At 28.6% G+C, this 66429-nt stretch overlaps 2 protein-coding genes across 2 annotated transcripts; one reads left to right on the top strand and one right to left on the bottom strand.

Annotated features, from left to right (window-relative positions):
• The first annotated feature begins 6088 nt into the window (after nucleotides 1-6088).
• LOC124818465 (5-hydroxytryptamine receptor 1D) lies at nucleotides 6089-37962 on the top strand. The gene is made up of 13 exons (XM_065795165.1): nucleotides 6089-7351; nucleotides 8071-8190; nucleotides 9622-9729; nucleotides 16687-16737; nucleotides 16978-17111; nucleotides 17811-17922; nucleotides 18269-18359; nucleotides 18593-18672; nucleotides 18799-18915; nucleotides 31694-31862; nucleotides 31904-32179; nucleotides 32311-32845; nucleotides 36679-37962. Exons 1-13 carry the CDS (start codon nucleotides 6196-6198, stop codon nucleotides 37849-37851), a joined length of 4122 nt encoding a protein of 1373 aa, XP_065651237.1. The 5' UTR covers nucleotides 6089-6195; the 3' UTR covers nucleotides 37852-37962.
• Nucleotides 37963-64253: 26291 nt separating this feature from the next.
• On the bottom strand, nucleotides 64254-65258 carry LOC136079427 (uncharacterized). The gene has a single exon (XM_065795164.1). The coding sequence runs from the start codon at nucleotides 65256-65258 to the stop codon at nucleotides 64254-64256; it is 1005 nt and encodes a 334-aa protein (XP_065651236.1).
• Between the last annotated feature and the right edge of the window lie 1171 nt (nucleotides 65259-66429).

Raw genomic sequence — 66429 nt, 5'->3', positions numbered from 1 at the left:
TATATATATATATACAGTGGTGGCCAAAAGTATGGAAACTTTTCAAAAATGCTTTTTATTTATTTATAAAAAATGCAACACTTACTACATATTATGCATATGTTTATTGAAGTCGTAATACATCTTTTTAATAAAATAAAACATTTTTTTTTTATTAACATATACAAAAAAAAATTAAATTTTTAAATTAGGCCAGGTCATAAGTATGGAAACTTATGACCATTTTAAATGTTCCCTCGCAAACAATAATCTACCCATCTTATTTTTCTTAGAAATTAGCGGTTTTTTGACAGCCACTCTTCCAAATAAGCCCGCATCATTTAACCTTCTACGAACTGTCTTGTCAGATAATAAAACTCCATGCTGTTCCAAGATTTCTTCTTATATATCCTTTGATGACTTTCTAGGATCTTTTGTAGAAGTATTTTTTATAACTTTATCCAATCTTTTTGTTGTTTTTCTTGGTCTTCCAGGTTTTATTTTCACTTCCACATTTCCCCTTTCTTTGATTTTTTAAATAATTTTTGAAACTGTACCTTTTGGAACTTGAAAATTTCGAGAAATATCAATTGGTTTATTACCGTTTTTAAAACCCTCAACTATTTTATTTTTAATATCACCAGAATAATATTTTCGCGGTGCCATACTGATTAATATAAAAGTAAACTATGATGAACTAACAAAGATGTCAGTTCTAACACGTTTTAATTCTAAATGATAAGATTTGTTTATGTTTAGTGACAAGTTTGAACAAGTTTCCATACTTTTGTCCAATCGAAATTAAGAAATATTAGTATGTAATAAAATGTCTTAGAAAAGACAAGTTCAAACTTGTAGTATATATAAAGTAGACTATTGCAAGTACACTCGGGTTAAATAATTTTGGTTTTATTTAATACAAACAAAAAAAAATGTAATTTAAAAAAAGTTTCCATACCTTTGGCCACCACTGTATATATAAATATACATATACATAAAGTATATGTATATTTATACATTTTTTAAAGTTAATTAGGTGCTCCAAAAAATCCCTTACAACTTATCACCTAACACAGCGGAAGAAAATTTAACAAGGAAGTTCAAGCCTCCTTCTATACAAATATTGCATATATAGCCAGAACCGGCTTCAAACCTTCAGCTCCCCAGCAAGCACACAACGTTGAAACAACGTTGAAATAACGTTGATCGACGTTGATCAACGTTATTTCAACGTTGTTTCAACGTTGTGTGCTTGCTGGGTCTGAAGCCAGAACTCAAACCACGACTGCTAATGATTTTCAGAGTTTTAAGTAACGACTTTCATGACTATCTGAAAATGTCTTATTAAGTCTGCTGTGATGCTCTTGTCATCAAAAAATAAATAAAAATAGTAAACAACGTAGCATATACAAGGTTGGATAGTCGAAATCCATTAAATAAAATAGTGATTTATATCTTCTTGTGTGACTGGTAATTTGAAAATCAACAAATGTGGAACTATTAGCATATATATAATAATATATATATATATATATATATATATATATATATATATATATATATATATATATATATATATATATATATATATATATATATGTATATATATATATATATATATATATATATGTATATATATATATATATATATATATATATATATATATATATATATATATATATATATATATATATATATATATCAAGTAGACTGTAGCCGGTTGATTTCTTTTATAACAATCGATTGAATTCGATCAATGTAAATTCAAATTAAAAATCAATTAATCAAAACAAATTTTAAAAGTTATATATAACTTCCTTGTTTTTTAAGACTAGAGACTGTGTATTTTTTAAGTGCTACTTAAATAATTTTATTCCAGATTGTTTTGAATTCTATGATAGTTGCTACTTCCCTGATTCAATTTTTATAAAGTCAAACTTTTCTTGACCTTATTTTTGAAATAAATTAAATTCCTTGATTTTTCTCTGGTTTCTAATTTGCTGCGCACACAACATTAATGACGTAGATGAGAGGAACCACTTATTTTTACTGCTTTTTGTTTGTAAAGGAAACATTAATTTCTGAAGTAGCAAGATGATTTTTGAATTTACAGAATAATTAATTTACCTGGTTTATTTTACATTTACCAAAAAATGTATATTAATGTAATAATATAGATAAATATCACAGTGTGTGACTAAAGTTAATTTAGTCCGTTATACAGAAATTGTATGGGTTTTTTCAACTATAACTCAAGCTCTAGCTTGAGTGTATAACTGAATGTAAATCGTAAACTTAAGTCCTGGTTTTGACACTGCATCAGGTGCTTTATGACGTAATAAGTAGGAGGAGCTTTTAAATCTTGAATAATATGTCTCCAAGAGTTAGTTTCAAAATAAAAATACTCAGTCCTTATATGCAAGATAGGTCAACCTCAGAAATGGTTTCTTTTAGTAATAAGTTGGTCTAGCTCTTTCATAATGTTATAATATATTAACATTATGGAAACCCATTCAATCCACACAAGTGTAAATTTTGTGGACATTAAACATGAAAAAAAAAGAACTTGAAACATAAACAAAAAATGGTTTATTCTAATTATTTATAAACTTTTAAACAATTTAATTTTTTTAGAATGCTTTAAATTTTTATTGAAAGCTCTATAGTATATCATAGTAATTTCATTTTATAAATACTTTTTTAAATTGGTTATAAAACTGCTTGGCTCACTGCTTTAATATTCTTCTCACATCTTCTATTATTTGAAACAAGCTGACCAGACTCGTAAAAAAATGGGCCTTTGTAAGTCTATTCCACACCAGCTTTTTCTATACCTTTTCTTTATATATATATCCTAGCTTTCCGGACCTGTAAAATACAGATCTTTACCAAACCGATCATTTCTATACATATCTATTCTACACCAACTATTTCTATACCTTTTCCTTATTTACTCTAATATAATTTTAATAAATTAATTCATTCAAAAAAAATTGCTGAAAAAACTCGGAAAAAAAGAGCAAAAAAATTTAACATATGCACCTTTTCTGCATATGTCAAGCTTATAAGAGATTGACAACTGGGTTTGTTTTTTTCCTAAACGCATGTCATTGATAGCTAAGAAGTTTAATGCGCTGTCATCAGTGTTGTTTCGTTTGGTTCAAGTTGGTTATAGAAGGTGAAGTTATTGGCATAATTAAAAATGAGTCGGACAGCATCACTCTAATCGCATATTTGGCTCATGGATTTTAACGTTGAGAATTGCAAAGTAATGCATGTTGACCGCGCAAATAACAAGTTGACGCACAATTTCTCAATGGATAACGTCAACTGCACGCGTTGTCCACTTGAAAAGACTGTAATTAAACGAGACCTTGGTGTGATGGTCTTTAATGACCTTAACGTCAGACCACAAGTAGTTAGCCGCATCAATAATAAATAGAATGCTAGAGCGACTTAAAATAACATTTCGCAGTTACAGTTTTTATTCATGGCACACACTGTGTCTCATTTTTAATTTGCCCCCACCTTGATTTTGTAGTGCATGACAGGTCGCCTCATTTAAAGTCTGATATTGCCATCCTTGAGCAAGTCCAATATCGAGCAATAAAAACAATGTTATCTTTTAAACACCTGTCCTTTGAAAATCGACTCCAACGGCTTGATCTGGTTTCACAATTTTATACAAGTGGACGTTCTATTTTGTGAATCAACGGTTTTGATTCACAAAATAGAACGTCCACTTGTACAAAATTGTGAAGAATAACATAAATAGAGTTGTTACAACATAAATAGCTGCTTTCCCAAGCAGCAGTGAACGCTCTATCAATCAAAGCTTTTAAAGACAGCATAACAAAGTAACTTTTAGAGACACAATTGCTTTGTCTGTAGCCTATTTTCTTCAGCATAGAGTGACCTGGTGTAGCAATTCTTCAGCAAACTATACATAAATTTGTTGAATTTGTTTTAATGGTTGCTGAATAAAGAGAAAAAAAATTAATCAATGCTTAAAATATTATCAATTAAAGAGACAGTTCATAGAGTAATTATGCTCGGTTTGCTAATCAAAAGAACCACCATTTTTGAAATGTGTCGTTATAAAACATTTTAATGTTACTTATAACGTGACGAATCGAGAAGTTTTTGGTGGTGATAGTATAGTAGTGGTGGTGGGGGGATGTTAAAATATTTTTGTATTTTGTGCCACATTTGTGTCTTCTTAAAAAAAAAAAAAAAACCCTCAATTTCTAAAATATTTTAGGACTTTCAGATTCTCGTGGGAAGTGGGGATGCATACCCCCATACTAAACTGGATCCGTCACTGATGTCAAAGTGTCTGTAACATCAAAAAATCTTGCTTTCTCTACTGAATTAGACTTTTCTATTTTTGCTAACTCTTGGTGTGTTTTGTGCGCTGTGAAGATTTACTAATTGGAATCATAAACAATGTTTTACATAAAAGCATTCTTATATTCAGGGACAACGACACGAGTTTCGAAGTGGGGCACAATCCTCTATTTAAAAAAATTCCTCTATATATGGAACTTTCTATATAAACTTTGGTGTGCTATAAAAATATTTTTTTCGTCTGTATTTTTTTGCAGACTATAACGTTTTTTTTTCACTTTTAACATTTTTTTTTGCTCTTCCGAATCTTTTATTATTAACTTTTATTATGTTTTTATTTATTCTAAACGTTACGAAAACATTACTAAAGACTTTATATAAAGATATATAGATAAAAAAAAAACTTAAAAAATATATAGATAAAAAAACTTATATATAGATAAAAAAAAACTTAAAAAAGATTTTACACATAATATATAAATCAAACCATTTTTTTGGAAAGAGTGATGTCAAATTTATTATTTGGAATACTTTTAATATTAAATCAGACCTAATCAGTATTATAACAATATTGATAATAACAGTATAGACATAGCAGTTATTCGGGCGGAATTGAATAAATAAATAGAAATACGTAAAAGTATTTCATATTTGTATTTTTCATAATAAATATTATTCATCTTGAATGGAATCAAAGTCAAGTCGTACTTAATTGCAACACGTGCAAATAATAAAAGAATCTAACGGGGCCGACGCCAACGGGTTAACGGGTCAAGCTATAGAGGGCTTTTTTTAGATTTTAAGATATGGAGGACTTTTTTTAGAAATTCACAATTTTCTCTCCAACCACTTCATCCCACTTCGAAATCTGTGATGTAGCCCCTGCCTAATTAAGTTACAAGCAAATTTTTTTTGTGTATAAAAACATAAATTTTGAAAACAGTTTAAAGAAAAACAAATGAAAATTTTTCCAGTGGGTACAAGACCTTGAAAGACCTTTGTTTTTTTATTTTATTTTATAAAGTACATTCTTTTTGGCGTTGCCTAAAGTTTGTTTTCAGTGGTTCCTAAAAGTAAGATTATTTGAGCTAGGTCGTGTTTTTTATTTGCTTTCTAATTTCAGCTATGGTTTAGCCTCGCGTTTCTTATAAAAATGTTTCTTATGTGAAATGGCGTTTATAATATTCATGTTAAAACGCCAAAATTAATTCATGTTAAATGTTAAAATACTGGTTTCTATGTTTAGAATTTCTTTTAAATTTATTTAAAGTTTTCGGATTTATAACATTTGCTTTTTTTAAAAAAGGATATTGTAATATTAACGGCTGGCATTGATTAATTCTTACTTAAAATACGTCACTAAAGTTCACAAAAATGAAATTTTTTTTCATGCAAAGAATTTAATAAAAACGCAATGTTAACTCAAAATTAACATTTTAATACGATGACGATTTTTGTTTCTTATTGATTAAAACAAATTTATAATCTTATGTTTTTAAAAGAAACTTACATATACATCATATATTGTAGAATAAAAACATATTAAACTTTGGGCAAACTGAATAGAAAGTAAATTTTTGCTTAATACACTAATCAGCTTTTTAATACTTTTTTATTCAATGTTATTATATAATAATATGTTAACTAATTAACTTATTATTATTATTATTACTATTGTTATTATTATTATAACTATTTTTAATATATCTTTTAATATATTTTTCAGATATTAGAAGAACTTTTTAATACCATCAAATCTTTTTACAGAATAATAAATTACTCAAAGGAATAAAAAAAAAAATTATCAACATCATTTGTAAAACATTATAAATTCTTAGAATAAGGAAAAGAGTGAAAAGTTGCAAAAGATGGCATTTATTGATCAAAGTAAAGTAAAAGATTCTATTTCGATTATGGGTATTAAATCTTCATACTTGTCTGCGTGCTTTCTTATTTCTGTCTTAAGCAATACCATGGTTATCATAGCTATTTTAAAGACCAGAAAACTCCAGACTGCATCCAATTTATTTGTTCTTAATCTTGCTGTGTCTGATCTGTTGTTTACCATATGTGGTATACCTACTATAATTATGACTACAATAGCAAAAAAATGGCTGCTTGGAGAATTTGTTTGCGACGCAGTTGGTTTCTTAAACTCATTATTTTGTACAACATCGATATGGACTCTGGTTATGATCAGCATCAATAGATACTTTAACGTAGCCAAAGCTAAAAATGTAAAAACAATGTATAATCAAAGAAGAGTTCTTATAATCAACGCTGCTGTATGGATGTTTTCTATCTTTTCTTCAATACCTCCGCTACTTGGATGGGGAGAGTTTAAAGCTGGGACTAACTTTTGCACAATTAACGGAAAAAAATCTATATCTTATTCTTTTTTTTTGGGCCTAATAGTCTATTTGGTTCCATTTATTTTTTTGTCTGGCTTGTATACATGTATTTTTTTCATTTTACATAGACACCAAAAAAATAAGAAAAAAAATAAGATTAGCGTTACGTCAGAAACTACGTCTGCTAACGATATTGAATTAGACTTAAGTACTTCAATTTTAAAAATGCCGGTTAGATTTACAGCGCACACAATTCACGATTATTTTAAAGAATTTTTTACTCAAAAGCGATGCTGTGTAGCTCCAGTAGCAATAATAAAAATGGATCATATAAAAAGAAAGGTCGGTGCACGTTGTTCTACAAAACAACTTGATAAAACGCTAGTTCGAGTTATTAAAAATTATGTTAAGGAGGTACGACTGACAAAGGTAATGATGCTACTTGTAATTTCTTTTTTCGTTTGTTGGACTCCTGCTGTCATAGGAATGCTTTTTTATTCTTTGAACATCAAATGCAAAAACTTTGATACGGTTACATTTGGTATCATGTGCGCATGCTTAAACGTTGTACTTAACCCAATTATTTACGCAGTTCTTAATACTCGACTGAGAAAACGTATGTTAGAAATGTTAAAATCGTTTCTGTTTTTTTCCGCGCGTAAAATACGAAAATAAAAAAGCTCGCATTCTAAAAAAACATAAAGGTTTAAAATATAACAACGACATATTTAAAGATTTGCTTTCAGCGAAGACATACAAAGAATAGTTTCAATGAGAAAGAAAGTGCATTTCAGCTGTTATTCAAACATTACAAAACATTAAAACTTAAGTTAAAATGAACTGGTTTGAATATTTGGAAAAGACAACTTTGAGTGAACATGTATATATATATATATATATATGTGTGTGTGTGTGTGTGTGTGTGTGTGTGTGTGTGTGTGTGTGTGTGTGTGTGTGTGTGTGTATATGTGTGTGTATATATATATATATATAACTTTTAACTTTTGTATTCTTTTTATTTGAAATGCAAATGGTTGAAGCATCAGAAAAAATCTCGCACAAGTTTAAGTTTGTTTAATTATTACAAGGTATCTGACATTACCTGTTTCATCAATAATTTGTTATAATAATAAGGTAAGTTGTGACAGTTGATTAAAAAAAAAATAGTAGAGCACATTAATGGAAGATGTTGTGCTTTATAATATACAGCTATTTTATGTATATGATTATTTATTTAATGATATTTGATAGATAATTTTTGCAATAATCTGAATTATCAAGTTTATTTTTAAACTGATCAACTGTTATTGATTTGATAATATAAGTTATAAACCATTCTAAGCCATTATAACTCTATATGAGAAAAAATTATACCTTATATTACTCTTGCAGTATTAAAAATTACATCTAATACTGCTCTCACAGTATTAAAAGTTATATCTAATATTGCTCTTACAGTATGCTTTAGTTTACCTATGGCTATGATTACAAAAACTGTGATATTTCAATTGAGTTTTCGATATTAGTTGTTTATATAATTTATCTCTACCTAGAATTTAAAATAACGCATGAATTTTATACATCGTTATTTTATTTTGTACATAAGTATTTACTTAACATTTTTTTTGTTATTCACCTCCTCAAGGCCAAGAAGGCCATTACAGATGAGGAGACTACTTAATAGTGGTTATAACCCTCTCTCAACTCTATAACTCCAAAACACGAACCTCGACGAACAAGGCCGCTGCGCGGAGAAACAAGTTTAGCGCGGTACTACCAGGGACGTGGTGGGGATCAAACTCGGAACCTCTCGCTTATGAAGCGAGCGCTTTACCACAACACCATTACCGCATTTACCTCCTCGAAATATCTATTAAAGACTTAAAAAGTTTACTTTTTATACAAATATATAGGAGAAAGAAAATGAAATGAGTTTTGAAACAAAGATGTTAAATTTTCAAAAATGTTAAAATTCAAAACTTGTTTTAACTAAAAAGAAATTTGTCCATTGGGATTTAACAAAGATATAAAACGAGATTTAAAGGGCTGTTCATACGGGAAAAAATATTTCGCTTAAGCGGGATTTTTTTAATATATATAAATAACAGAGTAAAAGCAATTGCTTTTATTTATCCACCCAGCCCATAATCATTTACGCCATTTATTAAATTAAGACTGAAAGTTAAAAAAGATTGTTTTGTTTGCTACAACTAATCTAATAGCTTTCCAATCTTATTTGATGCACCTTAACAGTTTAATAATACTTCGTGTTTTAAAAAATGAGCATCATATTAAACATATAATTGACAATCTCTCAAGAAAAAAAAACTTTCGACTTAAAAAACTTAAAGACAAAATGTTGGGAAAAAAATAATGAAAAGCCCCGCAGCTGTTGGTACAAACTTGGACGGTCTTATAAGTGGGAGGAAAACATGATAACTGGTTCTCCAGAAAGTTACTGGGGTAAAAATTTTAGATTGTCAAAAAATAAATTTATGGACTTAGCCGAACCACTTAAACCCTACATAGCGTCTAATTCAAAATTGCCAAACTATAGAGCTTTGGGCAAAGAAAAGAAGCTTGAAATTACTCTATACTATCTTAAAGATACTGGCACTTAATTAATGACAGCCAATTGTTTTAGGATTGCAGTAAATACAGTCTCTTCAATTGTTACACAATTATGCAAAAACATTGTTTATCACTTAGGACAAATATAGATTGGTCCTAAGTGATAAACAATATATCTTTATCGAAAACAGAAGCCAAAATGAGACAAAAGATCGCTGAGTTTGAATCCAAGTTTTATGACTAAAGCTTTTGGTTGACACATATATCAATAGCATGTCCTGTTGAAAACACATATGTCAATAGCCTGCCCTGTTGGAAACTCTCAGGATTCTTTTTGTTATAAACAATTTTGTTTCATAAATGTTTAAACAGAATGCGATTATAAAGGAATGTTTATGGATGTAGAATGTGTTTGGCCTCGAAGTGTTCATGATAACAAAGTATTTGAAAATTCAACTATAAACAGAAAACTACGTGATGGTTTTTAATCAGGAACAAATCAATCAGTATTGCATGAATATGCGAAATAATCACATAATTTGTATAGTTTATCAAGTATTTTGAAGTTGGATGAACTTATCTTTTTGTTTAACTGTGTTTTTGTGTGGGACATTATTCATAATACCATGCCTATTACTTTCAACAGCTATTTTAAATTCACAAGTAATACTCATAACTACAAACTAGGATCTGTATCTTGTTATAACCTAATTCTACCTTCAAAAAATATAAGCAAATATGGAATTCAATTTACTAAATACCAATCAATTCACTCTTGGAATTCTCTCCCATTTTCAATAAACAATAAATTTTCCAAACATTATTAGAAATGCTTTCATTGCCAATACCAAAAAATTTATCCCCATCAAAACACTCAATAAAGTTCTAACATATCATTATCACTATCTTATATCTTTAATTAATTTTAAATATTATTCTAAATTATAAGTTTTTAGCTTTCCCCTATTTTTAAAGCTATTCAGTTACCTTTTCTTCTATTCCTAATCTTCTGTTTCATATTTGTATGCGTGTATGAACTTGTTTGTATATTTAAATGAATGTATGGATTGTGTGTATAATTGTCGGTGCGTTTAAAAATATGTGTGTACGCATTATATATTTACTTATTTATATGTGTTTATATAATACATATAGCGGGTGAGGCGTAAAGAATGAGACAAATTTTATATAAATTTTTAAGTAGATTGTAAAAAAATTATCTGTTCATTGTATATATTGATTTAATAAAGAACTAAAACTCTTTAATATTAAAAATGTTTATTAAGCCATCTTGATTTTGTTCAATAGCAAAAATTCGAGACCTGAAACTATCAATTGAATCTTGGATACTTTTCAAGGGTATTTCTTTAACAACTTCTTTTATTTTTTTAACAAGCTCAATCTTGTTATTAAAAGATTTCGATTTCAAACGATCCTCCACTTCATTCCAAAAAAAATAATCTAAGGAATTAAGGTCAGGCGAGTTCGGCGGCCTAATTTTAGGTGGAATGCTTTTCAATGCCCATGAGCTCAAGATTTTCGATAGTTTGTTTGCTTGTGTGTGACGTGGCACCATCTTTTTGATAGATAAAATCATTTCCAATTAGTCAAATTCCTTCTTGTTTAACGATTGGTAGGACATTTTTTATGTAAAAATCAGAATTAAAGCTCATATTGTCTGGCTTAACTACTAATTTGGTTGGTCCATTAAGTGAGTCCACACCACACCATGACTTTAAAAGTAAATTGATGCACTGGATGAAGACCAATGTCTTTGTTAGCAGCTTGTCTGGATTCAGCATAAATTCTGTCGTTTTGACGATTGTATTGCTCATCTTGATTGAATATCTTCTCATCTGAAAATAGGCTTTTTCAGCAAGTCGGTTTAATGAACCGATTTCTTATCTAATGAGAAAACGACTTTCTTTTTTCGATGGGAGCTGCAGTTAATGCAGGAACACGAATTTTTTTGTACGCTTTCAATTTTAAGTCCTCGTTAACTATTCTACGAACAGTTCGAGATGAACAACTTGCTTTTCTGGCAATTTTTTTAACTGACTTTTTTTTCTTGTTTGATACAAGATTTTGCCTCAATTTTGCGATGAATTGTTTTCTCCGAATGCTCCTTGGCCTACCAGGCGGGGTTTTGGCTGAGATTCCGGATTTAAGTATTGGATTAATCCATCTGCACACTGTTGCCCTAGATGTTTCTGTTTGTAATAAACTGTAGATATTTTGAGCCTTGAAACCTTGCTCTAGCCAAGATTTAATCATATTTCGGAAGAGTAGATATAGCATCATTATTTTAACAAATTCTAAAGGCAAAATTTCAGAAGCTATACATTTTTACACAGGGTTTCATGATGTATAATAATATACATAAAACTTGAAATAATTTATTTGCAATATTACAAAATTAATTGGCAAATTTTGTCTCATTCTTTATGTCCCACCCGTTATATGTGTATGTGCATGGTGTATATATGTATATGTATATGTGCGTGCCTTTGTGTGAGGGTATGTCTTTGGAAGTGACTGAATGTATAAATGTAGGTTTATTTTCTTATTCATAGCACTCCCCTAAACGACCACCCCTATGCCCTTATAGTTATTGGTCAGGTATTATTATCTTTATAATTAACATTGTTATTTTTATTAGTGCTATTGTTGTAAACTATTACTGTTATTATTATAATTATAGTTATTATTGTTATTACTTCTGTTATTATTAGTATTAGTACTCTTGTTATTATTATTACTGTGTTATATTTATTAATTTTATTATTATTATTAACTTGCAGTAATTGCTTTACACCATTGTAGGTCCTTAAGCCTCATCAGTTTTTACCTGTTTGTAATAGCTCCTCACTATTGTATACATAAGCAGTTATTAAAGTAAAAATACATTGATTGATTGTTTATTCTATATATTTAAAACATGAGACATTTAAAAAATTATTAACTATTTTCGTTTATATACGTAGTTGAACGACTTTAACTTAAAAACAACCAAATGCTTTTTAAATTTTGTAACAAAACTGTCCAATCTAGCCGGGGTGATTTCAAATTGTGTTAATACAAAGAATTTTCACCCATCCTGACCAGGATCCCGTCTATAGGCGAGATCTTGCCTAGGCGGGGTGAATAATTTTACATATGAACGCGGTATTAAAATTATAAGAGTTTAATAAGATAGGCGTTTTTTATATAATAAAAAAAATAGAAGTTTATCATCAACTGATCTCAGTCGAAAAGGACAAAATGCTTCTGATGTTGTGCTCAAACAGTTAGAAGAGTCCTGCAAAAACACAACTACATTTGGCAAGCTGCGTCCAAAAAACTACATCTATTAATAAAAAATCAGAAACAAGAAAAACCTGGTGTCTAGCTCATAAAATTTGGTCTATGAGCAAGTTATAATATTTATCTTTGAAATTTTGCATGAATGGTTTAATCTTTCATTTCTAATCTCTTTGTTAAGAGTCTCTAGTGATTCTTCTGAATAATCTCTAATGGGAAGTTCTAATGCATCGGCAATTTGTAAACCATGCCAACGCTTGGAGGAATAACAATATAATAGTTAAAAAATAATAATATAAACATATCTAAATTAATAACAATAATATAGTTAAAAAATAGCAATAAAAAAAAACGCGTATTAAAAATTATATTATTATCCTCACATTTTTCTTTTTTTTTCAAGAGGCGACAATATGTAGCTTCAGGTAAATTAAACTCATGTAACATTTTCTAGAGCTCGGATTTTAGAATAAATTAAAAAAAACAATTTTAAATTACTCACTAAAAGAAAAACTTATCTAAGATCTCTCGTCAAATGATAATTTTTCAGGTTGTCGGGTACTGCTCAGGCTTCTGAAACATACGAGTCTGAGTCAGAATTATTAAAATTTGTATCTAGCTGATATGAATGGATTGTTCATTATTGAATAAAAATAGTATTGAAAGTTTTTACAACGATGCCAACTTCTGCAACGATTTTTTGTATTTATTGCCATTTATTGCTATATAATTGTACTAGATTGTTATTGCTATTATCTTGGTTTAAATTTTTTTATTATGGGGGAGGGTACATATGTGTGTGAAGGAGGGGGGGGGGTTAAACATAACATGTAGTAGTTTTTAGTGTAATTTATTTGACAGAGTGAAAGACTAAAATTTATTGATATGACAGAGTGAAAAACTAAAATTTATTGATGTGACAGAGTGAAAGACTAAAATTTATTGATATGACAGAGTGAAAGACTAAAATTTATTGATATGACAGAGTGAAAGACTAAAATTTATTGATATGACAGAGTGAAAAACTAAAATTTATTGATATGACAGAGTGAAAGACTAAAATTTATTGATATGACAGAGTGAAAGACTAAAATTTATTGATATGACAGAGTGAAAAACTAAAATTTATTGATATGACAGAGTGAAAGACTAAAATTTATTGATATGACAGAGTGAAAGACTAAAATTTATTGATATGACAGAGTGAAAGACTAAAATTTATTGATATGACAGAGTGAAAGACTAAAATTTATTGATATGACAGAGTGAAAGACTAAAATTTATTGATATGACAGAGTGAAAAACTAAAATTTATTGATATGACAGAGTGAAAGACTAAAATTTATTGATATGACAGAGTGAAAAACTAAAATTTATTGATATGACAGAGTGAAAAACTAAAATTTATTGATATGACAGAGTGAAAGACTGAAATTTATTGATATGACAGAGTGAAAGACTAAAATTTATTGATATGACAGAGTGAAAAACTAAAATTTATTGATATGACAGAGTGAAAGACTAAAATTTATTGATATGACAGAGTGAAAGACTAAAATTTATTGATATGACAGAGTGAAAGACTAAAATTTATTGATATGACAGAGTGAAAAACTAGAATTAACAGCATAAAACAAATCAATCAAATTCAAACTGCTTTAACTGTTCAAACAATTCAAAATCAAACTGAAGCTCAATAGAAAGTAAAATAAAATTTTTCAAAGTTTTAAACCATTTATATCAAATTTTTTTTTTTTTTTTTGTCAAAATTATTTTACAGAACCAGCTTTGTTTTTTAGTAGCTACTGTCTATTTGAATTCCTTTTTTCTTTTTTTTTTTGGTTAATGGCTTAATTTTGAAAACTTTATACAATTTGTTGACACTAAATTCTAATGAAAAACTGTAATGTTTATAACAGCTCTCTAGGGATATCTTACTTACTAAGGCTAAATAATAAATTAAGGCTTGTCAAACTCTTATTTCTGAACGTAATTATAAAATACATGTTTGAGCACTCTACTAGCATCATTTTTTCTTGAAGAATTTTAAGTTCTGACTGATCAATATACGGATTTTTTATCACTTTTTGACGTTTCAAAGTCAAATTTTCAGATTTTTTTTTTCAATAAATTTTTTAAAGATATTTTAAGAAATATAATATTAGTTATCTAGCTTTTAGAAAAAATATAGTTTTTTGTGTAAATAAAAAGATAATTGTTAACTGTTCAGGTCTTGTCACGAGATTTTGCTGCGTAACAGGAAACCGTAGCATATTTGAAACGTCATTAATGTAACTCGGCTTTAATATTTATTATATTAGGATAAGTTGCTTCATTGTTGTATTCTAATGTACCACATTGTAGTTATTGAAAATTGAGAAATAATAAAATAAGAATAATCAAAATGTAAGACAAAAAAATATTAAAAATGAAATTTTTATTTTTTAAATTTTATTTTAATTTTTTTAGATGATCGACGTCTGTGTAAAATATCACTACCAACACAGAGACCAACTATAAATGAAATTAAACGTTTGCATTTACAATATTCAAGGATATATATACATGGTAATTTTTCTATTAGTTTAAAGAATGAGCTTTTTTTAAACATTTTTTTAAACAAAAATTATATATTAAACAGATTTTTGGCAGTTAGATCGGCAGTTAGGTCAGCATTGTTAAATGCCAACCTTAATTGTGAGGGTTATATATATATATATATATATATATATATATATATATATATATATATATATATATATATATATATATATATATATATATATATATATATATATATATAATTTAAATTTATATGGTGGCTTTTTTATCCCGTTTAGGCGGGGTAAGTTTGTTCATATGAACAGTTCCTAATGTTGTTTGAATTTGAATCAACAGCAAACTTGGCAGTAAAAAATCTAAAACGTTTATAGATCAACCTAAATTTTATCACATACTGTTGATCAAAAAAAAACAAACAAGAAAAAATCTGTCATAGTCTTGCAGAAGTATTCTCCGGATCTGTCGTCTATACTTTCAAAACTGTTAAATAAGTGTTTATCAGAGGTTTGTTTTCCAGCCTGCTGAAAAGCGGCATCTGTTATCTATATTTTCAAAGGTTCTGTAGAGGTACCTTACTTGTCTAACTACCGTCTCATTAGTCTTCTTACAATCATAAGCAAGGTTTTTGATTCTTTAATTAAAAAACACCTAATCTCTCATCTTGAATCTAATAACTTACTTCCTGATCATCAATATGGATTTCGTTCTTCTTGTTAACAGTAATTTGTTAACAGCGTTAAAGTTTGTTAACAGTAATTACTGATAGATTTTATTGTGCATTAGATAAATGTAAAGAGACTAGGCTATCACTCTCAACATTTTTGAAGCTTTTGATAAAGTTTGGCATGCTGGTCTTCTCCACAAGCTCTCTTCTCAAGGTGTATCAGGTAATAACTTTAAGATTATTGAATCTTTCCTTACCAATCGCAGTATAAAAGTTGTTCTCGATGGATAGTAATCTTCTTCATATCAAATGTCTTGGGGTTTCCCAAGGTTTTACGATGTCCTTATTGTGGAGCAATAGTTTCTGTTTCAGAATACCAGATAGCATGGTCTAATTTATTTTTAAGTTTATACTGCTGAATACAAACTGCACGCGCTCTTCTATCTGTCAAAGTAGTTAGATTAAGAACTTTTAATCTTTTTTCATAATCTAACCTTTACGCGAGTGAGAAACTTTTGCAGCCCTATATTGAACTAGCTCAATGTATTTAATATCTTTTTTTGAGTAAACATTACATGCAAGCTTAGCAAACTTTGGGTGAGGTCTAACGTAGGTTATGTTTAAAATTTTTCCAGAGGTTTATATCTGTACTCAGTAAAGCGCTTTTTATCATACATGTAAATAAACTGGTTTAATGGAATCCGAACATTTTTTATCATGGTTTTTAAAGGTTTTTTGCCTCACGCAAATAAACCTTTACTTTTTAAAATTCTAATTTTTGATGATCATGCTTCACATATAAGCTTAGAGTTGAAACAAAAGCTTTAGAAAATTCTATTTTACTTTGGCGTTTGCCGACTCATCTCAGCCATTTTTACAGAATTTTTATTCATTTTTGTTTTATTTTTTAGATGTTGGCGTTTTTAAAGCAGTAAAAAGCAAGTGGAAGCAAATAGTCGGAAGTTATTTGACTAAAAATCGCTTTCAAATCACTTTTAAAGCCTTGAAAATTGACATTTTCTGGCCATGTTTAAGGATCTCATCCGTAATTTTAAACCTGAAAATGCACGGAGTGGTATCCAATATACTTGTATATTTCTACTCAATTGTTCACAAATTTTTTCTCTTTAAAATTCCATTGGCGCCTTGTTTCAAAACTGTCGAAAATAACTATATTGAAAATTTATTTGATTCTTTAACAGTATCTATTCCATTAGTTCTGACAAATGCAACTAATACACCAAACACACCATCAAGAATGTCAAAAGTTTTGCTTAAAAGATTTGATTCTTTAAACTATACTGCTCAACAAGTTGGAAATGATATAAATAAATCAGTATTAAATATGCTCAAAGATCATTAGAATCCAACTTTAAAAAAAAAACTTCAAAAAGGTGAGAGAATAAAGCGACCCACTAATTACAATATGACTTTGGCGGATGCCATGGCTTTCGATGAAGCTGAACAAGCAATAAGAAAACAAAATACGACGAACAAGTTGCATAGTAATTGTCTTGAGAGCAAAAACATGTAAACAGTGTTCTATTCATGCATTGCATTGTTGTTAATTATTGTCCAATTAAGGAATTTATTTGCAATGAATGTGAATAAAATAATATATTTTCTTTTTTAGTTAAAAAAATTCCATTTCGTTAATAGATTTATTAACTTACTGCTAGTTATTGCGTATTTTTTATATTTTATATGCATCCGGAATTAGGACATAGACCGGATAAAAAAGTGTTTTTAAAAATTAAATAACATGAAAGTTTAAATTAAAAAAATAAAGTTTTTTTATATTGTTCGATTTGTCTTGTAATGACGTTATGATGATTTAAGTTCTAAACCATTGGTTTTACGATATTTTTAAACATTTTGTTTTCTACAAAAATTGACACATGATTTTCTACTTTTGCGCTCAATTGCAACTCAAACATTGTGATAAAAGTGGATGCATTAAGTGCAAATGACCAGTAAAACTAAACTACTGAAAAAAATTAATAGTTTTAATTTGAATACATGGAAACTATTTTAGAATACAAAAATTGTGCAATCAATGCCGTCTTTATCCATGGCTCTCATACAAATTTACTTGGGTGTATATTCAAAAAATGAGCCTACAGCAAACAATGAGTTTATTAAAAATAGTCATAAAGCGCGGAATCAACTTTGTAGCCCAGGAGCCACGAAGGATAATTTTGCGTACATTACATAATCAAAATTATAGTAAACGTTAATTGCAACTTCAATTTGACTAGTTCTAATCTTTAGTTTTTATTATTATTTATTATAATAAAAATGTAAAAAACTTGAGTTTCAGTCAATTAATGTTAAATTTGCCGACTGCATTCATATATAATGCATTTTAAACTAGTCTGATTTTCATGCGTATTTTCAGTTTTGTCTCAAGCTCAAAATCTCTATAATATGTCTTGTTTCTAAATATATATCCAATTTATGTTTTAATTTCTTTTTGTTTTAGTATGTTTTTAGGCATGGCACACAAAAGACAAGTGACGAAAAAAAAAGATAAATCTGCAAGTTCTATGATGTTAATAACACAACTTCTAAACAAAGCACTTATGTAAATGAACTTCAAGAATTTGTGACTAAGAATCTTAATGTTGAGACAGGATACATTCCTAACAGTACGTTGACTTTCAAAAAGAGAGGAAACGAAGTGGCATTGGCTATTGAGGTTGTTAATCTAGAAGTGTCGTTTACTACTCACAGCCTAGAATCCGTTAAATTTCAAGAAGAGGGGCAAGAAATGGTATTAATTTAAGAGTGGTTTTTTAAATTTGTAAAAATTTCTAGCAGTGCTCAACTTAATAAAAGACTCGAATTAGTGCAAAGGAACGCAATACTGCCTAATACGCACAACCTATTTCGAGCAGGTAAAGAATTTACTTTTTGATCCCCACTAACTGACAATAAATATGGCAAAAATAGAAACTGGTGAGTTAAAAGGTTTTTCTTTTGTTTGTTTGGTATTTGCATGAATAATTCAATTTTCACAACAGGCTTGGCAATATTTTCAGATGTGCACCAAAGAAAACATAAAAAACATGAAAAACAAGAAAAAAATGAGACATCAAATACTCCCAGTATGGGAGTATTAGCGCTTTATAATGAAAAAGGTTCATCCAACTATTGAAACCTGTTCTCGAAAGCAATGGTTTGAAAATAGAAAATACTGTAAAAGAATCATTTGACGCCAACATGCGTATACGCGTGTTGGCGTCATATACGCCTAGCATGTGTCATGCGTATACGCATGTTACGTTTTTTTAGATTTATGTTGGCTATAGTCAATATAAGAGCGCTCAAAAAATCATAAAAGATGCTGCTCCTAATCTAGTGGACATCTGGTGCTATGCACGTGTCTTAAATCTGGGTGCAAATAACATTGTTAAAAATATTATTGAAGTCAAGAACCTAATCGAACTTTTATAAAGAACTTTAAACTTATTTTCTAATTCTTGAAAACGCAATAATTTGGTGGTGATTAAAACGGGCAGCTCAAGAAATGAATTTCTGGAACAAACAAAAGTCCTCAACCTGAATCTTATAATGTTTTCGTATCAGTGTTAAACCAAGCCAAAAACTCCCAACACTTTGATTCCCAAGCAAAATTTGGTGCTTATGTGCTCCTTAACAAATGGTGTAAATTCGAGTCTCTTCTCAACTTTGTGCTGCTTTATGTGTTCAGTATTCTGCAATCTGCTTCAGAGTACTTGCAGACTAAAAACATTAATTATTTGAGTGCTTGAAAAATGATGCAGACAGCCAAAGGACTACTGCAAGCCATTAAATTTGACGATATTTACATTAATACAAAACTATTTATAAACAAAGTAAATTAGATAATGTTTCAAAGCAATCTTGAGGTAACATATAGCACGCAATTGTGTGAAACTAGTACTGCATGGAAAGAAATTGCATGGAGAATCATATCAAGATACAAGACCTTCAAATCCACAAAGACTTTTTGGAATTGAAGTTGTTAAAAGTATTACTGATAAAATAATTTCTAGTACCGGTTTTTATCAAATGACCGGCTTATCAGAGACAATGTCTGCTTTGATCCTGACAAATTTTCGGTAATTTTGGAAAAAATTATTATCTGTTTAAGCTTCAAATAATTTGTTGAATTCACTGGCCTTCTTGGTTGATACAGAAATAGAACGCAAAAAGATAACAGCCTATAAAAGTTGTCTACTATGCAGTTTCAGAATTCTTCACAGATATTAATTTCAGGTTTTAAAATATTTTGATTAGTTCCTTGCTTAGATTTACTCACTGACTTTCTTAAATAAGTGAAAATACTTTTAGCACATTGAAAATAATAAAAATACCATAATAAAAAAACTGCCATCAACATTATCTGATGATCATTTTAAAATATTCATCCTGATAAGTGTTGAAAAGAATTTACTTGCTGATATCAATGAGAAAGAATTTATCCTATTTCTTATAAAAGACTCATTAGTTTTCTCTAAAATGCTATTGATGTGACACATCTTGCGGTTACAGATTGCTTTACAAGTTTTCTTGACGTTTAAAATACAATAACTACCAGATTTTTCCATAACTGTTGCATAGACATGAAAAATGTACAGCAGTAACCCTCATTTGTAACACAGGACCCCTCTTTAAAAGTTTTTCCAATAGATTTTATAGATCCAGTCCGTTACTGATTATACGTAATCTTTTTTCATAACGCATTTTCTTCAAAGCTGGTACTAATTTGTAGCTTGTAATATAATTTGTAGCTTGTATATATATATATATAAAATATCTTATGATTGTAATTTAAATTTTATGTTTCCTTTTTACGTGTTTTTTTTTTGTTGGATTTTGTTTTCTTGAATGAATTTTTAAAATTTTATACTAATAAATTACTTTATAATTTGAATATATATATAGCATTGCATGACCGTAAGTTAACCTTCATGTTATTGTGATTAAATTAGTACCTTAACTTTTATTAAAAATAACTTTGAAAGACTCTATTAAAACATTTTGCTTTTTTCTCTAGTTTTTAATTTTAGTTAAATCGTATTTATGTATATGTCTAGAAAAAACAAAGGACTTGGTGATAAGACAAACCTATATTCTTCTCATCCTTGCCAACTTTATATATATTATAATATACAGAACATGTAAATATTTGTACGGCCAAATAAATAAATAAAAAAAAAAAAAAAGGTAATGAGTTAGGTCAATAATTTTCTGAATCATTTTTGTCACCTTTTTTATATAGTGGTGTTACAGTTTCTATTTTAGCTGAATTTTTTCTTATTTTAAGAAATTTTTGAACAATATCTAAAGGTTTTTATATATTGGTGTCACAATTTCTATTTGAACAATATCTTACATTATTTTTTATTTTCAACTGATCACATTTAGAACGATTAGATAATAGTTTATACTTTAAACTTGTTTTATCTGTAATTGCTTTTTTGTTTTTTTGTCAACCCATGGTTTGATTTGTACTTTTTTTATTATTATATATGATTTTTTTAAAATGTTTAATTGTGACATATATCATTATAAATAATTAGGAACAATTGACCTTCCCAACATTTTCACTGATGACGTTGTTTATCACTGTGTGATTGCCCAGATTATAGTTAAAAACAGATTTTCCATAATTTAACATCGTGTTTGAAGTGCTTTTGACAGACTAGTCCCAACTAAGTTCGCTTTCAGCGTTACCTAAAGTTGCGTTTTAATGGATTTTTTATCTGAGTTTTGGTGTTTTGCTTAAAATCAAATCTCAAACATAACCACTTTTAATTAAACCTGTATTAAATGTTAGTGATATAACTGCTTGATGTGAAAAATTGTCATTTATATATTCAACAAATTTGAATGACTGTTTATCGTATTTTATCACGACTTAAAAATTATTTTTTCCCCCTATACTTAGGTAATTAAAATCTTCTAAAATTAACAAATGGAAATCAATTTTTGATTAATTTTATTTTTAGTTGCTTCAATTATTTTACAGATATAGTTATTTTTCTCTACTCATGTATTAGGTGACCGATGAATTACTTAACAAACTGGAGAATCTATTTTGATCAATTTTATTTTTTAGTTGCTTCTATTATATTATAGATATAGTTATTTTTTTCTACCAGTGTATTAGATGACCGATATATAACTTAAAATACACCAAGTCCGTTCTATGTAATGGTCTTGAGTAATGATATTAGTGAATGAACTACAAAACTTTCTTTTATATAGATAACAATCCCTCCTCCATGTAATTAAATTGAGTTTCTATTTCATCAACTATTATGAATAATTTGGTGACCATTTACCATTAACCATGTATAAAATAGTTTTCAAAAAACCAGGTCAATAAAGAAACCTAAATCATTTTATTTCATTAATCAATTCACTAATCCTGTTGGTGAGTTCTAGAATAGCATGGTCTGTTAAGTGTTGTGTTTAGAAACCATACTAGTTTTCATTAAGGATTTTGTTTGTGATATGTATTTATATAATAATTGAAGATTATTTGTTCAAGGAGTTTTGGATAACACAGAAAGGACTGGTATTGTTTTGCTGCTATTTTTAACTTATCAGGTGCAGTTTCTGTAATACTCGATAAGTTAATAATATTTGAAAGATAGTTCAATAAATTCTGAAAAAAAATGCAAAACTTCGTTGGTAGAGATTTTTTTTGAAGTGTTTTTATTACTATTTCTATTTCATCTTATTAAAGTTCTTTTAATCCTAAAAGACATAAAAGTGTTTAGTGTAAATTTTAATTGGATTATTTTTACATTGTAATTTAGAAACAATTAGTTAGGACCAATATTTACAAAGTGTTTGTTATATTTCAGAAATTTAATTTTCTTTAAACTTTATTTTATTATGAGTATTTTTGAACGTATTTAGCTTTTATAATTGTAGTTAGAGTCTGTTTTACATACTCTTTTTTTCATAACAACCCAGATTTAGATATTATTTAAGGTTTACAAAAAAAATTGTATAGGCGTATTATACCTGTCAACCTGGTTATATAAAAGTTTAACTATATCAGTTTTTATACTAGCTAATATATAATATAAAATGCATATCAGTCATAAATGCATACCAGTCATAGAGAAACCACTCCTTTTTGTGATGGTTATCAAGAAGCCTTTTAAACATTTTTAGTGAAGGTTTATTTACAACGTTATTAGAAAGTGAGTTTCATATATTAATTATTCTTATAGAAAAAAAGTTTGTACGCATACTTAAGCGGGAGAAATGCTTTTTTAGTTTGAGTATGTGACCATGGGAAAAAAATAGTTTATCGATTTCAAATCAATTTTTACTATTAGTATTACACTATTTGAAGACATTAATTCGATCGCCACAAATTAGACTGTATTTTACACGTATATTTAGCTTCAATGGTCTTTGTTCATACGGTAGATCGTTTAAGTCTCAAATTTGTTTAGAAGATCTTCTTAATATGTTTTCTATTTTAAGTTTGTCTTGAGAAGCTCTGGGTAACAGATTGATCCAAAATATTATTAATGGGAGAGGATTAGAGCTAAAAATAGTTTTTAAATGAGTATCGATTTGGATAAGATGAAAATGAACTTTTTATCAGACCCAATACTTTTGTTGCTTTGTTGACTTGAATAGTTATGTGTTTTGAAAATAATAAGTTCGAGTTTACATGAACACCTAAATCAAAGAAGTTAGCTTGGGAAACATGAGAATAATTTCTTGTAAAGCTATTACTCTAAAATTGATAGTTTTTATAAACTATTTTACCCATTTTATTTAGATGTAATGTGGTGTAATAAGACTTTATTGGAATCTACCAGAGGCTGTAATTCCAAGAGATTCCAGAGACTGTAGTTCCAATTGTTGTAAACTTCTTGTAATGATCATTATCAGCCCTTACAAACTTTTTACTGTTCTTACAAACAAAAGATATATAAATACTTTGTATATTCCCCTTGTAAGCGAAGCAAGAAAGCATCTTGAAATTAGTAGAAACATCTCACTTGAATTCAGAATATTTAGTTTTGTCAAGAAACTCGTTAACGTTATTATAATCCTCTTTTTTTATGTACCGAGTGTTGAATTTGTAAAAATGGATACTTATTTCCATTGTGGAGCAATACTGCTTTAAAAATTCGTTTTAGGCTATCTATGAGCAGTTGCCATTGTTGTTTGCCGTTTTGAGCTATTTATGAACAGTCATCAAAACAAAGATCATTACACGAATTATAAAAATTTCAAATACTTTATGCCGTTTCTAATATACCATTTTTCTGCAGTTTTTGCTTTGTAGATTCCATTCCATCAGCATTCCATTTTTAGAAAGTTAATCTCCAAATGTAGGAAGACATAAATCTCTAGCTAAATCATCTAACTTACTCTGATTTGGATAGTGAGGTTGAAAATTTGTTATTGGTACAAAAGTTTCATCAATGTTTTCACAATTGCCACTTGCTGACTCTTCAGATAAAATATTCATTGCATCTTCCTTTGTAAAGAAATAAAAAAAAATCATATAGAAATTTCAACATAGAAATAAATAATAGTAGCGTTCAAAACCTCATTAAAAAATAAATTCATCAAAAATACTTTAATTAAATGACTTTTGGAGAGTATGATGAGAGGTATAATTAATTTTGTGGTAGTTATGGTTTTTAAATTTCATGGTTTGGTTATATTGGTAGTCTGTTATCATGTAGAACAGGAGTAGATGACAGTATGTCAGGAGTAGATGACAGTATGTCTGCCTGCCTTTAGCTTTTCTGTACTTCGTAATATCAATTATAAAAAAGTAGCAGTCATTGTGATGGTTCTTTGGATTTTCCAATACTCTGGTAATGATAAAAGGTATTGACTTTCTTCTAACTTGTAACCACCCTGCTTGAGTAGTTTGGCAGGCTCCTTATATCATATTAGGGACCCATGGTATGTCGCAATCATCAATCGGGATTCAAAAATATTTTGTGTATGCTATCCATGATATGGCACCGTTTACAGTCTTATGTAATACCTACTTTTTGCCCATAAAATATGCACACACATAGCAAAACATATAAAGAAAATTTTGACATTTTATAGTAGCTGTTACGAGAAGAACAGAACTTACCTAGATAGCACAAATACGCTTATATAACGTTTTAGATACGAATTTTGAGTAGCTTTATATGTTTTTTAAAACAAATTACTTTGGTGTTAAGCACAAATTTTATTTTTTATAAAAAAGCATTCAAAACGTTTTTTAATACATTTTATGAAAGATCTTGCAACGCAAAAAAGAAAAACCAATTATAGTACCTATAAATGACGTATTTTTATACAATATACGTATTATTATCTATCTTGTAACCCGCTATATTTCTTTCATTATATAAGCCTAAGCTGCGAGAAGTGTACACTAACAACCTCCTATGAAATGTTATGTGAGGCACTGACAACTTATTGGCACTTAGTTGTCTCGGCAACTATTATCGACCGTTTAAAAGCTATAACGCTTTTAGCGCCAACCGAAATACCGGTTATAACTTTAGAAAGGTCTATGATACAGAAAATTTTTTTTGAACTTTTATAAAAAGTTAAAAAAACTAATGATTAAACAATAAAAGTGTACAGTGGGCAAAACTTTTTTTAAAATTTGTAATATCCATGATAGTTCTTATCATATAATACTGAGCTTCTTCAAAACATGAAAATCTCGTTAAAGGAAAGTGGTATTAATTCATATTAAAAAATGTTTTCGTTTTTTTGTGATCTTTTTTTGAATAACTTTAATTTTAATTTTGCCGTTTTTAAGAAAAAACAATGCAAAAAATATACAAATAAAATTGCAGAAAAAATTGCAGGTTGAAAGGGCAAGAGAAAAGCGAACAAATAAACCGTATTTTTTGGCTGTATACACAGACCGAGGTTAATGTTTAATGAACAAAAAAGCATAACTTCTTTATTTCTAAAGACTTCAGATTAAAGTTTTTGTAAAAATGCTTGTTCTCGTGTTGATATATTTTAATGTTTGCTTCCTAGCAAATGCAGACACTCTGAACATTTTGATTTTAAAAAGTGTTTGGTGCGTTGGGCATTGATGGTTTCAGACATAACATTTAGTTATATTTTCATAGTTTTTTACATTTTCACTGAAGTAATCAACTAAAATGTTTCCTGGTAGTTCGTTTTTTTGAAAAAGGAAATAATTACTGTCATCGATTTTATGAGAAATTAATTTGAAAAATATGCAAAACTGGAAATTAAAAAAAAAATGTTGCTGTTGATATCAATCTCTTTGATAGACCCCAAATATTTTATTTTAGAGCTGTTAAGTAAATTTAAATTACACACTAATCTTCACATTACATATTCATTAGGGATTTTCCTTGAAAATATTATGTAAAATTGCTAAAACTTGTGTCGATTTGACTATTTTGTTTTTCCTCAATGAAGATTTACTTATTTATTTATATTTATATATAATATTCTAAGGTTTTTTTTATAGACCCGTTAATTAAATATAAACTACACAAAAATCTTCGCATAAATCTTTATTAGTAATTTTTTATTAGTAAAATTGAAAATATTAGTTGAAACTTTTAGCTATATAGCTCCATGAAACTTTTAACACGTTAAATTTAACTATTTTGTCTATCCGTATGATAGAACAATTATTTTTCGTATAATAAAAAAATGCATAATAGATCCTTTTATTTTTCATTGTTTTTAAAAACATAAGTAGGTAAACATATTTTTAAAAACATAAGTAGGTAAACATATTTTTAAAAACATAAGTTGGTAAACATATTTTAAAAAACATAAGTAGGTAAACATATTTTTAAAAACATAAGTAGGTAAACATATTTTTAAAAACATAAGTAGGTAAGCATATTTTTAAAAATATAAGTAGGTAAACATATTTTTAAAAACATAAGTAGGTAAACATATTTTTAAAAACATAAGTAGGTAAACATATTTTTTAAAACATAAGTAGGTAAACATATTTTTAAAAACATAATTAGGTAAACATATTTTTAAAAACATAAGTAGGTAAGCATATTTTTAAAAACATAAGTAGGTAAACATATTTTTAAAAACATAAGTAGGTAAACATATTTTTAAAAACATAAGTAGGTAAACATATTTTTAAAAACATAAGTAGGTAAACATATTTTTAAAAACATAAGTAGGTAAACATATTTTTTAAAACATAAGTAGGTAAACATATTTTTAAAAACATAATTAGGTAAACATATTTTTAAAAACATAAGTAGGTAAGCATATTTTTAAAAACATAAGTAGGTAAACATATTTTTAAAAACATAAGTAGGTAAACATATTTTTAAAAACATAAGTAGGTAAACATATTTTTAAAAACATAAGTAGGTAAACATATTTTTAAAAACATAAGTAGGTAAACATAATTTTAAAAACATAAGTAGGTAAACATATTTTTAAAAACAAATGTAGGTAAACATATTTTTAAAAGCATAAGTAGGTAAACATATTTTTAAAAACATAAGTAGGTAAACATATTTTTAAATATTTTTACGGTTGCACAATTTAATAGAGTACTCTGTATAATAGAGTTAAGTATACTCAATTAGATATAGCATTGTGTACTCAGTTAAACTGTACTTAGCACTGCGCAAATACTTCTACCATGTAATTGGACTTAGTAGTACGCACACTTAAAAAAAGTTGTCAATGGTTAGTTATATGCCTTTGAAGTATTACAGAGTAATATTTTGTCTGTTTTGTTTTTCGTAGAACAAATCAAAAATATTTTTATTTATTTTGATCTTTGGGCAACTTTGATTTGATCTTCGTATAACAAATTAATACTAGCAAAAATTAAAATTTTTTTTTTTGTCTTCCCAAACTTCACACTTTTGAAAAGAGGTGAGAAGTTTTCTAGAAAAAGGATAATATTCTTTTTTAAATTGCTTATATATTATATACTCTGAGGTGCTGAATAAACGTGTCCGCATGTATAATTGGTACTTCTTTAATACATATAAATTTTAATTATTGTTTTTTAATATTGCTTTAAAAATCAAAACAAATAATAAACCCACAAAAAATATATTATTGTAGGCAAAAAATGTAAAGATCCTTTAATTTTTTACCATATCATAAATTTGTGTAGAGCTGTGAATGCATAAACTTGCATTTTGTGAGACGCGGCGATCAAGAATGAGGATTCAACTTCTTTTGAAAGATCAAAATCTTATATTTTGGTGTTTTATTTTAAAATAGCTTTTTATGATTTAACTATTATTCTTTTTTAATTATTTATATATTAATTTATTTATATATTTATTTATTTTTTAAAGTTTTACAGAAAAATAATCAGAAAAATTAAGTAATAAAATTAATTGAATTATTATATTGAATTAATTGTTTCTATTAAATAAACTGACATATACGGTCGTAGTGGCAGTGTAGTTACATACATCAACTGACTTAAATAGGTATGAGAAAGTGGAGTGTGCATATATTCTTTTTTTGCACTCCTGTAATTCGATTTAAAGTTATAAAATATTTATCTTTGATAAACATTTAATTCAAATAACTTCTTTAGCTATAAGTTAGTGTCGCAGTGCAGTTACATTAATATACTTTATGCTAATGCGTATTAACTATTATTGTTTTATAAAAAATTATTATACCATTTTATTTAAATAAATATATTATTATTAATTATTTTTTATCGACATTTCGGTTATATCATTGATTGATAAAACCTTAGACGCAGCAAAGTCTATAAAATTTACATCAATTTAAAAAATTAATTCCAATAACTTTTAAGTCAGTTTAAAAAGTCAATAAAAATTAAGTTAAAGGCTTTTCTGATTAGATTGCGAATCTTCTTTATTTAAATGCTGCGTCTATAGCTTTTCTACGAATCACTTACCACAGAAACAATAAACGAATAAAAAACATCAGTTTTTAGATTAAGATACAACACGATAAAAAGTATTCCTAACGCAAATTTAAAAGTGAAAAGTAGCACTGAAGTCTGTGAACTACACTGGCCTAAAAACTGAAAAAAAAATTTAAGTAAAATAAAGAGAACGACCAAAAAATCAACGGAAATCAAACTAATCAAGCGTTTATTTAAAAACTTGACACTTTTCTTGAAAACCTTGTCTACTTGGTCAAAAACATCCGAAACAATTGGCTCACAGAAAAACAAAGGAGAGCTTATATTTTATGAAAATGTTGTTGAAAAACAGCTTGTTGTAATCATTTAATAAAACTTTTTAAAGCTAAATATGTATGTCTAATGAAACTTTCTGATTTCAGTGTGGTTTCTGTTTGACTAAGTCAAACTGAACTACCTTGCTAAAAATGTTTTCTGACAAAACATGCTCTATTTGATTATCCTGAAATCTCTAACATCTTAAATATAAAAAGACTGCTGATTTTATTAAACTTATTCTCACGTGGTTGAAAACTTTAAATGTAAAAAGGGTGGATGTAAATTGTAGGTTTAATGATGATAACAAGCTGTCATCAGAACTTAAAATGATGAGGGAAGAAAGTTTATATTGCATTTTAAAGAAATAGCATTACGTATAACAAGTAATCAGGGAAAGCGTATAAAACAGGGACATGTATAATGAAAGCAGAGATAAAATAATCAAGGTCGATGTGTTTCGAAGTCGAAGTCGAAGCTTCGGCGTCGCTAAAAGTCGTGTGTGAACGTGTTTCGAAATCGTATTACTTCGTATAAAATATATTTTCGCGGTTTTCAAAATTGTTAAAAGTTGTATGAAGTTTAATTTGAAGGTTTTCAAAATCGTATTAGTTCAAATAAAGTATATTTCTGCGGTTTTCAAAATCGTAAATAGTTGTGTAAATTCGAAAATGGCGTGTTTTAATATTATTTAAATTATCCAAAGGCTTTCAAACTTGTATGTAACTATACTAGTACTATCATGCTTTTTCCTTCTCTTCTCCTAGACTCTATCCCTTAGATTTGGAGCAAATCACAATTGATGAAACGCTACCTATGTTCAGGTTCAAAGACACCAATATAAAGCCCCCTCTCTCCCCCGTATGACATCGTATCCTCAAATTAAAATTTTTATGACTTTGTTTATTCGATTGCATTAAGATTAGTAGAAGTATATTTAACTAGTTTTAAAGAAATTTATTTTAATAATACACTTAATAGCTTAAGAAATTTATTTCAATATTACACTTAATAGCTATTACCTTTCGTGCTGTCTTCCGGAATTCAGTCTCACCATCATCTTCAAGAAGCTCATGGGTGGTCTCATCTGAGACATTGATTATAACTTTCTGGTTTACATTCAGTCTGCTGTTGTACGATGACTGGTTTTCAACTTGTCAAAAATCTCATCCTTTACACCATAAGCGTGCAGTTGTTGGCCTTTCAAGAAGCGGTGTAGCAGGCAACCTACAGCATAAAACATGATGTCACATCTTCTTTTTGGGAATCGTTTCTCGAGTTCTACAAAGATTCCTATAGAGGAGAGGTAACTTGAAGCAAGCTATGCAGGCACCAATTTTAACCTTAAACCTTGAGTGAAAGTGGGCAAGCAGTCTTTGAAACGTGATAGAGTCACATATGGAGAAAGGCTGGTTGTCAGTTGCAAGGTAAATCCAGAGCTCCATGTCACCACGAAGTTAATGGTACTCTGTTGGATAGCACAGATTCTTTCTGGCATTTAGAAGCCTTTTTCTTTTCCTGTTACCTAAAAAAAAATTTGTATATGTTTGTTAACATTGAATTAACTTAAGATACCGTTTTGACATAAAGTCGTATAACTTCGATACATTGCATCATAACATCAATTATTTAACTAAGTTACCAATGTTAACTGTTTCCAATTCATCTTTTGCCTTATAAACTTTGTCCTCCTTAGTAGCTTCTGCCTCACTCCTGTATCTTTTGATTCTGACACATTTCGATGTACTGATTCTTTTAGTTGGATCGCAGGTAATCACTCAGGGTCGATGTTGACCCAGAATTCATTTTTAGGTCCTTCTTGCAGATATTGCACACACCATATGCCTTATCTCCCCTGTATTCCTTCAGAAAGTACTGCCAAACCAGCGAGCGATGGGTCTTTGCCATATTTGTTTGATGTTTTACAATGTTTAAGTCGTGTTAAATAACATACACAAAGTTATAAGTTTTTAAATTCGTTAAATATAATGTAAACAAATTTATACGATTTTTATTACCGTCAAATTTTGATTTACAACTTTGTGGCTTTTCATTACCGTAAAATTTTGATTTACAATTTTGTGGCTTTCGACATCGTTTTAATTAAGTTTTAACAACTTTTAAAGGTTTTTAAAGTCGCACGTAGGAGTATTTGACGATTTTAGCTGGCCAAAATTGGAATTATTAAAAGTGGCCGTACCCACTTAATTACCTACCCTTATTATCTCTCGATAATGGTCGCTTAATGAGCAGTTAATGGTTTGGTTATAAAAGTAGTAATTGGAACTACACAGTCTAGTTAAAATCCGATCTATATCTGCGTTGTTCATTTTATTTACGAGCGATTTTAGTGGTGTTTATTGAAGCTGTGTACAAGTGTTTACAACAGAAGTTTTACAGTGTTATATCATGGATGAATCTATGACAGGTATGTACATTATTTACTCTTACTACCGTTTTGAAATATTAATTACCACAAAAGTTATATACCATGAAACTTAGCATTTTTTAACAAATTAAAGTAAATTTTGACTTTAAAAGTGAAAAAGTTGTAGTGCGCATTGAAACCCTCTTAGTTTTTTTCGTTTTTCTATGAGTTTATACCACTAGCTTTTTAAAAATCTTAATTTTAACTGCCTGTTGATGCCATCTAAATTTTAATCATGTTCGAAGCACATAAAGGTCCAAGATGAATTTTTCAACTTAATTTTTTTTTCTAGATGGGTCATCAGGAATGCAAACAATCTCTCGTTTGGATTTCTACAACAGTATTCAGCAGCAGGAGGCTCCAAATTTCAATGAAAAAATGGACTTAGCGGATCAAATTTGTTATCAAGAAATCAATTATACCGAAGAACTAAAAACAGTATACAAGCGTCAAATGTCGAGGTTAAAGCTATTTTTAGAAAAATGTGGTCGTCTTCATCCAGAACTCATGAAATATTTATTAAGAAGCATAGCCCTTGGCTGCAAGGGAGTTTCCAAATACCGGGTACCCCATCCACTCCATCATCAGCAGGACGACCAAGAAAAAGTTTTGTCAATTCTAGTGAACGTTCAAAGAGGAGAAAAACAGAACAGCTCAGGAAAGATGTGGAACCAGAAGCTATTATTTTTGCAGCTGAAACTTGTTTGACAACAAGTGGCAAAAGAAGTGCTGCAACCGTCCTCAAAGATCTTAAAACATCTCCCAAACGAGCGGGAAAGTATAAAAAAGCATTTAAAATATCGCAGCAGTCTTGAACCTACAAAAAAAATTATTGACACCGTTAGAGGGTCTTTTAATATTTACTGACGCAGGCCTAACAAAATCTCATCATGAAATCGTACGTACAAGTGACAAGAAGCAATGGCCCTGCTACAGTATTTTGGTCGAAGAAAAAAAAGCATACTATCCTGATCCTGATTCGTTCACAGTCACAGAAAGTTTAGCTGAAGTAGACTTACAAAGTCTGTTAAACCATACTGCCGAAAGATTGGTGTTTTATTTAGAAGAAGTTATCAAGACTCTAACGGAAAGTGGGCGTAAACATATGAAATTATCTACGAAATGGGGTTGTGATGGCTCCCAGCAGACACAGTTTAATCAAAAGTTTGAGGATGACTCTAATTCTGATGCCAGTATATTTCAATGCTCAATGGTTCCGTTACAGCTAACTTGTGGAGTAAATAAAAAGGTTATCTGGCAAAACCCTACACCATCGTCTCCAAGGTTTTTCAGGCCAATTCGAATTAGGTTCATAAAAGAAACTGCTGATGTAATAGCTGAAGAAATTGCTTACATGGAAAACAAAATTGCAGGCTTGAAACCAACTCAACTTCAAGACATAGCAGTAGAACATGTGATGATGTTAACTATGATTGACGTAAAAGTCTGTAACGCAGCAACCACCACTAAATCGACCATGTGATGTTATATTTGTGGAGCAACATCAAGACAATTTAATGATTTGGACAGAATATGTGTTGACAATCAAAGCAGCTACAAATTTGGACTATCCATTCTGCATGCTAGAATACGGTGTTTTGATAGTCTACTTTACCTATCATATAAATTGCCTGTATAAAAATGGCAGAAAAGGCTGAATGATATGAGAAGAAACTCATCTCAGATAGGAAAAAGAAAATCCAAGATGAATTCAAGAGCAAAATGGGCATTCTTGTCGACATACCTAAGGTTGGATTTGGTAATACCAATAACGGCAACACAAGCAGGAGATTCTTCAACGACCCGGAAACATCTGCAGATATCACTGGAGTAGACTTCCGTTTAATTTCCAGAATGAAAATTATCCTAGAAGTAATTTCCAGTGGCCACAAGATTAATGTAGAAAAGTTCAGACAGTATACATTGGATACTGCAAAGCTTTATGTTGAACTATACCCCTGGTGTCCAATGACTCCAATTCTGCATAAAGTTTTAGTACATGGTCCTGATATAGTAGAGAATGCGCTTTTGCCAATTGGACAATTGTCGGAAGAGGCTGCCGAAGCCAGAAACAAACATTTCCGGGAGTACAGACTTAGCTATGCTAGAAAATTTTCTAGAAAAGATTGTAACCAAGATATCATCAATAGGTTGTTGTTAACATCCGACCCTCTGTTGTCCAGCATTGGGAAAAAGAAACACAAACTTACAAAGCCTTTTTCAAAAGAAGCTGTGGAATTGCTTCTTCCTTCCAAGTTTCCGACACTGAAAACAAGGAAAATGAAGAATATTCTGGCAATGACGGAGTGGAATCTAATTAAATATCAAAATATAGTATGTTATTTACCATAATAAAGTTTGAAAAATAATATATCTTTTATTTCCTCAAATCCTGTTGAATAGAATAAAATGTAATGCCTAAAGTACCCATCTTTCCCCTATATTGAACGCCACTGGCTTGGATTTGTACAAAAAACATTTAATTTACAATTTCTAGTCATATGGTAAAGTTTTCAGCTGTTAAAAAGAGAGAAATAATTTTGGCCAGCTAAAATCGTCAAATACTCCTACGTGAGTCGATTAAAATTACCACTTTTTACGGCTTTCAACATCGTTTTAATTAAGTTTTAACAACTTTTAAAGGTTTTCAAAGTCGATTAAAAGTTAAAGCTACAACTTTTTATGGCTTTTATAACCGTTTAATTAACTTTTTTTCAAAGGTTAACGGATTTCAACTTCGTTTAATTTAAGAAACTTTGCCTAACTACCGCCTTTCAAAGTCGAACAAAAAATATACGATTTTGAAAACCGTAACTCGATTGCTTTATCTTTAAATGCAAGAAGTCTTTTGTTTATATTGTTAGAAATATTGTCTCAAAATTATGATATTCTTAACGAAAATGAAATTTTTACTAGAACAATGTTTTATTTTGAAAATTTTGTTCAATATCTAAATTAATTTAATAGTGGTGGGTTAAAATTCCTCTTTTTAATACTGTTCAATGGTTTGTCTTTTCATTTGCACTCTATTAAAGTTTGTTTGATAACCCGGTGCAACGCTTTTATGTATGTTACTCATATTACTCTAAGAGCACTTAAAACTCTAAAAACTCTTTTGACATGGAACGACATCGTGGTAATATACTGTCAAATTTTTTTTTTTTATCAAAAAACACTGCAAACTTTTTACACCATGTTTTATGATTTAAAAAGTATTCTATAACTCTTTAAAGCACTAAGATATATTTTTATTCAAAAGTGTAGTTTAAAAGTGCACCCTGACAGTATTTCATTTAACTTTTACTTTTTAACTAATTTGAAAGTTATTTTTATTTCATTGTTTAGGCAAGTTTAAAAATTGAAACAACAAAGTGAAGTTTATTATTAAAAAATTTTAAAATATTTATAAATTGTTTATATAAATTTATATAAATTTTTATATTGTCTGAAACATTTTATAATGGGAGAGTTAAAAATAAAACCTATTTTATTTTAAAACAAACAATATTCATCATATTGATTTTTAAAATATCTGCACCCTCATTTATTTCTAAATTTTACGCTTCATGGCCTGTTACTTAAAGGGCGCCGTGTCTGCAACAATTCGTCTCAAAATTTAAAATTTAAATTTATAACTCAAAACTTAAAAGAAAAAAACGTGTTTTTTTTTTTAATTTTAAAAATAAAGTAAAAAAACAAACAACAAATTTACAAAATTTTAATTTATTCAAAGAAAACTGCATTTACTTGATGAAATTCAATTTTATGAGTCTTTCCCGAAACTTTTAAAACGAAACCTAAAATATTTAAATGACAATTTTCTGTGTTTGTAGCTATAATTTAAAAATTTGGTATAAATAAATATTTGCACAACTAGTCATTTTTGACATTTATGACGAAGTTATGGTCCATTTACGCAGAGTTAAACACGCAAATAAATAAAAACAATGTAAACGAAACTCTACTACTGTAAACATACTCTATCTACTGTAAAAGGCAACATAAACTTGTATATAATTAGATATAAAAAATTAAATCTAATTTGCTGTGGTAATAATGTGTATATAAAAAAATTATAACAGCATCAAAAATTTATGTTATAATATTTTATAATTTTAAACAAACTTTTATAAATTATTACTGTAAAAAACAAACTACATTAAAATATAAAATATCGGATTGCGTATAGATTTAAAAGTTGAAAGAAATTTAAAAGCAAAAAGAATATTTTCTACTAAAAAATTCCGCTATTAGAAATAAAGAATTTAGTTTTTACATTATATTTTGAAACAACAAAGTTGTTCCCAGAAAAATTTATGGTTGTTTCTAGAGCAAGCTATTATCTCTTGTTACAACAAAACATATTCTCATACGATTTTTTATTAAGGAAAGTTGCTCTTACTGTAACTATTCCTACATTCTCAAAATATTTAATAATCCCTTCATACTCAAAAAACTTTTGTTTATTTAAGTTTTTTCTTAAAATATCAAAGCTTTGAAATTCTCTTCAGGCTTTTCTGAATCACATAGTTTACAGTTTTTTATACATTTTCTGTCTTTCATTACATCTTCGGTCTCTTAAATAGTATTGCTAAAGGCTTGTTGAAAGTCAATTTGTTTTATAAAAAATTGCATTAAACCTTGCATGCGTTAAGGTTTAAAGTAAACTTTAAAATAAGGTTAAATTTTTTTGTATAATGATACTTATGCAAACATTTTTTTGTATTTGTGACAAGTAATTATAATAACGTCTACATTTTCACAAAAAGCTATTATTCTGCCGAAAACCTGGTGTCAAATTTGCTATGTATTGGTTTATCTAATTATTTTGCATACCGTTTAAATAGTTTTCGCAAACAAAAAAAAAACAAAAAAAAAGAGTCTTAAGTAAGTATTAAAACATTTTACCATTTTTTTTAAATTATGAAACTTTCCTTTTTTAATTTATGTTATAAGTTCATTTTTTTTAACTTTATGTAAAAAATAAACATTTTTATTAATTTAATAACAATTTTTGCCTTAATTTATAAAACAATTATACTTTTGTATTAATTTGCTGTATATAGATATTTAACACTTAATTGGTTCTAGCAATGTTTCAAGAGACATCAAAAACATTGATGTTTTATAAGCGGATTATTTGATAAAGAAATCTTAATTGAAGTTTTACTTTAAAACACATTATAGTGCATATATATTTTACTTTTAAACACATTTCAAAGCATTATGTAATTTTTTTAAACGCAAGTTGCATTGGACGTCCTTACGAAAACATGAACCATTATAATAACAACACTTGAAAAAAAGGCTTTTAAAATGGCTTTTGTTGATAATAAAACAATAGAAACTTCTAAAGAAATAGTTGCTATTAAATCTGTCTATCTTTTTTTATGTATTTTGTTTGGCATAATTGGTAATTTGGTTGTCATTATTGCTATACATAAATATAAAAAACTGCAAACTGTAACAAACTACTTTGTCTTAAATCTGGCAATAACAGATCTCCTTTTTGCTGCGTGCGGAATTCCAACTATTATAATTACTACTATTGCAAAAAAGTGGTTGCTAGGAAGTTTTGTTTGTGATTTAGTAGGTTTCTTGAATTCACTATTTTGTACAACGTCGATATGGACTCTTGTTATGATCAGCATCAACAGATTTTTAAATGTTGCTAAAGCAAATGATATTAGAATAATTTACACTAAGAAAAGAACAAATATAATCATCATTACCGTTTGGGTATTTTCCGCTTTAATTTCATTTCCACCTTTGATCGGTTGGAGTAGATTTAAATCAGGTTCTAACTTTTGCACTGTTGATGGTAAAAAATCAAAAGAATACTCTTATTTTCTAGGTATAATCGCTTATGTATTACCTATGGTGTTTTTAACTACTTTATATTTATGCATATTTGTTATGTTACACAAGCATGAAAAAACCAAGTTGAAAAGTAACATAAACTCTATTGAATATTCTGAGCAATCGGAAAATATATCGATGTTTGAGCAAGCACCTGCTTCGTCAGTTCCGCAACAAGCACAAAACGAAGGACTAAACGATAAAAAAGTTACAACTTACTTTTCTAAATATAAGACTAAAGAAACCACTACGGTAGACAGTAAATCCCCTTTAATTCAAAATAATTTTCTTGAAGTAGAAAAAAAGAAAGAAAAGCGTCAAATGGTCGCTATTGCAATGCATTTGAAGCAAGTTCGAGTTACAAAAATGCTCATGATTTTAGTATTAAGCTTCTTTTTTTGTTGGACACCATTTTTTGTTGGAGCATTGTACCATGTTTATCACAAAAAAATCGGCGGTTTTCAAGTGACAACCTTTGGAATAATGTGCGCTTGTTTAAACTGCATACTAAATCCGCTCATTTATTCTATTATGAATCGTAGTTTTCGAAAATGCGTGTTAGAAATGTGGAAAAACTTAATTTCTTCTTAGTTATTAGTTATTTGCTATATTTGTTTTTTTAATTAGAAGTTACTTTTAAAATGATACTTATTATTAACAAGTAATTCACCTAATTTTTTAATTGTAGAGTAAAACATTAAATAACATTGTTTTCTTTAAAAGAAAAAACTTCATGCGAGACTTCATTGTAACTTAATAAGACTTTTTAAATAAGTAAGCTTTTCAGCATTATTCTTAAATTGATTGAATCTTATAAATGTAGTTGCGTGTCTATCACTGGAGGTGGGGTGTCAATTACTGGAGGTGGGATTTTAATCATTGGAGCGGTTATGATTTTATTTATATTATTTAATCTCTGAATAAATTTTATTAATTTGTTATACATTCAAGAAAGACATAAAAAACATGCTATTAATATAGTTTTATAAATTTGGCGCTTAAGATTTTGTCCATGTAAAGAGAAAACATATCTCCAAAGTTTTCTGGTTTCTGTTTTATACAAAAAAGTTAACTTTTATTTTCTTAAAATAAAATCAAAAACTTAAGCAGTTAAATATAATGAAATAAAAATATAATGTACAACAATAATAATAACCTATAATAGATATAAAATACAATACGATATAAATAAGCAACAGTAAAAGGTTCTTATTTTATCATAATACTGAAACTCTTTAGTCCCTGTCAAAAAAAACAATACAACCTTTTTCTAATGATAAGGAAAAAAACAAAACAAATAAAAACAAGAGAGTTAAAATGAGCATCGTAGCTCTCGAAACCTAAACCCTCTTTTTGTTATTATCTCGAACAATTAACAGATGCAATGATAACAAATAACAGATGGTACTAAAATAAATATTTTAGAACAATCTTCAAATCAAATGGCAACAGTTTGATCTTAAGATTTCGATGACTAGGTAAAAAAATTTGTGCATTTTAGAAATATATAACGATGAGAAGAACAAGCAGGTGTTAAACCTAAATCAACAGAGCATCTTACTTTAATACATACAATTTCTAAAGTAAAGAATCGTTTGACATATTCAGAAAGGAAATTAAACGTAACTATTTTTGCTTTGCCGTCACTAAAACCAATATAAATGATAAATATGAAGATAAAATAAGTAAAATCATCAAAGATCTGAGAAATGATATTCAAATCAACAGGATCATACGGTTAAGATCTAAAGATTGAAGCAAACCACTATTAACCACCACCAGAAATAGTCGAGTTTGATAATCAATAAACACGCAACCTTATTTTAAATAATGCAAAAAAATTAAAGGGAAGTATTGATTTTTAAAACATATTTGACAGATGCACAGAAGATTTTACAAAAGCAATTAAGAGTTAAGTGTAAAAATGAAATCAACAAATATCCACATTTTTATTATGGTTTTAGATACAACACAAATTCTTAAGTTAAGAAAGACTGAATATGCAATCACTAAATGGAAACACATCTTCCACCTTTGAAATAAACAGATCGTATATTTACAACCTTTTATTGAATTTAACTAATTCTTTTGATTTTTCATTTGAAAGTGATAATCAAAGTATACTAGGGAAGATTAGGGTTATATGAGCACCTTGGTATTATGAGCATACTTAAAGATTTCTTAGATGTAAGAAGTGAAGTTAAAGTTGCTATGCATTTTTTGAATCAACTTTATGTGGTGATTACAGGAATCAGTACAATTAGCGTAAATCTATATGCAGTAATTAGCGGGTATCATCTAAATAAAACGCTGTTAAATTTTTTGCGTTTTTCAAATAATATCATCACGCATGAAAAAAACTGTGGCGCGAAATTTTGGTTCTAAAATAATGAAAGTAATTTTTTCATAATGAAAAATATGTTAGCTAAAACTCCAATTCTTTTTGGCTTGAAAAACAATGCATAGAACTATTTAGATTTGATTTTATTTAAAATGCCATTTTTGTGTAATATGAGCATGCTCAATTTACCCAGTCATTCTCATTGAAATTACCTAGTTTAAAATCCTAAAAAAGCAGTGGTTTTAATTGGTTTTTTGAATAAAAATAAAATATAGTAAAACTTTTTATTATTTTAACAATACTAAATATTTTTCTGTAATTTAAATTCAAAAAAATTGAATTTTCATCGTTCAAAGGTTTGAGTTGATAAAATTGAAAAAATAACGAATTAATTTTTTTTTTTCTTGCGGAAAACATTGTAGTATTGTTTAACAAAAAGTGGCTTAAAATTTGATTTTTTAATAATAAGTTTTGTTAATAACGAATCATTATATTCCAAAAACTAGTTCTAATTGTCAGGTTGGTATTTTTTTTACAAAATTAATGTTTTTTTGTGAGCTAATTTAAAGTGCTCATATTATCAAGTGGTTTGGGTAATATGAGCATTTTTGTGACCAAATATCTAAGTGGATTATGAGAAGGTATCCCAAAATATTGTTTATTTGCAATTTTGGATCCAGTTTTATTATTTTTGAAATTATTCCAATTTTTGCTTACGGTGCTCATATTACCCAGAGGCGTTGAAAGAATTTTTTGGTGTTCGAGATAGGTAACTTCCAGACATGGAGCAAACTCCAAACATTTATATGTTTATACTTATGTCAAATAATGAGGGTTTGCAAAAAAATGCGATGATTGGAGGCTGGGAACAAAAAAGCTCCAAAATTTTCTCCCCCTCTGCCCCAAAAGGTGAGAGCAACAAGTTGATGAATTTTTTTTGTACTATTCTTAACAAGACTTATATTCATTGATAAATTTTAAGTTTCATAGTATTATCTATTAGCGTTTAAAAATTATTACCATATAAAATTTGCAACCCCCTCAAATTGAGGGGGGTTTAAACTTTATATAATCATAATTTTTGAACGCTAAAATATTTTAAAATGAAATCTAAAATTTATCGATGAATATAAGTCTATTTAAGAATAGTACGAAAAATACTTCATCAACTTGTTGCTCTCACGTTTGGGGCAGAGGAGGCGATAATTTTGGAGCTTTTTTGTTCCCAGCCTCCAATCATCGCAATTTTTTGCAAACCCTCATTATTTGACATAAGTATAAACATATAAATGTTTGGAGTTTGCTCCATGTCTGAAAGTTACCTATCTCGAACACCAAAAAATTCTTTCTACGCCTCTGATATTACCCTAATCTACCCTAAATCGAAATACTATATAAGTTAATGTTACAAATTTTAATAACATTGAGGGTTCAGATATCTAATAACAATAATATCAATATGATTTGATAAAACATAGGTACACAAACGTCACTTTGCTCAATAATAAATGGTTCCTATTTGAATCACGTATACAAAATGTTGATCCTGATACTATTTTTGTAACAGAAACAAGGTGAACACTACATTCGTTAATTTATTTAAGGGGTTATACATCATTTAGAAAAGATTGGACTGTATAAAAACGTGGTTGAGGTGTAGTAATGTATGTCAAAAATTATCTATCATGCTCTAAAGTTTTCATAACTGGTCTATTGAACCTAATTAAAAAAGTTTGTGGTGAACTAATTTATGGTGAAGAAATAATTTTATTAGGATACATTTCAGTCTAGTGAAGTTATTTTATCTAAATCATTACTTTTACAACAAGAAAATACCAAATTTTCCTATTGAACAAATATGTATTGTTTAATACCAACCTTTAATGAGTCAAAAGTGTATCAACAATTATTAAAAATAGATCCCTACAAGAGTATTGATGTAGATAATGTGGATGAATACGTATTAGAACAATGCGCATCCAGTTTGTCAAAACCATTAAGTATTCTGCTTAATATATCGTTTAATAATCCTAAACTGCCTGATATTTGAAAAGCTTCAAATGTAACGCCGTTAATTAAGAAGGGGAGTAGATTGGTTGCAGAGAATTATAGACCCGTATCTTTAACCTCTATTATATGTTAGGACAATGGAATCCTGCATAATTAACTTTTAGATAGTGAAAAGATGTTTAACCAGAATCAACATGGATTTTTGAAACATAAATCATGTGTCACCAATTTAGTAAATTTATGGACTTGATTACCTATTATTTATCCCAAATTTGTCTGTGTATATTACTTTTCTTAGACTTTTGCTAAGGACTTCGACTCAGCACCACGTCGAAGATTATTGTTAAAACTATCAGCAAATTGTATAAAAGCAAATTGTTGGAAAGGATTACAGATTTTTAAATTCACTTAAAAAACGAGTTCTTTAGGGTGATTTTTTATCAATTTGGGTGATTGTCTTATTAACGGTTTATTAATAAAGATGATAAATAAATCATCTCAAATAATTGAAATTTTATGCTGATGATTCAAAGAATATAGTAGGTAAATAATTTGACACAATGTTTATTATTACAAGACAATATAAATAATTTGACACAATGCTTATTATTACAAGACAATATAAATAATTTGACACTATGTTTATTATTACAAGACAATATAAATAATTTGACACAATGTTTATTATTACAAGACAATATAAATAATATTTTAAAGTGGTATAAAAAGTGTTTAATCAACGTCAAAAAAACGCAAAATTAAACACATCGACAAATAGAATTTAATGTACAGTTAAATTCTATTCGCCATTGTTAGTTGTAAATTAAAATAACCGTATTAGTTGTAAATTATCTACTTTATTTATAAATAAAGTAGATAATTTACAACTAGTCTTAGAATCATTGAATGAAGAAAGATTTTTAGTGTAATAACAATAGTGTAATAATAAAAGTTATATAGTGTAATAAACGCACAAATGATAAAAGTTTTGTATAAATCATATATACAGCCACATTTAGAATATGCAAATGTAATATGTAAAATATGTCCGTATATAACGTGAGATATAGAAAGGCTAAAAAAAATTCAACGCAAAGTAACAAGAATTCTTTCAGAATTAAAATATTTATCGTACAAAGAATGACTTAAATATTTGAAATTAACCAATTTGGATTTAAGACAACAACGTAAAGACTTTATCCAAATGTGTAAAACTGTTCATGGTTATGAGAAATTTTACGTTACCAGTTATTGATTAACCTGGGATTCATATACGTAGGCACAGTGCCGACGACACGAGTTTCGAATTGAGGGGGGGGGGGGGGGAATGGTCACAATTGTTAATTCTTAAAAAAAAAAAGCCCTTTAGAAAAAAAGTGAGGGGGCACGTGCTTCTCCTTTCCCCTACCCCTCTCCCTTCGCCTCCATGTTGTAGGCTCTGAGACAAGGGCACAAATTGAATATTGAACTGGTAACAAGTTGTCTTGCAAGATTTAATTACTTTACAAACAGAGCTGCAAAATTGTGGAATACCTTAAAAACTGAAGATACCAATGCAATATTATGAAACATATGCAATGCAGTATAATATATGCAATGCAATTCAATATATGCATTAAATTCTTTTAAGGCTATTTTATCATTCGTGTGATTACTGACAGCTAACTCATAGTGGTGTTATTATCAGCGACGGTCACAATTAAATGCTTGTTTGGTGTTTTTTGGGAGTTCTTCTCAAGCAACAGCTTTGGTTTATCGTTATATTTTTAGCAACGGCTACAATAACCTAGTAATGGGTTCTGCGCGGACGCAATAGCTCTATTTCAGGATTGGTATATTATTATTATTATATTATATAAAATAAATTCAAGACAAAAATAAGTGAGTAGTTAATGACTTTTTTCCAGTTTATAGATTTTGATCACTTTTTTAAAAGAAATAATTAAAACTATTTTCAATATTGTTTTAAATTCCATAGAGTTTTTCAAAAATATATCGTGGTTAACAGTATCACAAGCACTTGACAGATCAGTAAAAACTTATTATTTATTTTATTACTTAAACTTTTATTTCGCTGATTAAACAATATTAAAATTTTTCATATAAAATAAATAACATCGTAAACATAAAAAACCTTAATAAAAAACGTTTTTAATCTTTTTTATTTTTAATATATTTATACTGTTATAATCAGTCAGGGACTCAAAGAAGGTAAGGATGATGCGTTTATCATCACAACCTTTTGATAGAGCCCCTTTAGTCACTCATTGAAATAAAAATAAAAAAACACTTTAATTTTTAAAGAAAAATAAAAAATTTAATAAAGCAAAACTCATTTTTGTGTGTGTGTGTGTGTGTGTGTGTGTGTGTAAAAAATTGAAAACACAAAAAAAATAAATAGAATAAAATTAAAACACATAAGAAGAAGAAAAAAATAAAAGATAAATAAAAAGAAAAAAATATAAAAAAATCTGAAAACAAATACTGTAAACTATAATATATATGTCAGGAATTAAGGAGATGCATTTTAGTTTGTTGTTTAAATGATGAAATGCTTTTAAGGTCTTTAATATTTTTATTTTGGAAACGATTACATTTTGATGGATCACGGTTTGTAATTAGAAAACCTGACTGCTGTGATTTGATTTTTCCTAGTTGATAGTCGTTCCTGGTATTTGAACGCAGATTATGTTTTTTAGAAAATGATATAAGAAAGTTATCTGAAAAAACGCTTGGTAGAAGATTGTTTTTATACTTATACATAAAAGTTAATATCTGTAATGTGTTAAGTTTCTCAATATCTAGAACTATCATGCTTTTCATCACTGGGGCCGGGTTTACTAACCTATTTAAATAATTAATTGCTATGCATGCATGGTTTTGCAGACTTTTCAATTTTAACAGTTTGGTTTTATGGGTGCTGGCCCATACAATTTGCGTACAAAAGCTGACTATGTACAAGACTAAAGTAAAGCATATTACGTGATTTACTATCAAGAAAGGTGTCAAGAAAGGTGTAATAGGTGTTTTGTATAGGTCTTGACCTATACAAAACACCTATTACAGAGGACACCTTTGTTTCAAGAAGACCAATATGGTTTCTCCATGACAAATTTTCATTAAAAGTACTCCCAAAAATTTTGTGTATTTTTCACGTTTACTTTGATATTTATTAATAAACAGTTTAGGCAGCTTTAACGGAAGATTAATTGATTGTTTTTTTTTTATGAAATAGGGTAAAGCTAGTTTTTTTAAATTTAGGGATAATTTATTGCTATAAACCAGAGGTTGAAATTTTTGAGTTCAATATTCATAGTTTCAAACAAAGTCTTTGGATCAGGATGATTAAAAAATAAGTTTGTATCGTCAGCATACATAATTGTAGATATTTTTTGGGAAGCTTTATGCATATCTTTAATATATATTAAAAACAATAATGGACTTAGGATTGAACCCTGAGGAACTCCACACGTAATAACAAGGGCTCCTGACTTCTAATTATAACTATAAGGCAACCATTATTAAACTCATCAGGTATATAATTTGTTAGTTCGATTACTGCATAACCCGTTGAATAGATTTTTTCTTTGAATCCTAATCGTTTGTTACATAGTAGAGGTGTACCGGAACCAGTTTATGCCGGGTCCTCGATTCCGAGTACACGGTGGTAAAAACCGGGTCTGAGACCAGGTACCTGGCACCAAGTTCATTAAAAAAAAATTTAAACAAATAAATAATTTAGACAAAACTTTTTTGCTGTATTTCATTTTATTCTTTTATGACTTTTTGTTTATGACAAATGAAAAACGTTATCAGCGTTCTAAATAATTAAAAAGTTGACGATCAAAAATTTTTTCCGACAATAATTGATTGAAAACTTCATTTGAACAAAATTTAGATTTTTAAAAAAAGGCTAAAAAATAGGTGAAAACCCCTACAGCTACGCAATATTTCTTTGCTTTTAGCAACCGTGGCGCAGTGGTAGACTGCTTCTCAGAAACAAGAGGGAGTGCGCCCCCTCTCGTTTTTGAGGGGAGCACACCCCTTCCCCTACTTTTTTTTGTGTGAACCTTCTTTATTTTTTTTATAAAGAAATTTACGATCTTTATAAGAAATTGAAAAGTTTTTTTCAAAATGAGGTTGTGTGTCCCCCACTTTGAAAGCCGTGTCGTCGACCCTGCGAAAACCATTGATTTCTCGTCCGACTTCCAACACTTCATGGAAAAAAAATTCAGTTGAAAATTATCTATGCTGAGTAAAAGGTCGTTGGTTTAAACGTTTATTTATTGTAAACGATCATTTAGCAAAAACCTTGTTTAAAAACAACGTACGCAAAGCATTAAACTTTCATTCATTTTTCGCTATTAAAATTGCAAAAAATGTAAAAATGAAACTTTCTCTCGCGTTCTAAGCAATAAAAAGAAGCTATTACTTGTTTCTTTTCACTTTTTTTTATTTCTTTACTATTCTCATATTATTTTGTTTTACTTTACGGTTTTTATATCTGTATAAATCAGTTTCCTTTTTGCAATATAAGCTGCTGTCAACGTTTTGCAATATAATATAGCAAAAATATATTCGAAAACGTAATTTAAGTGAGAAACGTTTAGATTTAGTGCATTGGAATTATCAACTTCCAATGTACTAAATCTAGGCGGTTAAAGCGGTACTTTTCTAGTAAATAATATTTCTACGCAAATTAAAGTAACACAAAACAAAGTTTGTTATACTATTTTTATTAATTATTAGTTACACCACTTAAAGGTTTTGTCAATTTAAAGATACCCGGTTCCGGGTATATCAACAAAATGGCCAATTCCGGGTAAGAGGTAAAACCGCCACACTACTGGGTCGTCGGGTCCAATCCGGGTACCCGGTAATTCTCTATTAAATAGTATTTAATAGAGAATTACCGGGTAATAGTTTTTTGGAATAATATCAACCAATTTTGGAAATATTATCAGCCAACTTTTGGGAGTATTATCAGCTGACTTTAGGGCCTAGATCAAAAAAAAATTTTTTGTGGCAACTTATTGTTTGTACATTCATTTTTATCAGTTGGACTGAAAATGCAGAGCCATGTTGTGTTTACAAAACTGCTCCATTTATTTTTGTGATTTTAAATAAAACATACCAACTTTTTCAAATAAATTCAAACAATGAGTGATTATAAGGGTTATCTTTTTAATAACTAAGAACATTAGGAAATGATCAATATTCAACTTTAATTATTCTAGATTCTACAAACAATTATCAACATTATTAACAAATATATTATTAAGTAATATTGATAAGGTCTTAGTTATTCTAATCAGTTGGACTAAATCATGTTAAATAAGGGTATCTAAATAATATATCAAACATATAATCTAAAACATGACTCAATAAGTTTAAGTTAAAGTAACTTGATAAGTTCACATGTTTGTTAGTTTTGCTAGTAAAAAGTTTTTAAATAGGTTTTAAACTTTTTTAAATAAAAAAAGTTAAAGTAACTTGATAAGTTCACATGTTTGTTAGTTTTGGTTGTAAAAAGTTTTTAAATAGGTTTTAAACTTTTTCGGCTTAGCAGAATTAGAGGATTACTATTTATATTCTCATATATAAAAACTTAGTAAAATATTTGGTTCAAGTACAAATTTTAATTGAACTTTAAGTGTTGTTTGACCGTTGTCAGTTCTTACTGAATCTTGCAATTAAATTATCTCTACCTCTTAGATTAGCTACCGCTGTGAATCTTTCAGCGCTTGTATAGTCCTGGTGAGCTTCTATATTAAAATTTTATCCAGGCGCAAAGACCCGAGGAAGAGTCGTACAAAATCTCGCAACTAATTTTTCACTTCGTTCCAAAACAGCTAAAGCTTTAAAACTTTCAGCAGTTGTATAGTCCAATAACGTTGGGATGTTGAAAACCAAAGCATTTTCCTGGGCCAACGGTACAAGGGACAACCTTGTACCTTGGCCCTGGATATGCTTTGATTTTCATGCCCTTCTCACCCTCCCACCTTTACTTTTTTATTTATCAAGGAAAACATTTAAGAAAAAATCATTAAAAAGGGTGTGTTTAAATTTTTTTTTTAATTTACTTGTTGTTATTAAGGTGATAAAAGCAAAGGAGCATATAACAGAGCAAAATAAAAAAATAAAAAAAATTGAAACTGACTAAACATAAAGTTATACTATTTAAAAACAAGTAAGAGCTATTTTTAGGCATTTTATTTTATAATTAAGTTTTAGCACTCATCACTTAAATTAGATCTTTTTTTGATTTTAACAAAGGAATTGTTTCACGATTTCGCAATTGCATTCGTATGTTAACGTTGTTCAAGTTATCTTCATTATTTAATTCTTATTCATTAAATGACATTCTAAAAAGTATATTTCATGAAAGTCTTGATTCCTCAATAGAAATTTAAAACTGAAACTTATCAATTTCATATAAAATATTAGTGTTTTAATTACTTAGTTAATTATACGTATTTGATTCATAAAACGTAATTAAATTATGCCACGTTTCGTAAGTCTTTTTCCGATAAGAACTGTTTCGCTAGTTGCGGTGCGAAAGAGTTTCGTTTTGAAAGAAATTTGGTTTTTTATCATTATTTTAAAAAATAAAGCCCTAAAATGTTCATATGTTGCAATACTGAAAATAAATTTTTATTATAAACATTTTGGCATATAAAAATTTCGAAACGTCGTTTAGCGAAAGAGCTCGTTTCGCAAGTGCGACTTCCCGACATACTTTCGTATGTATCAAAATAGTTTTATTTCGCAATTAGACTTGCGAAAGGCTACATTTCGTAAGTAGCATTTGCGAAATAAACATCGACGGTTTTTTTTGTTTCGTAAAATTCGGTACGACAAAAAAAAATTCCTGATTTTCAATATCCTTTCGAAAGAATTTTATTTTTCCGGAATTGTTCGAAATATTCCGGTTATTACTATTACTAATATTACTCTAATTTAAGGTGCATTTATATTAGGATTGTCTGCAACATTTTAAATAAAAGTACCAGTTTTTAGTTGTAAATTAAAAGGTGGGTGGTGAAAAACTGTTGATGCCTCTTACATCACAGTGTCATTGAAGAATGTGCAAAACTAAAAAACGAAAAGATTTGAATAAGATGTTTTAAAACAAACTACCAATGGAGAAAAACCAATTGCAGAGAGACCCAATTATAATTTCGATTTAAAAGGTCTAGGCCTAACAGCTAGAGAGCCATGCTTAGAACATGCATCTTACTGACATTTATATAAGATGGCTAAAAGCTTAGCAGCTTGACCGTCTCATACTGACTGACCAACAAAGTTGCTAGCTTCTGGCTGCGCAAATTGCTCTGAAATATAATTAGTATTTTTTTCGACAAAAAGAAAACAAATTTAAGTTTAAATTAAGACAACTTTTATTTTTCAATAAAATAAAGTCATGTTCATGTTGGACGGTTGGTTTAAATTTAAATTGCTTAAAGTTAATTAAAGAGTTTAAAATGCTTCTTTTTGAGTTCAAAATCAATCCAGTTATTGAAAACATGGACTCCACTGATATACTCAAGGTTGGTATACTAAAATACAGATAAATAAATTTAATAAAAATTGATATCAATAATAAACAAATGATACTTTATGAACTCAATGAGTTATTATAAATTGTTAGACATTTTGAAATAAATTATTTCAAAATGTCTAACAATTATAAAGAACGATCCCGTGTTCCACAATTAAATAATATAAAAAAAATTAATAGTTTTAATAACAAAATTTATTTGTGTTTCAGTAATTTTTTCCAAAACAAAAACTTCTTTTATTGATGTTATTAGCTAGTAAAATTTCTACAGGATCTAATAAATGGTTAATTGATTCTATCATAAAGAGAGCACTGTTCCATCTTGTGCCTTTTTGCTGTTTTAGATATCTATGCTATCTTTTTATGAAATTATTAAGTTTAACTTTACAAGCAATACCTAAATTGTTTGTTTCAATCATATTTGCTTCATCATACATTTTAATGGGAAATTGCTGCTCTAAATTATCAAAGTCTTTCACTTCAGCAAAAATTTGAAGATTATTGTATAATTTTATGTCTACTTCACGATGTGATTCCTCTAAAAGTCAAGTTGACTTGAGGTTCAGGCAGGTTACAATTCGTCTGCATTTTTCTAACAAACATTTTGTTTTAGTACAATTGTTTATGCCATCACATGTCAATATTAAATGCAAGATATGAGCCAGACAATGTTGTGGATCCTTTGAGCCTAAAAGTCTAGAGGTTTTCATCATATTCGCTGCACCATTGTGCACACTATATAGCCTCATATCTCTTAATTGCCTCTGAAAAAATGTCTTTGATAAAATTAAATTCTAAAGGCAAACAAACCAGAGTAAAAATTTTTTTATGCCAGTTTTTATAAATAATGGAACATTTCAGACTCATATAATTAACTTTTTTGTACTTGTCAGTCCAACCATCAAATAAAATTGTTGCTGCATCAATATCTTTTAAACTTTCCAATACAGATTGCCTTAAAGATTTATACATATCAGGTAATGCAACTTGACTCACAGCAGAACCTGTGGGAAGTTTTAACCCAATGTTTTTTTCAAAAAACTTTTTAAATTCTTCATCATCAGAAAATGGTAGTAGATCTGTAGAACACCAAACGACAAGATCACGGTTTAAATCATATTTTGATGAACTAGCCATAGAGCTACTGCACCATCTACTTAAAGTTGATCATTTTTCATTTCAACGGACGGTTTGTTTGTTAATATTTTGTGAACAAGATATAGATGACTTTTCAAATTACTGCTTGATGTAGAAATTCTAACCTTGTGAATTTTCGGTAAATGTCCTGCACCTGAGGACTCGAGTTTTTGTTTTTCTATCAAAAGCACTGGCTACAGTAATAATGTTCGTCGTCAATAAATTTGCAATTTTGTGTCAATATTTGACCATAGTATTTCCATACTAATGATGAATCTGTGGTTGTTTTTTTAAATGAGCTACAAAGTTTAATGTTCAAGTAATTTAAAGAACTGTTATGTAAAATACGAGATTCTTCTCGATCCGTTACTAAGATATTCAAACTCTGTTTGTGTTTGATTTATGTAATTTAAGTTGAAAAATGTTAGAGCGATAAAAAAAATTATAACCCAAGGACAAAAAACGCAGTATTTAAAATATGAAAGAAGTGGCGGACGTTGATGTAATTATATAAAAAGGCGGTGCTTTTTAATTATTTCACTTCAGAGAGAATTTAAATACCAAATCGAAAAGCTACTCACACAAAAAAAGAGCTCCACATAACTTGTTACTTTTAGGTTATACTAGAGAATTTTAGGTTATTAAACTCTTCTCTTTTTTTTCCTGCCAACAATAGTGACTTTGAAATCGGCTGCGGCTGAACATATTGTTCGATTGGTGGCTTAGTAGTTACTAATAACGCAAAGTGGCAGCTGTAAAAAGTAGGTGGAAGAAGCGGCGGCTTCTCGCTAATAGCAGCGGCTTTGACCTCTACTAACAGCAGACATAATAGGGTAGAGCGCGGCTAGTTCAGTAATTTTTCTAAATCTAAAAGATCTCATAAATAGTGCATCGGATAAATTTGCGTGCTAAAAATTTGATAATTATACCTGCTAAAATTTTGACAGTTTTGCCTGCTAAAAATTTATTAAGAGAAAAGTACAGTTTTTAATTTTTTTTTAAAGATATTGCCTAACGTTTGCGGAGCTGCTCAACCTGCCCCAGCGAGGTAAGTTGAGCAATAGCGTAGGGTAAGTTGAGCAACTAGCAAATAAATGAATATGCATGGAACAAACTTGGGTGAACCATCAATAAAACTTTCATTAACAGTAAGCGTGCGAATAATTTATTAGCATTTTATTGTATACACTTTAATGACGCAAGTACGAAAAGAGAAAAAAAATTAAATAGTAAGAATGTGTTATAAAATATAAAAATATTATTTTAAAAAATTATCTTGAATTTTAAAGCCCGATTTAAAAACTATTAATTTTAGTAATATTTATAAATAACGTACTACTAAATGATTTCTTAACAAAGTTGTTTCTTTGTGTTCGAAAGTTCAGTTTTTATTCGTTTTTTTACTTTTATTGTCCAAAATAGAGTGCCCTTGTATCTTACTCAACTGCTTTCCAGCAATCTTTTGTTGCGCATTGAGTTAACGTTCGAATTTCATAACTTTTATCCATTAGATGTTTTTTCATGTGATTACAAGATTTTCATATTACAATTATGAGCAACCTAATGCACTATTTGGTTACTAAATTTTTTATTGTCATGAGAGGTCCTAAATAGTGGAAAATTTTATTAAATAACGAGCTGAAAAATTGTTCTTTTCTTTTTCTGTTAAAACAAAAACTCAAACAAAAACTTATTAACGATGTTAATAAATTAAATTCTTTTTAAGATTCTCTTTTTTTTTTAATTTTTAATTTTTTTTAACAACTTTCTTATTAACTTGTCTTATTATCCTATTAACTTATTTTTAGTTTTTTAGGTGTTATACTATTTTATACTATTTTTTTTCCCCTTTTGATAATAGATTAGTAACTGATCTTAACATACTTGGTTATATTTATTATTATTATATATTTAAATATTTATTAGCATATTATTATTATTATGTCTTAACATATTTGTTAGCATATTAGGCCGGGTGAATAAAAATGAGCAATTGCTTTTACTCAGTAATTTAACAGCTTTACGTGAATAAAAATTTTATTAATTTTCATTTACTTTTTATTCACGTAAAGCTGAGCAATTATTGAGTAAATTTCATAACTTTACGTGAATAAAAATTTAAGCAAAACTGCTTAGTTTTTATTCACGTAAAGTTGATCAATTTCTGAGTAAAAGCAATCGCTCATTTTTATTCACCCGACTTATTATTATTATTATTATTATATCTTAACATATTTGTTAACATATTATTAGATCTTAACATACTTGTTAATATTTGCAAATAATATTTAAATAGTACAAAGTAATTGTAAATTTACCTTTTAATGGTTGTAAGGGAACATGGGGCAAGATGACGAACGTTTCAAAAAACGCCTGTATCTTAGTCAATATCTGTCCCAAAATTTAAAACTTGATTTAAAAGTGATAAAAAATCATTCCGCCTGACTGATGTATCAAAAAACCACTCTAAAAGTAGAAAATAGCTGAGGAAAAACTCATTAAACGATGTTAACTCAAATCGATTTGACTAAACAAAGTTTAAAACTTTAAGAAATGAAAACTCTATGAAGCTATAAACGCCTCAAAAACCATCATCACAAATTCTTTTTTATTAAAAAAGTAATACAAATAAAGGTGTAACTTTTAAAACTAATAAATTATACATTTATATCGATCAATGCAAACAAAAACAGTTACAACCTAGTAATCAGTTTGTTGCAAACTCTAACGCAACAAAATAAAGCTATTGTCAAACAAATATTGTATTTCGTAATAAAATAATGACTGAACAATGCAAGAATAGCAAACAGTACAAGTAAACTTCCGTTTAATATAGATTACGGACAGGCCATCTTGCCCCAGTCATCTTACCCCAGGCTAATACAACCTTTAAAATGAATCAGAATCAGTACATAATCAAATTTTCATAGCCTAATACTTCTTGTATGGCTTCCAGTTTAACCAAATTAAATAGAAATTTCTCGCTTACCTTTAGCTGGTGATGTAGCGATGTAATAAATCAAGTAAAACGAGGACAAAAAGTTTTTTTCTTAATGTCGGAGAAACTTATTTAATACTTAACTTTCGTCACAAAAATAATATTTAAAAAGAAACCATTGATAAATCTACTAAAATTAATCTACTTCCCTTTCAGCTAAAGTCAACTGTTATATTCAGTTTTGCTTAAGAGATAACTGTTTTCGCCATCTTACTCCATGTTCCCCTACACGCTTGCTGATGAAATGACGTCGGGGCATAGTGATAAGGCAAGTATTGTCTTATTTTAGCCCCGGTCATGTAGATTATTTTTATATTACGCGACATTATATTCCTTATTTAAAATGACGAAATAAATAAATTAAAAAAAAAAAAAAAGTTTTCGAGATATTTTAAACGCCCAACTTTCCCTATACTCAACTAGCTTTGCTCTATCCTAATGCAGCTGATACTTGCACACATTTTAATGCAGCTGATACTTGCACACATTTTAAATGTTCATGATGTGCACACTAACAGCACATATGGTTATTCGCTAAGAGGTGCGCTAGCAATTTTACAGTGGTCTGCAAATCGTGGCAAGAATTTTAGTTTGATTTGTCCTTGGTTTAGGAATGCAGATGTGAAAGCGCCGGTGTTTGTTATGAACAATTGTAAACTCCACTGGAGTCTTTCTGTTAGGCAAAAACTAACCTCTCATTGCATAGGTATTAAGTATCTGCCAGCATACATGCCACATCTTAATCAAATAGAAGAATTTTTCTTCTTCTTTAAAGCATACTTAAAAACTGGAAGAAAGGCCCCGAAATTCGGATGGGGTATTCTGGAAGTTTAAAAATATTATGGGTACAACAAAGTTTAACTTAATTCCATTTTACAATCATATGCGTAGTTACATAAATACAGCGCTGGCTGGGCAACCATTTTTGAAATAAATAGCAGTGGCAACAACCTAATTTATATTTTAAATATATCTATATAAAAACATAAAAGCCTAATTATTGTTTACATAAAATTATATTAGAGATTTAATGTATGGTTAACTCGCATATAAACGCGCACATAAGAATGAATAAACACGCATATAAAAATGAATAGACGCACATATAAAAATGAATAACCCTGTAAGTAGTACAAATCGTACTAAGTAAAGCTATTGACAAGTTGGCTCTGAACCCAATCTAAGTTATTGTAGACCCAAAACCCTTTAGACCCAGACCCGTTAGATCTGTTAACCGAACTGGTCGGGTATGCATACCCAAAGCGTTTGGTTAACAACCAAGCTATAACAACTAAGCACAAACTCAATTCAAAAGGATTAGGTCTGGGTCTAGAATGTCTTATTACTAATAAGAAACACTTTTCAATAGTCACCCGTATTCACTGCAAGGAGACGTTTGTAAAAAACTGAACGCGCATTATATTTAAAAAGGCGTACAAACTGCTCTATTTGGTATACCGTAACAAAATAATTTTTGTGTTGCTAACTTTGTTTAAAAAATAAAACATTGTTTAAAAAACTATGCAGAAGAATTTTTTTCAATTAGTCAATTATTATTAACAGGGCTCATAAAAATGTGCTTTGAATAAAAAATTTTATAAATTAAAAAAAAAAAGTTTCTTTTTTTTATTACATCATATTATAAAACATAATTTTAAGTAAATAAAGTTTATATGAGAGCGGCTAAACAACAATTAAAGGTTGTTTAGCCGTTCATAAAGACGTTCTAAATTATGCCACGCCATTTATGACCGTTTTTGATCCCTCCCCTCCTTTCCTAGTCACAAAATTGTAACACTTTAATAACAAGCCCCTTAAGAGTGTCACAAACCCACTAACCCCCTCCCTCCTCCTTAGAGCGTGACGTAATTTATGGAAGAACCCTAAAACTACCTAAAACTTTGAAATATTTTATTGTTCCTTAACCCAAAATCAGAAAAAAGCCGCTGGAATGTAATATTTACGGTAGATAGTAGAGTGCATTAGCAAAAAAATAAAAGTTTTTAACTTTCGCCCTTAAATAACTTTTTTTGCATGTGAGATGTAAGATCAGTGGGGACATGATAAGAAGTGAGATCAGTGGGGACTTTTAATATTTTGCTTGTAGTAATGTCCCCCAATGTCTGCACTAACTTTTTCAACGTCTGCACCAAAATTTTCAGCTCTGTGCAAGTTATTTTTAAGTTACCACTATTTTTTAGACTATTTTGATCGGATTATAAAGTAAATAAGAACACTTTAAAAGCTTTAGATATTAGAAAAACTGCTGAAAAGTGAATACATCGATAATTGATAATTTTGCGTATAAAGTGGAAGCAGACAAGGAAATAGGCGCAACTATATCAATATCTATGTTACGGTGATTCTAAAAACAACTTTTTATTAAAAATGTTTGTTGGTTTCCCCTAAATTTTTACTTTATAATAAAGTAATACTGGATTTAAAAGTTTTTCGAATAAAAAATATTTTTAGGAGTTGCTACCAATCTTTCTACCAACCCTCGAACATTAAATTGGTCTCTAATATATTTAAAAAAAAAGTATTTTAAAAGAATGTCATGTTGGATCCCAAACAAATCGAAATATATAAAAATTAAAAAATAATCATCATTTTATAAAAAAATTTTTTTTATCAAAAACAACGACAAAACTTTTTTCACAACTGATTAGCCCAGCTATGGGCTAATCAGTTGTTAAAAATCATCCATATATATATATATATATATATATATATATATATATATATATATATATATATATATATATATATATATATATATATATATATATATATATGTATAACCGATAAGACGAACAACCGGACGAAGTGATAAAACAAACTAGATATTCATCTAAAGGCAGCTATAATCCCGAAACGGGGTTCTAAGCCGCCTTCATAGCTCACGCTGCAGTCCGAAATACTACTACAACTACAACTACTACTACTACTACTACTACTACTACTACTACTACTACTACTACTACTACTACTACTACTACTACTACTACTACTACTACTACTACTACTACTACTACTACTACTAACCTCTGGTGACAAAAATTTGGCACAAAATAAACACAGACAGTAATAGTACAACTAAAAGTTTAATGATCAAAAAATATTGTACAGAATATTAAACAATATAGTAGTTTTTTATTTTCGGGACTGCAATAATGGTTTCTCGCCATTACGACGTATGGCATCAACTTTTATGTATACATGTTCACACATGCCTTGTACAAGATTTTCATCAATTTTTTTTAAACAAGAATGGATTTTTTTTTGCAGCTGATCTTCACTTTTAGCTTCCCAATTGTTTTCATACACGTAGCCTTTAAGGATTGACCAGAAATCTTCGATTGGTCGTAATTCTGGGACACACGCTGGATTATCAAATTTTGTTATATAACGGATATTTTTCTCATCGAGGCAATTGGTCACACTTCTCGCATAATGTGAAAAGACCAAGTCAGGCCAGAATACATAATTACCATCACTGTGATGTTTGTTGATAAAAGGAATCAATCGTTTGATGATGCAATCATTTTTGTACACTGTTTGGTTAATTGCCAGTCTCGCAGGAACAATAAATGGTTTCGAGATTCCAAGAGGGGATATGGTAATCCACACAAGAATTTTTTTTTCAAATTTGCTTTTGCGCTAATATTTTACATTTTTTGGTGCATTTTTTGCGTCATCTGAGAAAATCCAACATTCGAATTTTTATTTGTATGTTTAAATGTAAAATAAGACTCATCGTCAATGACAAAGTTGCGGTTTCTGAATTTGCGACAAATTCTTCCACACTTCAGTTGCAACTGCTTTAACTGTTTCTCAGTGCGATCAGGGATTTGTTTTTTCTTAAAATAACAAATGTTTGTTTTGTTTTTTATTGTTTTTACAATGTAGGAATGATCACACTTGAAATTATTTGCAATTTTACTTGATGAAGTTCCAGACCGGTTGTTCAAAAGACCTTTCAGGCGATTGATATTCCCAGCAGTCATAATTTTTGGTTTTCTGCCTGATCCAGGCTTACGAGACTTTGGCTCATTGTTCTTCCACTTTGCCATATAACGTTTAATGGTTCTTTCGGGGTGATTAGAGGCAACAAAATACTCTACGGTGCTCTTCGTTTTAGCGTTAGGATGCAAATTACAATAGTTGTACACTTGTTCAATTAATGCAGTCGACTTCATTTTGGATAACTTTTTTATTAATTAATCTAAGTAAATAAAACTTTTAGTAAAAGATAAGTAACACTTTATAAACAAAATAACTAAAAACTTAAGACTAGATAACTAAAAATTCAATAAGTTTTAGCTTATCAAAGATTGTGCCAAATTTTTGTCACCAGTGGTTACTAGTATTATAAAAAGGGCGTTCTGGGAAATTGTTTTTCATCTATATCCCTATCCATATTCTCTTATCATATTTCAACCATTTCAACATCAATTACACAAGTGAAATCTACTTTGCATTAGGTCTTTCAGACCCATAAGAAGTAGCTCATTGATTTCACAAGTGAAATCTAAGCGTAAAAGAAAGCATGTCCTAGTACATCAAAACTTCCAGTTCTCTCCACTTCTTCATCACCAGAGGTTAATGTAACTATTAATCTCTTTCCAGTAAGAACACTAGGCATAGAATCAGTAAAATTTCTGTAAAATGAGATAGTAGTTGTAAGACTAATTCCATCACTTGATTGATACAATAGTCCAGATGATTCATTGTTAAATGATTTAATATTAACACTGTTCCACGAAGAAAGATAAAAGTCTTCTAAACCAGATGAGGCGTATATGCATACACTATTATTATCAAAGCCAGGGATAAAGGATATCCTACTGTTCTTTTACTATCTCCATCATAGGGTGTCAATGTATTCATAAGATAGTTAGTACTTGCTGGAGAATTGTATGACTCATACATGCGTACTCTAGATTCCCACCAATTTCCAGATAATCCAATAATATGCATTCTAATATACTTAAGATAAACACCTTGTTTGGCATTGTCTGTAGTTTCTAATAAGATATATTCTTTATCATAAGTTGTGGGAACAAATCTAAATGTTTCTGAATATAATTTAATAAGTGATAACAATTTAAGTATTGATGTAGCCATTTTAATATGAGGTTGTATCCAATATGAAACGTTTTGTTTAATATTATTGTATTATTGAATTACTAGACTAGTAGTAAATGGCATTTCAAGTGTAATGTATCCTCCTAGTGCACTAGCTGTATATACATTACAACCTTGAAAAGAGTTTGCATAAAATGGTCCACCATCTGGTGCAATTAACATATCACAAGCTAAAGGAATATTATTATCTCCGATACCCTGTGTAGAAATACAATAATCTCCTATGCAAAGTGCATGATCTGCAAATATTCTAAGAAATAAATTACCTGGAACATTGTTATTAGGATCTGATCCTTGGAATACTAACCATAGTTTTCTAAGAATACCAGGATAAGTAGATTTTGTAAAAACTATTGCTGCATCAGGAAATGTAGATGGTAGAATAGTATAGTATTTTTTTCCAAAGCACGTTAAACTTGAATTTAGTACAATTCAAGTGAATTATTATCAACATAACTTTTTGTAGCAGCATCTTGTAAGTTAGAAGGTTCTGCTACATTTATTAATTTATTACAATTCATATTAATATTACTAGTTGCATTATTTTTTCCATCTCTACGAATGAACAAGTTATTAGCTTCAGATATTATTTAACGATCTAAATATACATCTGAAGTAGTAGTACCGAATATATTGACAGGCATTTTATATATAAAATATAAAAAAATTACCATAGATTATTAATAATATTCTGAAAATCATGTCCCTCGTATAGTTTTTTCAAAACATATAAACACAAGTGTCCAAAGAATAAAGTATTTCCAATTTGAACTCTTTCACTGTTATAATAAACAGGCATTTTTAAATAATTAACAATTTCAACAGGCGTTGGTAGCCCATAAGAGTCAAAACTTAGTTTTTTATCACTGACTTTGTACCAGCAAATCCAGTGAAATCCCTTCCTACTTGAATCTCCTGTATTTAATATTCCACATTCTTGTCTTTGTGCATTTTTTGGTAATTGATCTCTTACAAATACAATCTTTCAATTGATCAAATGCTGCTTTGATCAATTGAAAGATTGTTAGTGGTTCATTGGGTAGAATTATTCCTTTAACATTGACAAGTTTATAAATATTTTCCATTTTTATTTAAAAATTATTTTTTTTCTCAAAAAATTATTTTGGGCTCCCCTACTCCTACCCCTTGGGCTCCCATACCCCCTACCATTTGGGCTCATCGGGATCATTGACCTCTTTGTCTCTTTGCCTAGTTATCCTATTGTCTTAAAAATTCTTCGAATTTCTTTCTTTTAGTTTGTAATGTCCATATGCTAATGTGTGTATTCCATCTTCTAAAATAACTCTTTTATCGTCTTTAGCGCTCAATGCTATTTCATGTACCTTATAATAATAATGTACTATATACTTTTTCTTATTATTCAAGTTGGAAACTAATTTTTCAACTTTATCGATATTTACTCTTTCAGGTGCAAGTGGATAATCATTATGTTCATCATGTAGATGTTCAGGGTAATCTAAAACTACTTCTAGTGTACATGTAATTGATTTCCAGTTTTCTATTTCATTTTCGTTCATCCATTTAAAACCATGTGTTGGAAGTGGTTTACTCATCGCCCATCCATGTAAATTATTAGCGTCTAGATATTGCATGAATGTTGATTCTTTGCTTTTGTCATATGCGTCACCCATGTACTTATTATTAGAAGCTCCTAACCTATTTGATATCATGCTAATTCCACCTCTTATTCTTTTCTTTATCATTAGGATCATATTGTAGTTGCTCAACAGTTCTAATTTTACATTTGTTTTCTTCAATGCTGCATCCCAAGCTAATCCTGGTGATGTATCCAAGCAGGATCTAATTTATAACAATTTATACAAACATCTCTAAAATTTTCAAAGACGTCAGCTAGTAAAAGCACATCTGAAACATTGTACAAGTCGTGATAGTCTCTAAATGTTTTGCAATGAAACTCATTCCATACAGTTTGTGCATGTGAGTATTCATCATCACTTATATCATCATTGTTCAATTTTGAAAAAGAATAATTCTTTTGGTGGTAATTGGGTTTCATTAAATTTATCAACAGAGTCTACCCAATCATATGGATATACGCCTTTTTTTAGTAATAAATCTAATTGTTCCCTGAATATAATTTTCCGATATTTTTACACTGGTCTTTTGCTAAATTCTTTGATAAAGCATCTAAACTAGAAGGCTTAAATCTATAACTATCTAAAAAATGAATCTCACGTTTAACTTCAAATTTCTTACCTTCTTTAATATACTCATCGACTTTAATTTCTCTAGAAAAGCTAATATACTTTTCTTCATTGTTTGGTATGCAACTCAATTTCCCTCCGGATAATTTCTTTATAAATAAGTAAGAATCAAAACCAGATAAATTGTGAAATAGTACTGGAAAGAATTTTGGAATTTTATAATTTAAATTACAACTTTGATGAGCAGCACCTCTATATTTTCCTGTAATATGACAATGGTCACTTACATTATCTTTTCCAAGTTTTTCACTACAAATGTGACATTCTCTTGCTGCATTAAAATTATGCTTGTTTTCATTAGTGAATATCATCTTTTTTGGAAATTTAATACTATCACAAATTTTCTTAATATCTTCTTGTAAAATATCAACAAAAATTTGTGTAACATCATCTGTTTCACTACTTGCAGTAAATGTGACTGGACTGGTTTGATAAAACTTTCATCAAAACATTTAATATAATAACAAAATGAACTTGGAATATGTTTTTGATATTGTTTAGTATGAGATTCATTCGGATTGGGTTCACAAGTGTCAATTTGTTTAATAAAACTTTCAAAGTCAGCATATAATACAAACGGAACTCTCATTGATTTATTGTGATTAGTAAATTGCATTGTTGAATTTAGTGGTGGAAGGTCGATACGTACTGAATCATGTGTTTCAAAATACGATTTATGATTAGATAATGGTTCTTTAGAATTAAACCCTAACAAACAATTTCTACAATAGTGTTTTTTGCAATGTTTGTTTGATGTTTGTGATGAAAGTAATTTGCTTAAATTTTTTATTAAACAGTAATGATTCGTTTCTCCATTTGAGATTAATTGTAAATCTAGTAAATGTTTGCGATCATTATTCTTTGATACGTGCAAAATATGAACTTCTAAATTTTCATAACCATATACATTGACACTGATATCTTGATTGTTCTTCTCAAATTGTGTGATTTGATTTAATGATACTGGAAATTCTATTTTTTCCCAGTTTATTTTTTCAGCTTGATTTTTAAGTTCTTTTTCTTCTCTTTCATAATGATTATCTGTTGGATTTAATGCTCTTGCAATACACCACTTAAAACATTGATTATCTTCATTCTTTATATTAATTATTGCTTTTTTAATTGCCAAATTTTTATCAAGTGGAATATATGATTTAGCTTTAATAGGATTATACTCAATAAAATTGATATCCATCTTTTCAACAAAAACAAATCTCCAACCTGATCCTAAATGTTGAAAAGATGATAAGGATTCTAAAATTTTCTGCTTTGATGTTTCATAAAACTCGTCTAAATCTTTTGTTTTTAATACAACTTGATTATTCGTTCTAAATGGAGCAGATGTGATTATAGTTTCTCGTGTTTTAATATCAGTACGCTCCATTTCACAAGTGAGAACTATATAAACCTTTGATTTTCTATTTTCGGTTAGTATTTTAATTGCACTTTTTTTAGCAGCATTCATGAAAGATATAGCATTATATCCTTTCATTCCTTTAACTGAAAACTGGTTTGCGACATTCTTAACAGCTGATTGTGATAATTTAATTTCTATCGGATTTCTAATTCCATATTTTTGATACAAATTTGAAACTGTAGATTTTAATTCATCAATCTTTTCATTAGCTGTTTTTTTTAATTTTATCAGGAAAATATGATAAAATCCAATCTGCAATAGAACTAATCTTTTTATTTATTTATTTTCTACTTTGTGTAATAGGTTGAAAAGGTGACGGAGCTAAAATTGTTGATGATATATCTGGAACAGGCTCATCAAGTAGATACTTCGTATCCATCTGTTTAACTGATTGCATCTGTGTGTGCATCAACGCTCTTATGAGATCACTTTTTCGCATATTATAATAATATTTAATTCCTCGCTCTTTAGCGATTTGTTTTAATTCTTTCACCGTTTTATTTTCCATTTTTATATAGCAGGATAATTTTTTTTAATTTTCATTTTCTTTATATCATTTTTCACAATATTTTTTTTTGTCATATAGAAATTTAAATTTTTATATGACAAGATTTTATTTTTTTTAATTTTTCAGAATTTAATATTTCAATCGCATTAAAAGATAAATTTTTAATTGAATTTCAATTAAAAATTCCACATTTTTCTCGCTTTTATCTCAATCTAATTTTCTGGTTCTTTAAGGAATAATTTAAGAGCTTTTTCATAATCATATGTGAAGATATTTGGATTATATGATAACCAATTCCAATTTACTTTATTTAAGTTATCTTTTAATATCTCAATCGCATTTGGATTTTTAGATAAACAAGTCCAATCTACTTTATCTAAATTAGCTTTTAATATCTCAATTGCATTTGGATTTAAAGATGAAATTTCCGAATCTACTTTATCTAAATTAGCTTTTAATATTTCAATTGCATTTGGATTTCGAGATCTACTTTATCTAAATCTACTTTATCTAAATCTACTTCATCTAAATTCTCTTTTAATATCCCAATTGCATTTGGATTTGTAGATAACATTTCCCAATCTACTTTATCTAAATTCTCTTTTAATATCTCAATCGCATTTGGATTTCGAGATAAATTTCTCCAATTTACTTCATCTAAATTCTCTTTTAATAAATTAATTGCATTTGGATTTTAGATAACATATGCTAATTTACTTTATCTAAATTATTTTTTAACAATTTAATCGCATTTTTAATTTGAAATAATTTATCAGATCCCATTTTTATAAATAAAGATTTTTTTTAAATATATTTTAATTTTTTTTTAATTTTTCAAAATTTGATATTTTAATCATATAACTATTATCAATCTTACCATCACGCATTTTAAGATATCTATATCCATGACCAGTTTCACGCATTGCGCTATATAAGGATGTATTCTCCATGTTTGTTAATTTAATAGTGACTGGTTTATTCTTAATTGTTTTTAATCTTTCATATTTTGGATCTATTTCTTTTTTCTCTTCTTTTACTGGATGTATTCTAGGTCTTCCAACTGATCTTTTCTCTTTTACTTTGCATGGATCTGAAGGATCAACTTCTTTTACTGGATGTATTCTAGGTCTTCCAACTGATCCTTTCTCAGTTACTTTTTTCACTTCAGCCATAATAGATTCTTCATCTAATAACCCATTTTCTATTGCAATCATTTTCAATGTAGCGATATTGTCAGATGTTTTTGAAATGTTATTTTCTTCTAATAAACTTTTTAAACTTTTCTTTGTATAATACATTTTTATTATATAAAGAATAAAAATTTAAATAATTTTCAAAAAATTTAATTAACATTAAATTTATTTAACATCAAATTTATTACCATCTGCTTTAAGTTCCATTATTTTATCAGATAATACAAGAGCATATGCTTGAGTATTTGCTGGTACAGCTGTATTAAATATTGCTCTAATTTGTACTTGTATAGTTGATGATTTTAATGTTTCTCATTGTTTACTAATATCAAAAACAAAAATTGGGTATAAATCTCTATAGTCAGAAGGATTTATTTTGCTGTTTGCGATAAATTCATTCATTCCATAATATTTTTCTTTAAACATAGATGCTTCTATATAAATTCTTGAAATGACAAAATATAATCTTCAGCAGGATATCTGGTATTATTATTAAGCATAATGTACATATTTTTCAAGTCACAATGATCAAATATTGAAGCATTGACAGTTTGGTCACCGTTAGCTCTATTAGTTTGAAATCCGACAATAACGTATATTAGATTTTCAGGAGATGTCTTTACAGTCAATTGCCAATTAAATGAAGTAGCTTGTTGAACAGTTGTAGTATCACACTGACGCATTCTAAAACTTACTGGAATGGTCACTTTTCTTTCAATTTCATCAAGAAGTCTTTTTTTTTCTTTACCTGATGGTATCAAATTTGGCATAAACAATGATATTTTAGTAAGATTAACTTTTCCTGCAGCTGCAGCAGCAAGCCTAAAAATTGCATTATCATCACTTTGTCTTACAAGAGTTATTGTATGTTTAAGCCCATAAAAAATTTTGTCGTAATCATCACAAAATCCAAAAATGTGTCTTAAAGGTACGCAAAATGAAAATGTTTCTTTTGTAGTTGGTTTCTGAATTAGGTATGCTTGTCTTGTTGCAAACCCTGTGTTATCAGCAAGTACTGCTGTTGATGTAGTATCTTTATACCACAATTGATATAATCCTTGTGCTAATTGAAAGTCATTTGAATAATTAAGCATTCCTAACATTGTAGTTGCTTGACCTGGATAATAAACAGCTTCTATCTCTTGGTTTGATAATTGGTATGTTCGATTAAATAAATGCATAATACTATTATTTGTAAGCGCCGCTGCATATGCATTAGCATAAGCTGTTCCATCAGCTTTAACAAGTTGCCCTCCAAATAAGAGATACGCTTTAGATGGAAGTGCTAACAAATCTTGTTCATTAATATTGATTCTTATTTCTCCAGGACTATTCAGATTTGTGTCATTAATAGGTTCATATTCATGTTCTTCATATCTTTCAATTCCATTATCTATCTCTATCAGTTCTGTAAAATTAAATACTTCAGAAGTCGTCATTTTATTTTTTTATAAACAATATAAAAAAATTTTTTTTGATTGACAATTCTTAAAAACGTTATAAAAAAATTTAGGAAAGCTAAATTTACGTAAGCTAAATTTACGAAAGATAAATTTACGAAAGCTAAATTTAAGCAAGCCGAAGACCGCGTCCCATTTTAACAAGATCTTCTATTCTTATAGCATATTTATTTTATGGTCCTTTTTTTACTGATCTTATTGCAGACCCCATCATCAATTTATTTATATTTGTTATTACTTCTTCTGCATTATTTTTTTCATAAGAAGTAGGTCTTTCAGATACTCCAAAACTTGAAATTAATTCATCAATTCTATTATTAACAGGTTGTGAATCTATTTTTGATGACGCTTTATCAGTTAATTGTTTTCCTTTTTCAACTGTAGCATTTTTAGCAGCTTCTATCGCTGATTTTGAAAGTTCTTTTCCTGCTGATTTAGCAGCAGTTATTGCAGTTTTTCCTAAATCAGTAGCAGCCATCTTCTTCAACATAGCTGATGACACTCTTGTTACATTTGACGCTTTTACTCTTTTAAATAAATCTCTTATGGTTTCGAATATACCACTTCCTCCAACAACATGTTTCTTTATATATCTCCTATTATTAACAATTAGCATTTTTTTATGTACTATATATTTTTTTTATATAGTGAGATATAATTATAAAAGATTTCTTATTACTTTATACTGTGAACTATCCATTTCACCTTGTCTTAAAAATTCATCACAAATTGCAACACCTTTATTTTATGCTCCAGTGTTACCTGCTTTCCATGCAGCTATACACAAATAAAGCTGATTAACTAATGCATCATAGTCGCAAGGAGGAATTATAGCTTGTACTCTACCTCCAATTCCTTTTCCTCTTGATTCACGCTTCCTATTTTCTTTTATGTCCTTCCAAATAGGTGCTATTATTTCTCTGTATTTTCCACTACGAGACGACTTCGGTTTGTATGGGTTTTCAGAAGTAATTGCATCTGTTTGTATTAATATATCTTGATATTTTTTAAGATCATCTTCATTATATACTCCTTTATTAGGATTAAACTTTACTATCAATCAGGTGCACTTGGAAGATTTGGATATAATTGATTAGTATTTTTATCATTTTGTATATCTGAATAAATATTATAACATAGCTTTTTGCAA

This window comes from Hydra vulgaris, chromosome 04 (genome assembly GCF_038396675.1).
Source record: "Hydra vulgaris chromosome 04, alternate assembly HydraT2T_AEP".
Taxonomy (NCBI): Eukaryota; Metazoa; Cnidaria; class Hydrozoa; order Anthoathecata; family Hydridae; genus Hydra; species Hydra vulgaris.
The sequence above is the reverse complement of the archived record's forward strand: the minus strand, read 5'-3'. Positions and strand labels throughout refer to the sequence as shown.

Excerpts from the sequence above, each read along its gene's own strand:
- LOC124818465 (XM_065795165.1), top strand. The coding sequence starts at position 6,196 with ATGGCATTTATTGATCAAAGTAAAGTAAAAGATTCTATTTCGATTATG. Across the intron at positions 8,191-9,621 it reads AACTGTGATATTTCAATTGA|AATGCGATTATAAAGGAATG; the intron begins GTTTTCGATATT and ends ATGTTTAAACAG. Across the intron at positions 18,673-18,798 it reads GCACAACCTATTTCGAGCAG|GCTTGGCAATATTTTCAGAT; the intron begins GTAAAGAATTTA and ends TTTTCACAACAG.
- LOC136079427 (XM_065795164.1), bottom strand. The coding sequence starts at position 65,258 with ATGACGACTTCTGAAGTATTTAATTTTACAGAACTGATAGAGATAGAT.